We start from the raw sequence: 72,089 nt of genomic DNA on the forward strand, positions 1-72,089 counted from the left end.
AGACTTTCACAGCCCCTCAGCTATGCCACTGAGCTATAGGTATTCTCCTGAGTTTCCTGGTTAGATCTCTGTCCCCTGGTGTCCCTCCCTGTCGCTGCTCCAGATTCTGAGGGCAGTAGCAATGGAGACTTAGAATTGTACTTGGTGAGTCTCTGGGGAGTCCTCTCCTCCTTAAGCTGTCCCCTTGTTGGTGGAGCAGACTGGAGGTGGTGTCTCAACTGATAAACTGCTGGACTGTTAGCAGTCACTTAATCTCTCCTTATGCTCCTCTCTCCTCTCTGTCACCAGCCACACGTGTTTGTACTCACTGGTGATTTATTGGCTTCCTGTGGTCATTCTAGTCCTGTCTTGTTTTGGTCCGGGGTGGTCTCCTTTGTTATTCCTAGTTGATCCGGGAGAGGAGAGGAGAGGAGAGGCGAGGAGAGGAGAGGAGAGGAGAAGAGAGGAGAGAAAGAGATTGCTGCTGCTCGTAGCTCCTCCTCCGGAAGTCTCCTCCATTTGTGTTTTTTTTTTTTTTCCTCCAGGGTTATTGCTGGGCTCGGTGCCTGCACCATGAATCCACTGCTCCTGGAGGCCATTTTTCCCCCTTTTTGTTGCCCTAGTTGTTGCAGCCTCGTTGCGGTTATTATTGCCATTGTTGACGTTGCTTTGTTGTTGGATAGGACAGAGAGAAATGGAGAGAGGAGAGGAAGACAGAGAGAGAGGGGAGAGAAAGATAGACACCTGCAGACCTGCTTCACTGCCTGTGAAGCGACTCCCCTGCAGGTGTGTTTCATTTTTAAGATTGTATCTAGTCTCACTTCAGGAATTGCAAATGAATGTAAATATCTTCAAAAGACCAGCAGGGATTTTGATACAATTTCCTTGTTTAGAGATGAAGCAGTTGAAAACCATGGGTCACATGGTCTGCATTATTTTGCACATCATCAAGGAGTTTTTTCTAAAACAGATCTTACAGTTTATATATGGGCTTGACCTTATAGCTGTATGTTCTTAAGATATTTTATTTTATTTTATTTTATTTTATTTTATTTTATTTTATTTTATTTTATTTTATTTTATTTTTTACCAGAGTGCTGCTCAGCTCTGGTTTATGGTGGTGCCAGGTGTTGAATCAAGGACCTCAGAGCCTCAGTCACAAGAGTCTTTTTTGCATAACCATTATGCTATCTCTCCTGCCCTATAAGTTATTTTGAATTACTGTAATTCTGAAAATTAATTCACTGAATAATTTTCATATCATCCTAGGAGAAACATAATCAGCAGACTGAGTTCACTTTGGAAAACTTGGCAGTCACTGTATTTGATCTGTTTGTAGCTGGGACAGAGACCACGAGCACTACCCTGAGATATGCCCTCCTCCTGCTGCTGAAGCACCCAGAGGTCGCGGGTAGGACAGCATAGTGGCTGGGTGAATTATAGGAAACATCTTGCAAAACACTTCAAATGCACCCCCCATCCACTGCAGAGAATCTATGTATTACCTAAAAAACTGACCAAATAATTTTTCCCAAATTTAGTGAAGAGAGATTAATGTGACATCTTTATAATATATGGAAGCATGACTGAAGAGACAAGAAATTGTGGGCTGTAACAAACTCAGCAAAGCAGTGTCTGGATTTAATCTTTTAATATTTATTTATTTATTCCCTTTTGTTGCCCTTGTTGTTTTATTGTTATAGTTATTATTATTGTTGTTGTTGATGTCTTCATTGTTGGATAGGACAGAGAGAAATGGAAAGAGGAGGGGAAGACAGAGAGGGGGAGAGAAAGATAGACACCTGCTGACCTGCTTCACTGCTTGCAAAGCGACTCCCATGCAGGTGGGGGGCCTGGCTCAAACCAGGATCTTTATGCCAGTCCTTGTGCTTGCACCACCTGTGCTTAACCTGCTTCACTACTGCCCGACTCTCTTAATTTTTTTTTTTTTTTACCACTGGGTTATTGCTGTTACTTAGTGGCTACATGAGAAATGTACAGCTCCAGGCAAGGTGGTGGCACACCTTGCTGAACTCACATGTTACAATGTGTAAGGACCTGGGTTTGAGTCCCTGGTCCCCACCTGCAGAGGGAAAGCTTTGCAGATGGTGAAGCAGTGTTGCAGGTGTCTCTCTGTCTCTCTCCTATCTCTACCAACCCCTTCCCACTCAACTTCTGGCTGTCTATACCCAGTAAATAAATAAAAATAATTAAGAAATTCAGGAAAAAACAAACATATGGCTCCCAGTATCTTTCTCACATTTCCTTCTTCCCTCCCCCCTCCCTTCCTTCCTTTTTTCTTCTTTCAACCTTTTTTCAATTAAAAAATCTTTTTATCTATTACTGGATAGAGACAGTGATAATTTGAGGGCGAAATTTGAGAGGGAAAGAGATAGGGAGATACCTGCAGCCCTGCTTCACCAGTCATGAAGCTTTCCCCCTGCATGTGGGGACCAGAGCCCTGAACCTGGTTCCTTGTGCACTGTAGTGTGTGCACTCAACCAAGTGTGCTACTGCCAGCCCATCTTTTTACTTTGTTTCCTTTGTATCAACAAAAATTGAGAGAGAGCGAGAGAAGAGTTAACAGGGAGAGAGGCACCTACAACAGTGTTTCACTGCTTGTGAAGCCTCCCTCCACCCTTACAGGTGGGGAGTGGGGTCTTCAACCAGGGTCCTTGCACATAGTAACATGTCTGAGTGAGAATTTTCCCTATTAAAGCCCAAGTGGAAAATTGTTGAGATCTAATGAGTCTCTCAGAGATCATTTCTACATTGCTACTACCAGGCCTTGAAAGCCTATTTCAAATCAGAGCAGCAGATAACTAGGTGTGAGGAGAGATAACAGAAGTGATTAATTATGTTACATTTCCAATATTAGCAAAGTTATTATAAGGAATTCAAAGGATCTGTCTTGGCAGTTGGAAAAAATCCTAAATTAATAGGTAAGTATATTGTTAATTGCTATTTAATATGGTGTAGTGAAGAAGTAATCTTAGTTGTCTTAGGTTTATTACTTCTGTAGTCAGAATGATATTTAAATGAATATTTTGATAATTAAAATTATAAAATAACATAAAAATTAACATTTCTCTCTGTCTCTATCCAATAATAAATAAAATATTTTCCAAAGAAAAAATGCAAACATCATCTACATATCAATTCAAGGTGATACTCGGTATTGTGAATGCATCTCTACATCAGAAGACGTATCAGTTGTGTGCTGTTTGAAATAGTAACTCTTCATCTTACATATTGAAAAACTTTCCACTTTAATCATTCTAGCTATTTCTTCTAAAATTTATATTCCATTTCTGAATAATGACTTTTTTTGTTTCCTACTTACCTAGTCAGAATGATATTTAAATGAATATCATTTAATGATATTTAAATGAATATTTTGATAATTAAATGATATATAAATGAATATTTTGATATTTAAATGAATATTTAATAGTCAGAATGATATTTAAATGAATATTTTGATAGTTAAAATTATAAATTAACATATATGGCAAGAGGAGTAGTGCATATACTTCAGAGAGTATGCTTTTTTATAGGTGGATATTAGATGTAAATTCTCAGCCCCTATATCAAGACATTGACATTGTCTAAAAACAAGTAGGAAACAAAAAAGTCATTATTCAGAAATGGAATATAAATTTTAGAAGAAATAGCTAAAATGATTAAAGTGGAAAGTTTTTTCATATGTAAGATGAAGAGTTACTATTTCGAATAGCACACAATTGATACTTTTACTGATGTAGAGATGCCTTCGCAATACTGAATATCACCTTGAATTGATATGTAGATGGTGTTTGCATTTTTTTCTTTGAAAAATATTTTATTTATTTATTGTTGGATAGGGACAGAAATTGAGAGGGAGAGAGAGAGAGTGAGAGTGAGAGTGAGAGAGAGAGAGAGAGAGAGAGGGAGAGAGATGCAGCATTATTTCACTGTTCATGAAGCTTTTGCCCTGCTGGTGGGACCGGGGCTCGAACATGGGTTCTTGCGCACTGTAATGTGTGCATTTAACCAGGTGCACCACTGCCTGGCCCCACACTTTTTTCTTTTGTGTCTCTTCTCTTCCCTCTTCTCCCCGCCTTTCCCTCTCCTCTTTTCTTCCCTTTCCTTTTCTTTTTCCTTTTTTTTTTTTTTGACAGAGAGAAATTGAGAGGGAAGGGGAAGACAAGGAAAGAGAAAGACAGACACCTGAGACCTGCTTCACCACTCACACAGGGTCCCCTCTGCAAGTAAAGAAGCTGGGGCTTGAACCCGGGTCCTTGCACATGGTACTGTGTGTGCTTAATTAACTAGGTGTGCATCACCCAGCCCCTCTCTTTGCCATCATTGCATATTGTGTCTTTATCAGCTAAGGCCCAGGAAGAGATTGAGCGTGTGATTGGCAGACACCGGAGCCCCAGCATGCAGGACAGGAGCCACATGCCCTACATGGACGCCTTGGTGCATGAGGTCCAGAGATACACTGACATTATCCCCAATAATTTGCCTCATGCCGTGACCCGTGACATTAAATTCAGGAACTATGTCATCCCTAAGGTAACCTTTGTTTCTCTTATACAGACCTCAGAGACTCTATTCATATCTATCTATTTCATGGTATAGATTCAATTCTCTGTGACTGAGAGAGTATATAAGAGAGAGAGAAAAAAAGGCATAATCTGCCTGGAGTCTTGGTTGGATTTTTTGTTGTTTCCAGTTTAGTTTATAAACTGCAAGTCTTCTAAATTTGCTCTGTTTCTTTAATACATTCATTATCCTTTAGCTATTTATCCTTTAACTGTTTTCTCCTTCTTCTTTCTTTTCCTTTTCCCAAGACATTTATTTTATTGCATCAGAGAAGATCAGAAAGACAGAGGGAGAGGCAATAGAGTGTTGCTCTCAGATACCTAAGGCAGCAGATCAACCTGGCCTCCTGCATGCAAATTCTCTGCTCTACTTCTGAGCTCCTAACCTGGTCTGTTTTCTATCAGTCAATTTGATTTAAAAAAAATTTTTTTTGTAATTTTATTTATTTATCTTCCCTTTTGTTGCCCTTGTTGTCTTTTTATTGTTGTTGTAGTTGATGTCATCGTTGTTGGATAGGACAGAGAGAAATGGAGAGAGGAGGGGAAGACAGAGAGGAGAAGAGAAAGACAGACAACTGCAGATCTGCTTCACTGCCTGTGCTTTCACCACCTGTGAAGCGACTCCCCTGCAGGTGGGGAGCCGGAGGCTCGAACCGGGATCCTCATGCTGGTCCTTGCTTAGCGCCACCTGCGCTTAACCCGCAGCGCTGCCGCCCGGCTTCCAGTCAATTTGATTTTATGAAGAGTTTAGATAATAATTATATACAGTATATCCAGGACTTGTTGGGGCAATTTTTAAATTAAAAATATTTATTCCCTTTTTGTTGTCCTTTTTTATTATTCTTGTAGTTATTATTGTTGTTGGATAGGACAGAGAGAAATGGAGAGAGGAGGGGAAGACAGAGAGGGGGAGAGAAAGATAGACACCTGCAAACCTGCTTCACCGCTCATGAAGTGATTCCCCTGCAGGTGGGGAGCCGGGGGCTTGAACCCGGATCCCTATGTGGGTCCTTCTGCTTTGTGCAATGTGCGCTTAGCCTGCTCCGCTACTGCCTGACTCCCGGAGTGATTTTTTTTTTAAACTAAGGATTTTTTAGCAGTTATGGTTTGGTCAGAGGGGTATTTAGTTATTTGTATGTCTCTTTGAATCTCAGTGAAAAGCAGGGATATAAGGAAACTGTACTCACTGTTGTCTGTGTTATCTTCATTCTGGTATCTAGTAGATGTTTTTTATTGACATGATTCTTACTTAACATTTAGTAATAAAGATCTATGGTATCTCTATTGAAGACTTTACTCATAACATGATATCTATTTATTCATGCAATATTATTAATCGATCCAACTTTCTTCAATTAATGATCTTAAATGAATATTACCAAAATGAAGGGTTTTCTTATTTTTTTAATCAATTGTGTGTTTATTTTCTCTTTTATATAATTTTTATTTATAAGAAAGAAACACTGGGGAGTTGGGCGGTAGCGCTGTGGGTTAATCGCAGGTGCAGAAAGCCCGAGTACAGACGTAAGGATCCAGATTGGAGCCTCAACTCCCCACCTGCAGGGGAGTTACTTTACAAGCGGTGAAACAGGTCTGCAGTTGTCAGTCTTTCTCTCCCCTTCTCTGTCTTCCCCTCCTCTCTCCATTTTTCTCTGTCTTATCCAACAACAACAACATCAATAATAACAATAATAACTACAATAATAAAATGACAAGGGCAACAAAAAGGGAATAAATAAATAAATACAAAAAAATTTTTTTAAAGGAAATACTGACAAAAACTATAGGATAAGAACAGTACAACTCCACACAATTCCTGCCACCAGAACTCCGCATCCCATGCCATTCCCTGATAATTTTCCTGTTCTTTATCCCTCTGGGAGCATGGACCCAGGGTTATTATGAGGTACAGAAGGTGGCAGGTCTGGGTTCTGTAACTGCTTCCTCGATATACATGGGTATTGACTGGTCGGTCCATACTCCCAGGCTGCCTCTCTCTTTCCCTGGTGGGGTGGGTCTCTGGGGAAGCAGAGCTCCAGGACATTGGTGGGGTCGGCAATCCAGGGAAGTCTGGTCGGCATCATGCTGGCATCTGGAACTTGGTGGCTGAAAAGAGAGTTAACATACAAAGCTAAACAAATTGTTGAACAATCATGGACCTAAATGCTGGAATAGTGCAGATGAAGTGTACTCACAGCAGACTCTTGTGTACTTCTGCTTTCAGGTATATATTTTTCCCTGGTTTATGGACATGTGTGAACATATGGTCTATCTCACGGGACCTGGTCTGTATCTAGGTTTGGGGACTTTATTGGGGAGTGGAACACCTGGAATGGAATTAGAGAATACTATGAAAGGAAAGGTCTCACCAGAGTGATGAAGCTGAAAGGTTTTGTTCCACACCTGAAGTCTCTGGACAAAGTCTGAAGTGAAACATGCTAGTGTGGCACTCGATGTGTTGATTAGGTTGTGATAGGCAATATTATATATGAACCCTCAGACAGCAGGAACCGCACATTTCTACTAAAGAGCCTATATTTCCCCTCACCTTAGAGTGAGGCCCACTTTCCTGAATGCTTCTCTCAATTCATATCAAAGACACATTTCTATGTTGAACTAAAACACATATACAGTATGAGTGAACGTTGAAGCAATTAAAGCAGCAGGTGGGGACAAACAGCAGTGTCTAAAAACACTGATAAGCAAAGAGACTCAGGGCATCCTAGGACACGTGTATTCAGCACTGCAAGTGCTGTTAGCATGTACTTTAGTGCTGTCACGACCACTGGCCTTGAAGTTACCCTCAATTATTTCTTCTTCAGTCTGCCTCAACATACCCCTTTTCTTCCTTCAACCTGGGATTTTTTTTTTATCCAGAAATTAAAAAAAAATTGGACTAAACATTTAGCAATATTTCTTCCATTTGTATGACTTCATAATCAGTTGGCCTCCACTCATTCCAGGGCATGACTGTAATTACCTCACTGACATCTGTGTTACATGATGACAAAGAATTCCCCAAGCCAAACATGTTCGATCCTCACCACTTCCTGGATGAGAGTGGCAACTTTAAGAAGAGTGACCACTTCATGGCTTTCTCAACAGGTAACATTCCCTTTAGTCCCTCAGACAACAAGTTTCCTCTTTAGGAGTATTGGACACTCACATAGCAACCACTCCTGGGCAGACAGAATCGCTCTTTGTCTATTATAATGAGCTCCACCCCAGTGCCTACAGATTTTCCTTCCTTATGACACCTCTGCATTGTTGGGTGAGACTACTGGATGGTTGTAGAGATGACACAATCAATACATCAAAACTCAGAAAAGATTTTTTAATGGTGGTGTAGAAATAAAAGAGCATGTTAGTTATAATTAGTTATGTGAGACAAAACTTGTACTTAAAAATATTTTTGCATTATCTTTTTCATTTATTGGATAGAGACAGCCAGAAATAGAGAGGAAGGGGAGTGGTAGAGAGGGACAGCATAAGACAGACACCTGTAGCCCTGCTTCACCACTTGCAAAGCTTTCCCCCTGTAGGTGGGGACCAGGGGCTTGAACCTGGGTCCATGAGGACTGTAACATGTACACTCAACCAGGTGTGCCACTATCCGGCCCTTAAAACTTGGATTTTCTTGATGTGTGGGAGATTAATAAAGAGTAAGTAGACATAGGGTATAGAATAAATATGTAAAGCATGGATAGACAAATAACCACATATTACACTCATAAAAGAAAGTACAGCAACACACTTTTGTTTTTGAAAAATCTTTTCATTTTTGCATGGGGGTAGATAGCATAATGGCTATGCAAAAGACTCTGATGCCTGAGGCTCCAAAGTCTCAGTTTCAGTCCCCTGCTCCACCATAAGCCAGAGCTGAGTAGTGAGTGCTCTAGTTCAAGAACAATTTTTTGCTACAAAGAACTATAGGCCACCAAGCTAGAGAATCTGGAAGAAATGGAAGAATTCCTAGAAACATATTCCTTCCAAAACTGAACCAAGAAGAACTACAAAACCTAAATGCACCAATCACGGACAAAGAAATCAGAACAGTTATTAAGAATCTTCCCAAAAATAAAAGTCTTGGACCAGATGGCTTTACAAAAGAATTCCACTTCAGCAAACAGTTAGTACCTATACTTCTAAAGCTCTTCCATAAGATCACCGCATAAATTTTAAAGACATTTTCAATGAAACGAATCCAATTACAAGGAAGACTAAGGCAAGTATAAACCTATGGGACTACATCAAATTAAAAAGCTTCTTCACAGCAAAAGAAACCACTACCCAAATCAAGAGACGCCTCACAAAATGGGAGAAGATCTTTACATGCCATACATCAGATAAGAGTTTAATAACCATCATATATAAAGAGCTTGCCAGACACAACAACAAGACAACAAATAACCCCATCCAAAAATGGGGGGAGGACTTGGACAGAATATTCACCACAGAAGAGATCCAAAAGGCCGAGAAACACATGAAAAAATGCTCCAAGTCTCTGATTGTCAGAGAAATGCAAATCAAGACAACAATGAGATATCACTTCACTCCTGTGGGAATGTCACACATCAGAAAAGGTAACAGCAGCAAATGCTGGAGAGGGTGTGGGGTCAAAGGAACCCTCCTGCACTGCTGGTGGGAATGTCAATTGGTCCAACCTCTGTGGAGAACAGTCTGGAGAACTCTCAGAAGGCTAGAAATGGACCTACCCTATGACCCTGCAATTCCCCTCCTGGGGATATATCCTAAGGAACCCAACACATCCATCCAAAAAGATCTGTGTACACATATGTTCTTGGCAGCACAATTTGTAATAGCCAAAACCTGGAAGCAACCCAGGTGTCCAACAACAGATGAGTGGCTGAGCAAGTTGTGGTATATATACACAATGGAATACTACTCAGCTGTAAAAAATGGTGGCTTCACCGTTTTCAGCCGATCTTGGATGGACCTTGAAAAAATCATGTTGAGTGAAATAAGTCAGAAACAGAAGGATGAATACGGGATGATCTCACTCTCAGGCCGAAGTTGAAAAACAAGATTAGAAAAGAAAACACAAGTCGAACCTGAAATGGAATTGGAGTATTACACCAAAGTAAAAGACTCTGGCGTGGGTGGGTGGTTGGTTGGGGAGAATACAGGTCCATGAAAAATGATGAATGAAATAGTGGGGGTTGTATTGTTAAATGGGAATCTGGGGAATGTTATGCATGTAAAAAAAAAAAAGAAGAAGAAGTAGAAATGCAAAGCAGAAATTGACTGAGTTTGGAGTATGGCACCAAAGTAAGAAAGCAGAAGTACACTAGAGTTTGCAGTGAGTACCTCCCTAATACTTCCTCTCCACTTTTCCAAGCTTTGGGTCCATGATTGCTCAACAATTTGTTTGGCTTTGTATGTTAACTCTCTTTTCAGTCACCAGGTTCCAGGTATCATCAGTATGCCGGCCAGATTTCCCTGGATTGAAGACCCCACCAATATGTCCTGGAGCTCAGCTTCCCCAGAGACCCACCCTACTAGGGAAAGAGAGAGGCAGACTGGGAGTATGGACCGACCAGTCAACGCCCATGTTCAGCGGGGAAGCAATTACAGAAGCCAGACCTTCTACCTTCTGCAACCCACAATGACCCTGGGTCCATACTCCCAGAGGGATGGAGAATGGGAAAGCTATCGGGGGAGGGGTGGGATATGGAGATTGGGCGGTGGGAATAGTGTGGAGTTGTACCCCTCCTACCCTATGGTTTTGTTAATTAATCCTTTCTTAAATAAAAAAAAATTTAAAAAAAATAAAAATTAAAATTAAATAATTTAAAAAAAATAAAGTAACCATGGTCAGGCTGATGAATTGAACCAACAGAAGATAGCTTACCTTCCTCGAATAAATAAATAAATAAATAAATAAATAAATAAATAAAGCTCTTCCATAAGATCAAAGAAACAGCAACACTCCCTTCTACCTTCTATGAAGCCAACATCACCCTGATACCAAAAGCAGATAGGGACACAACAACAAAGGAAAACTACAGACCAATATCTCTGATGAACATGATGCCAAAATATTAAACAAGATCCTGGCCAACAGGATACAGCAATATACCAAAATGATTGTTCATCACGACCAAGTGGGATTCATCCCAGGACTGCAAGGCTGGTTCAGCATATATAAGTCAATCAATGTCATTCACCACATCAATAAAAGCAAAATGAAAAACCACATGATCATCTCAACAGATGCAGAGAAAGCCTTTGACAAGATCCAACACCCATTCATGCTCAAAACACTACCAAAAATGGGAATAGATGGGAAATTCCTCAAGACACTGGAGTCCATATATAGCAAACCTACAGCCAACATCATACTCAATGGACAGAAGCTGAAAGCATTCCCCCTCAGATCGGGGACTAACAGGGCTGTCCACTATCACCATTTTTCTTCAACATAGTATTGAAAGTTCTTGCCATAGCAATCAGGCAAGAGAAAGAAATCAAAGGAATACAGATTGGAAGGGAAGAAGTCAAGCTCTCACTATTTGCAGATGATATGATATTATACATAGAAAAACCTAAAGAATCCAGCAGAAAACTACTGGAAGTTATTTGGCAATATTGCAAGGTGTCAGGCTATAAAATCAATGTACAAAAATCAGTGTCATTTCTTTATGCAAACACTAAATCCGAAGAAGAGGATATCCAGAAATCACTCTCACTCACCGTTGCAGCAAAATTAATAAAATACCTAAGAATAAAGCTGACCAAAGAAGTGAAAGACTTGTCAACTGAAAACTATGAGTCACTACTCAGGAAAATAGAAAATGATACCAAGAAATGGAACAACATTCAATGCTCATGGATGGAAGAATTAATATCTTCAAAATGAATATTCTCAGGGGCCAGGTGGTGGCACACCTTGTTGAGTGCACATGTTATAGTGCGCAAGGACCCACGTTCAAGCCCCTAGTCCCCACCTGTAGGGGGGAAGTTTTTACAAGTGGTGAAGCAGTGCTGCAGGTGTCTCTCTGTATCTCTCCCTCTTTATCACACACTTCCCTCTCAATTTCTGACAGTCTCTATCCAACAAATAAAGATTAAAACATTTTAAAAAAGAAAAAAATGAATATTCTCCCCAGAGCCATATACAGATTTAATGTGATACCCAAAAAAGTTCCACCAAGCTTCTTTAAGAGAAACAAAATTTTTTTCTCTAAAGAGCAATATTTAATGAACTGTTTTGCATAGTACATAGAGATAATAATTGCTGAATGGAGACTTGTGAAGACTTTAGGTGGATAGCATATGTGTCTTATTCTTTGAGCAACCAAACGTCCTTCCTTCCTTTTACCCATCACACCTATCATTAAATGATTTATGGTCTTGAAGTCACCATCATCATATAGTTACTGCATGGTCTCTGTCAGCCAGAAACACAATGGTCAAGTAATCCCTGCTGTCTGTGTTTGTTGTTTTCAGGAAAACGGTCATGTGCAGGAGAAAGCCTGGCACGTATGGAGCTGTTTTTATTCTTGACCAACATTTTACAGAATTTTACCTTGAAATCCCTGGTGGAACCCAAGAATATTGATACCACCCCAATTGCCAATGGATTTGCTTCTGTACCACCTCCTTACCAGATCTGTATGATACCTGTGTGAAGAAAGACAGGCTACCCACTTTTGGTTGTGATTTTTCATCTGCTTCCTCACCTTGGCTTCTTTCATTTCCTTCCATGTTCTTCCACCTTATGGCATTACCTTCCCTATCCTCTCCCCCTGCAACAACCCCGTTCTCTCAAGATTTAGAAATGCCTTACCTCCAGGAACAAAGAGGTCCAGTGACTCATTGTGACTGCTGTTCTTTACAGTGACATCATTTACTGCTATCATATGTGTTAATGTGATCTACTGGCATGTAGTTTTCTGTAGTTAAAATGCCACTGAGCAAAGTGATTAGTCTTACCAAATAGAATCAGCTCTTGTCAGTATGTTTAAATTAAAAAATTCATCTTTATGGCTGGGCGGTGGCAAACCTGGTTGAGTGCACCTGTTGCAATGCACAAGGACCGGGGTTCGGGCCCCCAGTCCCCATCTGCAGGGGGAAAGCTTTACAAGTGGTGAAGCAGTGTTGCAGGTGTCTCTCTGTCTCTCTCCTATCTCTACCATGCCTTTCCCTCTCAATCTCTGGCTGTCTCTATCCAATAAATAAATAAAGATAAAAAAATCATCTTTAAGAGCAGTTCTCAGACTTCCCTTCCTTTGTAAAAGATGCAGGCATCACATGGAGAAAATCATCCAAGTAAGTCTTGCTGGATCTCATGATGATGAGTGCCATTATGGACAAACAGAATGAGAACAGAAAACTCTCTTGACCTGTGTGTCACCTACTATTATTTTAGGTTTGTGTTCAAAAGTAAGAAAAACTATTCAGGAGCAGCCTCATCTTCTAGGGGAAAAATTGACTGATATCAATAGCCAAAACTATTTAAATCTACCAGTTTCTAGTGCAGGTAATTGTAATCTATAGCAGTAGAATCCCAATCAATAGCTGCAGCTGAGGATAGCCTTTGACTGGGACAAGTTGTGAGGGTGGTGTGCAGAAGAATGGACTATGATCGTGAGTGGTGTAGCAGGGCTGCAGGTGTCTCCCTCTCTCTCTCCCTCTCTCTGTCCCCCATCCCCTCTCAATTTCTCTCTGTCTCTATCCAATAATAAATAAATAAAATAATTTTAAAAATAAAATAAAATTGTGAAGTACTGAACAGACAGCTGAATAAAGGTGATGCAGTTGGCCAGACAGCAAATGAAAAGAAATTCTATTTTTATCAGAAAAATGGAAATCAAAGTCACAGTGAAGTACTCTTAAGACACAGGAAGACAGAGGAACCATGCTCTTAGGACACAGGAAGACCTACTCACCATTAAAAGAGCGCTAGAATTTTACTGTTGGAATGTATCTGTTCTCCATACTTTTCAACACTTATCTTGGGCATCATGCTTGTTAAAATAATCTCCTGGTCTATAGTTCTATGTAGTCAGTGTGACATAGAGCAAAATGATCAGTATATGACAAACACAACTAATTCTCCCCTTGCATGTTTTAAATAAAAAATTTGGCGACTCAGTTGTCAGACTTCCCATCTTTTGTGCGGGATGCAGGTAAGAAATGAAGAAGATGAGAGTCGGGCAGTAGCGCATCAGGTTAAGTGCATGTGACACAAAGCACAAGGACCAGCTTAAGAATCCCCGTTCCAACAAGGGCAACAAAAGGGAAGATAAATAAAGAAAAAAAATTACCAAAAAAAAAAAAAAAAAGAATCCCCGTTCAAGCCCCAGCTCCCCGCCTGTAAGGGAGTCACTTCACAGGTGGTGAAGCAAGTCTGCAGGTGTCTATCTTTCTCTCCCTCTCTCTGTCTTCCCTTCCTCTCTCCATTTCTCTCTGTCCTATCTAAAATGACGACATCAATAACTACAACAATAATAACTACAACAATAAAAAAACAAGGGCAACAAAAGGGAAAATAAATAAATAAATAATAATTAAATGAAGAAGGTAACAAAAATAGGTCTTGTTGGTTATCATGAAGTTGAGCACAGGGAAGGACAAAGAGAATGTGATCAAAAAGCTCTCTTGCCTGTGTGTCACCTAGATTAACTCTTTGAGGTTTGGGGTTAGAAATGAGAGAAACTGTGGAAGAGAAACTGTTGACATCAGTGATTAACAGATGCAAATGTGCATTTCTTCAAGTTCTAGAGGTTAAACATAATCTGCAGTGCCATCAATAGAATCCTAAACTGTGGTTGCAGCTGAGGATGGTGTTTGGAAAAAGATGTGAAAGACGTTTCCATGATAATGGATTACTCTAAATCTTTTTTAAAAATATCTTTATCGGGGAATTAATGTTTTACATTCAATAGGAAATACAATAGTTTGTACATGCATAACATTTCCCAGTTTTCACATAACAATACAATCCCCAATTGGTCCTCTGCCATCATGTTCTAGGACCTGAACGGCCCGCCCCCCACAACCACCACAGAGTCTTTTACTTTTGTGCAATACACCAGACTAAAGGGCCATTTGTCTCTTATCAGAATACCTCAAAGACTTGAAATGAACAAAATGTCTAAGGCCATTTTAAAAAGGAAAGGTATTTCAAAGTGCCTGAAAACAAGTGTTTCCTCATATCCTGAATTAGAATGACCATGTACTCATTTACTCATGGCTTTTCAAAAACATTGGTGGGTTTTATTTGTATTATAATTATGCAATTAATATTAACCAACATCAATTATGATAATGTATACAAATAAAGCATGTACAAAAAGGATAGTAAGTGCACATACGGAAACTTCCAGTCTTTTCAATTACCTCTTTCCATTGTTATTAACTACCTTTCCATTGTTATTAATTTTCCATTTGTTATTAACTATTTACTTCTAATTTATATTTTAATATCATGTAGGTGGATGAGGTGTGTTGACAGATATTTAAAAAAAATATTTTGGGGACCGGGTAGTGGCCCCTACAGTGGAGTGTGCATGTTAGTGTGCATGGACCCAGGTTCCCACCTGGATGGGGAAAGCTTTACAAGTGGTGAAGCAGGACTGCAGGTCTCTCTCTTAAAAAATTTTTTTTTTAGTATTATCATTATGTATTTATTGGATAGAGAGAGTGAAAGAGGGGCTGAGTGGTGGTGCATCTGGTTGAGTGCACATGTTACAATGTTCATGGACCCAGGTTCCAGCCCCTGGCCCCCACCTGCAGAGGACAGCTTTGTGAGTGGTGCAACAGTATTGCAGGTGTTGCCCTGTCTCTCTCCCTCCCTATTGCTCTTTTCCTCTCGATTTCTGGCTGTCTCTGTCCAATAAATAGAGATAACAAAAAAATTCAAAAAAGAGAGAGAGAGTGAGAGACAGAGAGACTCCTGCAGCACTGCTTCACCACTTGTGAAACCTTCCCCATGCAGGTAGGGATTGGTGGCTCAACCTCTCACTTTCCTTTCAATTTCTCTTTGTCTCTAGCCTAAATAAATAGAAATAAAATGAAAAGTGAATATTGTATTCATAAGAAAGAGAGATTGGTAGAGCCAGAGTGTCACTCTGGTATATGTGATAGCAAGGATTGAACTTGGGAGTTCATGCTTGTGAGTCCATAGCTTCTATCCACTTGTGTTACCTCCTGGGCAACTCCATCCACACTTTGATATATATATGATACTTGTTGTCTTCAAAGTGTTAGCTATATATACTACTTTGCAAATGCAATTTAAATTTGGTACTTACTGATCATTTTGTGACTGAACTTTCTCCCAGCTAAGTGGGAAATAAGGAAGCCAGACTCTGAACTTCAGAGAAGAGTGTGAGTTGGTTAAGCACTGACCTGGCAACTTTTTTTTTTTTTTTTTTCCTCCAGGGTTATTGCTGGGCTCGGTGCCTGCACCATGAATCCACCGCTCCTGGAGGCCATTTTCCCCCCTTTTGGTTGCCTTAGTTGTTGCAGCCTCCTTGCAGCTATTATTGCCATTGTTGACATTGCTTTGTTGTTGGATAGGACAGAGAGAAATGGAGAGAGGAGGGGAAGACAGAGAGAGAGGGGAGAGAAAGATAGACACCTGCAGACCTGCTTCACCGCCCGTGAAGCGACTCCCCTGCAGGTGGGGAGCCGGGGGCTCGAACCGGGATCCAAACACCGGTCCCTGCGCTTTGCGCCACGTGCGCTTAACCCACTGCGCCACCGCCCGACTCCCCCTGGCAACTTCTTGCAGTTGCTCTGTCTCTTTGCCACGATCTTCAGAGAGTTCTGTGTCTCTGATGAAGGTCTCTCAGAAAACAAACGTACCAGTAAACACTTTTGTAAAGAACTTTTGCACATTGTTGGTGGGAAAGTAAAATGTTCCAGCCCCATATTCAAACAGTTTGAACACTTCTCAGACTACTGAAAGAAAATAGAGCTAAGATAGGCTGCATAAATCTCATTTTAATTTGAAAAGATTTGGACATCTATGTTCATTGCAGTGCTATTCATAAGCAGAGACAGGAAAATAACTCCAGTGATACAATGATGAAGAAATACAAGAAAATTAAATCCCTACTTAAAAAAAAAAAGAAAAAGAAAGAAAAGAAGAAAGAGAAGGCAGGTCTATAGGGAATATGGGTGAATATATATAGTTATAAAGTAATAAGTCAGCCCATATCTGTGATCTAGGGAGAATGCAGTTTCCAATGGAGGGTATGGGGACACAGAACTCTGGTGGTGGGAAAGGTGTAGAAGTATATACCCCTGTAATCTCATAATTTTTAAAATCAATATTAAGTCACTAATATACATACATATTTAAATTTTTTATATTCATTTTCTCTTTTGTTACCCTTTTTTAAATTGTTGTTGTACTTATTATTGCTGTTATTGATGTTGTCATTGTTAGATAGGACAGAGAAATGGGGAAGACAAAGAGGATGAGAGAAAGATAGACAGCTGCAAACCTGCTTCACCGCTTGTGAAGCGACTCCCTTGTTGGTGGGGAGCAGGGGGCTCTAACCCGCCTCCTTAGTCCGGTTCTTGTGTTTTTGCGCCACGTGCGTTTTACGCGCTGCACTACCGTCTGCCTCCCCGCTAATATATTTTTTAAAAAGAAGGAAAAAAATAAAATAACCTCAGTGTCCAAGGGTAGGTTAGTGAATAATTCAGATGTAGCATCTAGTAAAATAATATAAGATTCTGCTTACATAGAAATGAAACCTCGCCTTTATGGCAATATGGATGAAACTAGAGGTGATCATGGCTATGGAGAAAAGCCAGAAAGAGGAGCAACACTGAATGTTCTCACTCATTGTGGAATATGAAGAAACAAGCATAAAAATAAAAATAATCCAACCCTGAGATTTTGATGCGGAATTGAAATAAGAGAAGAGCAGAGGAGAGGGTCACATGGGCAGTAGGACAAGGGTGGCTGCACCTTGCTGGCACGCATTTGTTGTAGTAATAGACAATTGGGTGAAAAGTGAATTTTTGCCATTACAGCATTCCAATCTTAGAAACCATCTCTTCCTCAATTAAAATTAATAAAATAAAATATTGGGAGTCAGGCGGTAGTGCAGCAGGTTAAGCGCACTTGGCGCGAAGCGCAAGGACCCAGCCTAAGGATCCTGGTTGGAGCCCTCGGCTCCCCATCTGCTCGGGGGTCGCCTCGCAGGTGGTGAAGCAGGTCTGCAGGTGTCTGTCTTTCTCTCCCCCTCTATCTTCCCCTCCTCTCTCCATTTCTCTCTGTCCTATCTAACAACAATGGCAATATCAATAACAACAACAACAAAAAAAAAAAACCAAGGGCAACAAAAGGGAATAAATAAATAAATATTTTTTTAAAAAATTATGCCAGAGATGGCTTATGGGTTAAAGTAATTAAGAACAGAAATTTGTGGGACTAGGGTGCCACATGTGTCCATGAGTGAGGATTTGGGTTTAAGTTCCTGGTCTCCACCCGCAATGGGGATACTTCATGAGTGGTCTCTCTGCTGTCTTTCTCTCTGTCTCTTTCTGCTATCTGTCTCTCTTTCTCTTCTCTCTCTCTCTGTCTTCTGTCTTTCTCTATCACTCACCCTTTCTCTCTCTCTCTGTCTTTCTCTATCACTCACCCTCTATTGAAAAAATAGAAAAAGGAGAAAAATGGCTAATGGTAGTTGTAGGATTGTGCAGAAAAGAGTCTCAGCTATAACCCTGGACACACACACACACACACACACACACACACACGAAAAAAATAGAAAATAGAAAATGGGGGTCAGGTGGTGGAAGGTGGTTTAAACATTTGGTATGAATTGAGAGAAGCATGCAGGAAAAATGAGCTCCACAGTAGAGGTTCCAGAACTGGGGGAAATTTGGGCTTTATAGAGGAAGCAGAAAGTTCCTGCTGTCTTAGGGTTTAAGAAGACAATAGTTATTGCTATAATCAAATTATTTGGCAATTGGGTTGATTATGAAAATCCCATTGTTAGGATTTGCTATATCTTAACTCATCATAATTTGATCTTATTAATATATATATATCTGCATCTTATAAAGTAATGCCACTGGTTGCTTCTGTTCTACTGGTCTAAGCTTTTAGGAGAGTCAATCAATTTTTCCCCTCTCATACTAATTAAATAGTGATTTATATGACTACAAGTTAACAGGAGTGTACATAAACACCATTCCCACCAAAAGACTGTGTCTCGCCCCCATCCCCAATGCAGCTGAGCATCCACCCTCACCCTCCATCCATCGATTTTTACTTTGGTGCCCTAATCAAAACTCAGATCCTGCTTTGAGTTTCCCTTTATGTTCTTCTTTCTCAACTTTTGCTTATGAGTGGGATCATCCCATACTCATCTTTGTCTTTCTGACTTAGCTCACTTAACATAGTTCCTTCTAGCTCCATCCAAGATGGGTCAGAGAATGTGGGATCATTGTTCTTTTTTTTTTTTTAATTTATTTTTTGTTGTTTTTAAAATATTTACTTATTTATTCCCTTTTGTTGCCCTTGTTTTATTGTTGTAGTTATTATTGTTGTTATTGATGTCATTTTTGTTGGATAGGACATAGAAAAATGGAGAGAGGAGGGGAAGACAGAGAGGGGGAGAGAAAGACAGACACCTGCAGACCTGCTTCACCACCTGTGAAGCGACTCCCCTGCAGGTGGGGGCTCCAACCAAGATCCTTATGGCAGTCAGGTTCATTGTTCATAATATGTGCGTAGATACAGTTTTTTTTAAAAGGAAATTTATGTTTTTTAATTCTCTATGTCCTACATACATCTGAGCAAAAACCATTCAATATTTGTCCTTTGTCTACTTTCTTCCTCCACTAAGTATAATCACTTTCAGTTTTATCCATTTTGTCTGGAAAAACATAATATCGACTTTTAAATTGGAGAGGGGTATTATTCCATTCAGTATATATTCCATAATTTTTTAATTCTATTCTTTTTTAAAATTTTATTTATAAAAAGGAAACATTGATAAAACCATAGGATAAGAGGGGTACAACTCCACACAATTCCCACCACCAGAACCCTGTATCCCATCCCTTCTCCTGATAGCTTTACATATATTCCATAATTAAACAATCACTACTTTTTTGGAAATCAGGGAGCACAATTCCTCCCTTTCTTTCTTTCTTTCTTTCTTTCTTTCTTTCAGTATTACTTTATCTATTCTTGGTCTTTTGTGATTCCACACAAAGTTTAGGGTAGTTTGTTTTGTTTCCCTGGAGGATGTAATTGAGATCTTGATAGGGAATGTATTGAATCTATAAATTGCTTTTTGATAGAGTAACTATATTAACAGTACTTAATTTTCTTTTTTTATTTCATTATTGGGGAATTAATGTTTTATATTCAACAGTAAATACAATAGTTTGTACATGCATAACATTCCCCAGTTTCCCATATAACAGTTCAACCCCCACTAGGTCCTCTGTCATCCTTCATGGACCTGTATTCTCCCCACCACCCACCCCCACCCCCACCCCAGAGTCTTTTACTTTGGTGCGATACGCCAATTCCATTTCAGGTTCTACTTTTTTTTTTTTTTTCCTTCAGATCATGTTTTTTAACTTCTGCCTGAGAGTGTGATCATCCCATATTCATCCTTCTGTTTCTGACGTATTTCACATAACATGAATTTTTCAAGGTTCATTCAAGATCAGCTGAAAACGGTGAAGCCACCATTTTTTACAGCTGAGTAGTATTCCATTGTGTATATAAACCACAAGTTGCTCAGTCACTCATCTGTTGTTGGACACCTGGGGGCTTCCAGGTTTTGGCTATTATAAATTGTGCGACTAAGAACATATGTGTACACAGATCTTTTTGGATGGATATGTTGGGTTCCTTAGGATATATCCCCTGGAGAGGAATTGCAGGATCATAGGGTAGGTCCATTTCTAGCCTTCTGAGAGTTCTCCAGACTGCTCTCCACAGAGGTTGGACCAATTGACATTCCCACCAGCAGTGCAGGAGGGTTCCTTTGACCCCACACCCTCTCCAGCATTTGTTGCTGTTACCTTTTCTGATGTATGACATTCTCACAGGAGTGAAGTGATATCTCATTGTTGTCCTTATTTGCATTTCTCTGACAATTAGAGAGTTGGAGCATTTTTTCATGTGTTTCTCGGCCTTTTGGATCTCTTCTGTGGTGAATATTCTGTCTATGTCCTCCCCCCATTTTTGGATGGGGTTATTTGTTGTCTTGTTGTTGAGTCTGGCAAGCTCTTTATATATGTTGGTTATTAAACTCTTGTGTGTTGTATGCTTTATATTGGGTAGTTCTCCCCCGCCAAGAGAATTGGATCAGTCCAGTTAGTTTCATGGGCCTGCAGAGTTCGGGAGTCGGAGAGTGGCAGAGTTAGAGAGTGGTTGCGCCGCTGCAAAGAGACAGCAGAGTTCTGTTTGGTGATTAGTTTGGTTTAGTTTATGAATCGTTGTTCCTGAATAAAGAAATACAGCTTCCCTGCCCAGCCGTATGTCTCTGGTCATCTCTGTTACCCGCCCATGAAGCTAGCCTGGCCAGCTGGAGCCTACGAATTTTAACAACACTTGTGTGATGTATGGCATGTAAAGATCTTCTCCCATTCTGTGAGGGGTCTCTTGGTTTGGGTAGTAGTTTCTTTTGCTGTGAAGAAGCTTTTTTAATTTGATGTAGTCCCATAGGTTTATACTTGCCTTAGTCTTCTTTGTAATTGGATTCATTTCATTGAAGATGTCTTAAAAATGTATGTGGAAAAGAGTTCTGCCAATATTTTCCTCTAAGTATCTGATAGTTTGTGGTCTAACATCCAAGTCCTTGATCCACTTGGAATTTACTTTTGTATTTGGTGAAATACCGTGGTTCAGTTTCATTCTTCTGCATGTTTCAAGCCATTGTTTCCAACACCATTTGTTGAAGAGACTCTGCTTTCCCCATTTAGTAGTCTGGGCCCCTTTGTCAAAGATTAGATGTCCATAGGTGTGGGGGCTCACTTCTGGGCTCTCAATTCTATTCCACTGGTAAGTGTTTCTATTCATGTTCCAGTACTAAGCAGTGTTGAAGCAGTGTTGAGGGAAATGGAGAGAGGAGGGGAAGGCAGAGAGGAGGAGAGAAAGATAGACACCTGCAGACCTGCTTCACCGCCTGTGAAGCGACTCCCCTGCAGGTGGGGAGCCGGGGTTCGAACCGGGATCCTTCTGCCGGTCCTTGTGCTTTGCGCCACCTGCGCTTAACCCGCTGCACTACAGCCCGACTCCCCTCAGGGGATTTTCTTATATTCTTTTGTTTCTCTCTGTTTCTTCTTTTTCTTTCTTTTTTCTAAAATAAAGTCTGTTATTTATTTATTTTCTAAATGTTTTATATTTATTTACTTACTCCCTTTTGTTGTCCTTGTGGTTTTATTGTTGCAGTTATTTTTGATGTCGTTGTTGGATATGACAGAGAGAAATGGAAAGAGGAGAGGAAGAAAGAGAGGGGGAGAGAAAGATAGACACCTGCAGACCTGCTTCACCGCCTGTGAAGCGACTCCCCTGCAGGTGGGGAGCTAGGGGCTCAAACTGGGATCCTTACATCAGTCCTTGAGCTTTGAGCTTTATACCACCTGTGCTTAAACCACTGCATGCCACCCGGCCCCCAAGAAATATGTTTTTACAGAACAAATGTTTGCAAAGATTTGTCATCAGTTATCAAGCAAATATTATTTCACTGCTATTTAGATTTTCATGACCAATGTCATCTCTTGATTAGGCCTGTGCTATTTATTTGTTTAGTGAAGTCCTTGCTGAGCATACTCCATTGAATGTGTATGATACTGTCTCTAGCCTCCTTTCTTATTGTGTGTACTTCATTCCACTTTTTAAAAATTTTGTTAATGGGGGATTAATGTTTTATATTCGACAGTAAATACAATAGTTTGTACAAGCATAACATTTTTCAGTTTTCCACATAAAAATACAACCACCACAATGTCCTCTGTCATTATTTTTGGACCTGTACTCTCCCCCCAACCCACCCCAGAGTCTTTTACTTTGGTGCAATACACCACCTCTGGTTCAGGTACTACTTGTATTTTCTCTTCTGATCCTGTTTTTCAACTTCTGCCTGAGAGTGAGATCATCCCATATCCATCCTTCTGTTTCTGACTTATTTCCCTCAAAATGATATCTTCATGCTCCATCCAAGATGGGCTAGAAATGGTGAGGTCACCGTTTTTAATAGCTGAGTAGTATTCCATTGTGTATATATACCACAACTTGCTCAGCCACTCATCCGTTGTTGGATACCTGGGTTGCTTCCAGGTTTTGGCTATTACAAATTGTGCTGCTAAGAACATATGTGTACACAGATCTTTTTGGATGGATGTGTTTGGCTCCTTAGTATATATCCCCAGGAGAGGAATTGCAGGGTCATAGGGTAGGTCCATTTCTAGCTTTCTGAGAGTTCTCCAGACTGCTCTCCACAGAGGTTGGACCAATTTACATTCCCAACAGCAGTGCAGGAGGGTTCCTTTGACCCCACAACCTCTCCAGAATTTGTTGCTGCTATCTTTTCTGCTGTATGGCATTCTCACAGGAGTGAAGTGGTGTCTCATTGTTGTCTTGATTTGCATTTCTCTGACAATCAGAGACTTGGAGCATTTTTCATGTCTCTCTTAGCCTTTGGATTTCTTCTGTGGTGAATATTCTGTTCGTGTCCTCTCCCCATTTTTGGATGGGGTCATTTGTTTTCTTGTTGTTGAGTTTGGTAAGCTCTTAATATATTTTGGTTATTAGCCTGTTTTCTGATGTATAGCATGTAAAGATCTTCTCCCATTCTGTGAGGGGTCTCTTTGTTTGGGTGGTGGTTTCTTTTGCTGTGCAGAAGCTTTATAATTTGATGTAGTCACATAGGTTTATACTTGCCTTAGTCTTTTTTTTTTTAATTGGATATGTTTTATTGGAGATGTCTTGAAAATGTATGTGGAAAAGAGTTCTGCCAATATTTTCCTCTAAGTATCTGATCGTTTCTGGTCTAACATCCAAGTTCTTGATTCACTTGGAATTTACTCTTGTGTTTGGTGAAATATAGTGGTTCAGTTTCATTCTTCTGCATGCTTCAACCCATTTTTTTCCAATGTCATTTGTTGAATAAACTCATCTTCCCCCATTTAATAGTCTGGGTACCTTTGTCAAAGATTCGATTCATTCCACTTTTTAAAACAAAGGGAGATTCTAAAAAGTCAGCAGACACATTTGTGTATGGAGGTGACTAGGATGTGGGGGGGGGAGTCATGGTTTTACCAATCCTGTCTTCAAAATTGTCAAAATTGTCTCTGTCCATGCTTCATTTGAGCAATTTCAGCTCTGTATGAGGGGTGGAAATCACTGTTTTGTTTTACTGATTTGCGATTAAAAATAGATTTTTATTGAGATAATGTTTTGTATAAGATAGATTTGTTTATTTCCTAATTTATTGCCACCAGGGTACTCAGGGTACTCACTGGGACTTGGTAGTCACTTTCCCTCCTTTTTCTTTTAGATAAAGGTAAAGGGACATTGAGAGGGAAGAGAGAAATAGATTGGGAGAGAAAAAGAGAGACACCTGCACCACCACTTTACCACTTGTGAAGCTTCCCTCTTGCAGGTGGGTATGAGGGCTTAGATGCAGGCCCTCGTGCATGGTAACATGTGCACTTTACTGGATGTGCCACTACCCAGCCCATGTTGTTTTCTTTCTCTCCTTCTCTCCCTCTTCCTTTCTTTCTTTCTTTCTTTCTTGCTTTCATTCTTTCTTCCTTCCTCTTTCTTTCTTGCTTTCTTTCATTCTTTCTTCCTTCCTATTTCTTTCTTTCTTGCTTTCTTTCTTTCTTTCTTCCTTCCTCTTTCTTTCTTGCTTTCTTTCATTCTTTCTTCCTTCCTCTTTCTTTCTTTCTTTCTTGCTTTCATTCTTTCTTCCTTCCTCTTTCTTTCTTTCTTTCTTTCATTCTTTCTTCCTTCCTCTTTCTTTCTTGCTTTCTTTCATTCTTTCTTCCTTCCTATTTCTTTCTTTCTTGCTTTCTTTCATTCTTTCTTCCTTCCTCTTTCTTTCTTGCTTTCTTTCATTCTTTCTTCCTTCCTATTTCTTTCTTTCTTGCTTTCTTTATTTCTTTCTTCCTTCCTCTTTCTTTCTTGCTTTCTTTCATTCTTTCTTCCTTCCTCTTTCTTTCTTGCTTTCTTGCTTTCTTTCATTCTTTCTTCCTTCCTCTTTCTTTCTTGCTTTCTTTCATTCTTTCTTCCTTCCTCTTTCTTTCTTGCTTTCTTTCATTCTTTCTTCCTTCCTCTTTCTTTCTTTCTTTCTTTCTTTCTTGCTTTCTTTCATTCTTTCTTCCTTCCTCTTTCTTTCTTGCTTTCTTTCATTCTTTCTTCCTTCCTCTATCTTTCTTGCTTTCTTTCATTCTTTCTTCCTTCCTCTTTCTTTCTTTCTTTCTTGCTTTCTTTCATTCTTTCTTCCTTCCTCTTTCTTTCTTTCTTTCTTGCTTTCTTTCATTCTTTCTTCCTTCCTCTTTCTTTCTTTCTTTCTTGCTTTCTTTCATTCTTTCTTCCTTCCTCTTTCTTTCTTGCTTTCTTTCATTCTTTCTTCCTTCCTCTTTCTTTCTTTCATTCTTTCTTCCTTCCTCTTTCTTTCTTTCTTTCTTTCTTTCTTTCATTCTTTCTTCCTTCCTCTTTCTTTCTTGCTTTCTTTCATTCTTTCTTCCTTCCTCTTTCTTTCTTTCATTCTTTCTTCCTTCCTCTTTCTTTCTTTCTTTCTTTCTTTCTTTCATTCTTTCTTCCTTCCTCTTTCTTTCTTGCTTTCTTTCATTCTTTCTTCCTTCCTATTTCTTTCTTTCTTGCTTTCTTTCTTTCTTTCTTCCTTCCTCTTTCTTTCTTGCTTTCTTTCATTCTTTCTTCCTTCCTCTTTCTTTCTTTCTTTCTTCCTTTCTTTCATTCTTTCTTCCTTCCTCTTTCTTTCTTGCTTTCTTTCATTCTTTCTTCCTTCCTCTTTCTTGCTTGCTTTCTTTCATTCTTTCTTCCTTCCTCTTTCTTTCTTGCTTTCTTTCATTCTTTCTTCCTTCCTCGATTTCGTTCTTTCTTTCTTTCTATCTCCTTATCTTTCTTTCTTTCTGCCTCCAAGGTTATCACTGACTGGGGCTCAGTGCCTACACCATGAATCCACTGATCCTGGAGGCTTTTTTCCCCCCTTTTGTTGCCCTTGTTTTATCGTTGTTGTGGTTATTATTTGTTATTGTTGTTATTTATGTCATTGTTTTTGGACAGGACAGAGAGATATGGAGAGAGGAGGAGAAGATAGAGTGGGGGAGAGAAAGACAGACACCTGCAGGCCTGCTTCACCGCTTGTGAAGCCACCCCCTGCAAGTGGGAAGCCAGGGGCTCAAACAGGTGTCCTTGCAGGGGTCCTTGTGCTTCGCACCTTGCGCTTCATTTAATCCTCTATGCTAACACCCAATGCCCCTGTGTTGTTTTCTTTAGAGCACAACATCAGAGATCCCCAAAATACATACTAACCCTACTTGCTTTTCTTTGGCACTTTTCTTTAAAAATCTAGATATTTTTATTTGTACAGTCAATTGAGGATATGTATTTAATGTAAAGATTGTTATTTTGTGGATAGTCACTGGGGTACATATTCAGAAATCCATGTTTGAAAATTTGTTTGGGTTTCACCACCCTGCTCTTGATGCTGTTTCTCTTTTTCCAATAAACATTACACCCTATATTGGAGTTACTCAATTTGTAGGTTACAAAAGCAAACTTTTCTGACCCTTGTTTTAATCAGTTAGTGACATAATGATTAACCATATTGTTATGTTTGCAAAGCCACAGATGGAAGTTAAACTATCCTCAATGAGTGCATTGCCTTGAGCATTCGATGCCATTATGAATCCTAGATTCATAAGCTGTTACCTGTGTGGTAAAGACACCCAGGAGCACGCCTGTCCTCCTGGGATCATACTTCCTCCAATTTGAAAATAAAAATACCAATCTGTATTTTACATTTTGTGAGCTGAGAGAGAGGAGTTCATGATAAGAAAATACAGGTAAGGGGGTCGGGCGGTGGCTCAGTGGGTTAAGCGCATGTGGTGCAAAGCGCAGGGACCCGCGTAAGGATCCCGGTTTGAGCCCCCGGCTTCCCACCTGCAGGGGAGTCGCTTCACAGGCGGTGAAGCAGGTCTGCAAGTGTCTTTTTCTCCCCCTCTCTGTCTGCCCCTCCTCTCTCCATTTCTCTCTGTCCTATCCAACAACGAACAACATCAACAATGGCCGGCATAAGGATCCCAGTTCGAACCCCGGCTCCCCACCTGCAGGGGAGTCGCTTCACAGGCGGTGAAGCAGGTCTGCAGGTTGTCTATCTTTCTCTCCTCCTCTCTGTCTTCCCCTCCTCTCTCCATTTCTCTCTGTCCTATCCAACAACAATGACATCAATAACAACAATAATAACTACAACAATAAAACAACAAGGGCAACAAAAGGGAATAAATAAATAAAATAAAATATAAAAAAAAATGGCAATAATGACCACAAGGAGGCTACAACAACAAGGGCAACAAAAGGGGGGAAAAATGGCCTCCAGGAGCAGTGGATTCATGGTGCAGGCATTGAGCCCAGCAATAACCCTGGAGGGAAAAAAAAAAAAAAAAGAAAATACAGGTAAATCTACTTATCTACTTATCCATATATGTTTATTCATCAAAGTGTTTGAGTCATGTTATAGTTACTTTATACAAAGAGCTGCAATAATAGTACATTATTTTACGAGGTATTTTACAAGATGTTATTAATTAATTAGACAATATAAAATTGATATGTTAATCTTATGAGTACATATATTTTACTACATATGTAAAATACCTTTACATATGTGTACATTTTATATATACATATGCATTTACAAATAGACACAGGAAGATGCAGACCACTGCCTAGCACATCAGGTGCTCTACATATCTGACCAAGGGCTTTAACACATGCAAATCCACCTCAGGCCACCTACCTGGTTGCTTAAAAAAGATATGTTAACACCAAATGTTTTAATAAATTTAATAATATTAAATTTAAAACATTTATTTACTTAACTAGACAGATCAGTGCTAAAATGTTGAAAATATTAGATTAGAGGGCAATATCTGTTAGATATGGCATTGCAAGGTAATCATTTTTAATGTAAAAAAACAAAGAACACCCTGCTTTTCTTTTTTTTATTTAACATTTTTTATATATTTTTATGTTTATTTATTTTCCCTTTTGTTTCCCTTGTTGGTTTTTTATTGTTGTTGTAATTATTATTGTTATTGTTGTCATCATTGTTAGGACAGAGAGAAATGGAGAGAGGAGGGGAAAACAGAGAGGAGGAGAGAAAGAGAGACACCTGCAGACCTGCTTCTTCTTGTGAAGTGACTCCCCTGCAGATGGGGAGCTCGGGGCTGGAACCGGGATTCTTAAGCTGGTCCTTGTGATTTGCTCCACATGTGCTTGAACACACTGCTTTTTCAAGGCACACACTCTTAGCAGTTATTTAATTGACTGACTGATTCAAAGGTCATTTGACATCAAGTTATTTATGTCAGTAATTCTGATTCCTGGCTACACATTGAAGCCACATTTCTTTGAATAACCAATACCTTTACCTCAGTGCAATACAACTGAACCAGAATGACCGGAGAGGTCAACAGTCAGAAGGAAAACAGGATCAAAGAGTAATTTTTTATCTTTTTATCTTTCTCTGTGGTCCAAAGTCTACTCAGAAGAGAATATAAATTTGAAATAACTAATTAATTTCTTCATAACTCAGAGAAGCACCAGCTGAATCACTGGGTGTGCATTTAGAAAAATTTTAGATTTCAGGCTCACAGTTGTCCAAAAAGAGAAAACTTCAATGGATCTAGTTGTAATCCTGCTGCTCTCTCTCCTCTGCTTACTTCTCCTTTCTCTCTGGAAACAGAGTTCTGGGAAAGGGAAGCTCCCACCTGGCCCTCCTCCTCTCCCAGTTATTGGGAACCTTCTACAGTTAGATGTTAAGAACCTCACCAAATCCTTCAATTCCGTAAGTATGATTTCTGCTCCTCCAGTGGCTTAGAAAGAATAAGGAAACTAATTATTTATTTAACTTTTTATTGATGTAATGCTTGTTTACACAACTATATATTTTTTTTATTGGGAGGATTAATGGCTTACACTTGTTGATACATGCATAAAATTTCTCAATTTTCTGCAGAATATTCTCACCTCCAGCCTCGGCCCTCTTCTGCATCATCCACAGGACCTGAAAACTGCTCAGGCCCTCCCCAGAATCCTTTACTTTGGTGTCATACAGCAAACCTAGCCCAAGTTCTACTGTGTGTTTTCTCTTCTGTTCTTATTTCTCAACTTCCGTCCATGAGTGAGATCATCCCATATTTATCCTTCTCTTTCTGGCTTATCTCACTTAACATGATTTCTTCAAGCTCCATCCATCATGAGGTGAAGAAGCTGACTTCATTACATTTTTTAAAATCTTTGTGAATAAGTTTTATTTTAATTTTTATTTATAAAAATGAAACATTGACAAGACCATAGGATAAGAGGGGTACAACTCCACACAATTCCCACCACCAGAACTCTGTATCCCCTCTCCTTGTCTCCCCTCACCTTATAACTTTCCTATTGTTTAACCCTCTGGGAGTATGTATCCAAGGTCATTGTGGGATGCAGAAAGTCTGGAACTGTTATCTTTCTCAATTAGTTATTTAATATTGATTTACTAAATCACAAGATTACAAGGGTATACTTCCACACCTTTCCCACCACCAGGGCTCTGTGTCCCTATTCACTCCATTGGAAACCTTAGGTGTTTTCCCAAGATCACAGATATGGGTTGACTATTATTTCAAAACTATGTATATTTATACATATTTGCTCATGTTTCTATGGTTGTTCCTTCCCTTCCTTTCTAAGTCATACCTATTACTTCTGAGTTTCCTTCCTCCCCCTCCCCACACTTTCTCTCTCTAGGTCCAGATGGAATAGGAATTCAGAGCTCTCTGGTCATCTTCCCCTGACATTTACCTTTCAGGGAATATGGACCAAACTTCTTTATGGGTTGCAGGAGGTGGAGGATCTGGCTCTGTCATTGCTTTTCTGTTTGATGTTTGCATTGGTAGGTCAATTCATAACTCAGCTTATTTCTATCTTTCCCTCATGGGGTATGGCTCTGGAGAGCTGAGGTTCTTGGACACATTGGCGAGACCATCTACCCAGAGATTTCAGGATGAAATCATAATAGCATCTGCAACTTGGTGGCTGAAAGGCAGTAAGTTATAAAGCAGGACAAAATATTTAATAAACAGGAACCAAAAAGTAGGAATAGAGCAGATGAGAATAGGTGGAAAGAAGCCAGGAAGTCAATTTAGGCATATTCATGGAGGCCCATGACTTTGGTAACTTTTGCTGGAGTTTGATAGTTACCATGGAGGTAGGTGGTCTAAGAATATTGTCTAGGAAGGTGGTGTCATTGTTGAGAATAGGACTAAAAGGCTGGATCGGGGCAGAGAGTAGCTCCTAAACATGAATAAAGTATATAAATACAATTAATCAACTGTTTACCATGTTTATCTGACCCAGGTCCCATATCTATTCATATTTACACAGGAATCTGTATAGTCTCTGAGTCCCTGCCAGTCTGCATTTGCAGCTCATAGTCATTTCTTTTTTTTTTTAATTTTTTTTTTATTTAAGAAAGGATTAATTAACAAAACCATAGGGTAGGAGGAGTACAACTCCACACAATTCCCACCGCCCAATCTCCATATCCCACCCCCTCCCCCGATAGCTTTCCCATTCTCTATCCCTCTGGGAGCATGGACCCAGGGTCATTGTGGGTTGCAGAAGGTAGAAGGTCTGGCTTCTGTAATTGCTTCCCCGCTGAACATGGGCGTTGACTGGTCGGTCCATACTCCCAGTCTGCCTCTCTCTTTCCCTAGTAGGGTGGGTCTCTGGGGAAGCTGAGCTCCAGGACATATTGGTGGCGTCTTCAATCCAGGGAAGTCTGGCCGGCATCCTGATGACACCTGGAACCTGGTGACTGAAAAGAGAGTTAACATACAAAGCCAAACAAATTGTGGAGCAATCATGGACCCAAAGCTTGGAAAAGTGGAGAGGAAGTATTAGGGAGGTACTCACTGCAAACTCTAGTGTACTTCTGCTTTCTTACTTTGGTGCCATACTCCAAACTCAGTCAATTTCTGCTTTGCATTTCTACTCCTTCTTTTTTTTTTTTTTTACATGCATAACATTCCCCAGATTCCCATTTAACAATACAACCCCCACTATTTCATTCATCATCTTTCATGGACCTGTATTCTCCCCAACCAACCACCCACCCACCCCAGAGTCTTTTACTTTGGTGTAATACTCCAATTCCATTTCAGGTTCGACTTGTGTTTTCTTTTCTAATCTTGTTTTTCAACTTCGACCTGAGAGTGAGATCATCCCGTATTCATCCTTCTGTTTCTGACTTATTTCACTCAACATGATTCTTTCAAGGTCCATCCAAGATCGGCTGAAAACGGTGAAGTCACCATTTTTTACAGCTGAGTAGTATTCCATTGTGTATATAGACCACAACTTGCTCAGCCACTCATCTGTTGTTGGATACCTGGGTTGCTTCCAGGTTTTGGCTATTACAAATAGTGCTGCCAAGAACATATGTGTACACAGATCGTTTTGGATGGATGTGTTGGGTTCCTTAGGATATATCCCCAGGAGGGGAATTGCAGGGTCATAGGGTAGGTCCATTTCTAGCCTTCTGAGAGTTCTCCAGACTGTTCTCCACAGATGTTGGACCAATTGACATTCCCACCAGCAGTGCAGGACGGTTCCTTTGACCCCACACCCTCTCCAGCATTTGCTGCTGTTACCTTTTCTGATGTGTGACATTCTTACAGGATGAAGTGATATCTCATTGTTGTCTTGATTTGCATTTCTCTGACAATCAGAGAGTTGGAGCATTTTTTCATGTGTTTCTCGGCCTTTTGGATCTCTTCTGTGGTGAATATTCTGTCCAAGTCCTCCCCCCATTTTTGGATGGGGTTATTTGTTGTCTTGTTGTTGAGTCTGGCAAGCTCTTTATATATGTTGGTTATTAAACTCTTATCTGATGTATGGCATGTAAAGATCTTCTCCCATTCTGTGAGGGGTCTCTTGATTTGGGTAGTGGTTTCTTTTGCTGTGAAGAAGCTTTTTAATCTGATGTAGTCCCATAGGTTTATACTTGCCTTCGTCTTCTTTGTAATTGGATTCGTTTCATTGAAAATGTCTTTAAAATTTATGCGGAAAAAAGTTCTTCCAATATTTTCCTCTAAGTATCTGATAGTTTCTGGTCTAACATCCAAGTCCTTGATCCACTTGGGATTTACTTTTGTATTTGGTGAAATACAGTGATTCAGTTTCATTCTTCTGCATGTTTCAACCCATTGTTTCCAACACCATTTGTTGAAGAGACTCTGCTTCCCCCATATAATAGTCTGGGCCCCTTTGTCAAAGATTAGATGTCCATACATGTCGGGCCTCATTTCTGGGCTCTTGATTCTATTCCACTGGTCAGTGTGTCTGTTCATGTTCCAGTACCAAGCAGTTTTGATGACAATGGCCCTATAATACAGTTTGAGATCTGGCAGTGTGATGCCTCCGGTTCTGTTCTTTTTTCTCAAGATTGTTTTTGCAATTCTAGGTCTTTTCTGGTTCCAGATAAACATTTGTAGCATTTTTTCTATTCTCCTAAAAAATGTGCTTGGGATCTTGATGGGGATAGCATTAAATTTGTAGATGGCTCTGGGTAATATATTCATTTTGATGATGTTAATTCTTCCAACCCATGAACATGGAATATCTTTCCACTTCTTTGTGTCTTTTTCAATTTCTTTGAGTAGTGACTCATAATTTTCAGTATACAAGTCTTTCACTTCTTTGGTTAGGTTTATTCCTAGATATTTTATTGTTTTTGTTGCTATAGAAAAAGGAACTGATTTCTGGATTTCAATTTCTTCTAACTTAGTGTTTGCATAGAGGAATGCCACTGACTTTTGAATGTTAACTTTATAGCCTGACACATTACTGTATTGCCTGATGATTTCCAAAAGCTTCTTGCTGGATTCCTTAGGTTTTTCCATGTATACTATCATGTCATCTGCAAATAAGGAGAGTTTGACTTCTTCTCTTCCAATCTGTATGCCTTTAATTCCTTGCTCCTGCCTGATTGCTATGGCAAGAACTTCCAACACTATGTTGAATAGTAATGGTGATAGTGGGCAGCCCTGTCTAGTACCTGATCTGAGGGGAAATGCTTCCAGTTTTTCACCATTGAGTATGATGTTGGCTGTAGGTTTGCTATATATAGACTCCACTATCTTCAGGAATTTTCCATCTATTCCTATTTTTTGTAGTGTTTTGATCATAAAGGGATGTTGTATTTTGTCAAAGGCTTTCTCTGCATCTATTGATATGACCATGTGGTTTTTGGTCTTGCTTTTGTTGATGTGGTGGATCACATTGATTGATTTACGTTTATTAAACCATCCTTGCATGCCTGGGATAAACCCCACTTGGTCATGATGAACATTTTTTTTGATATACTGCTGTATCCGGTTGGCTAGAATTTTGTTCAATATTTTTGAATCTATGTTCATCAGAGATATTGGTCTGTAGTTTTCTTTTTTGGTTGTGTCCCTGTCTGCTTTTGGTATCAGGGTGATGTTGGCTTCATAGAAGCTGGCAGGGAGTATTCCAGTGTCTCCAATCTTCTGGAAGACTTTTAAAAGTAGAGGTATTAGTTCTTCTTTGAAAGTTTTGTAGAATTCATCTGGTCCAGGACTTTTATTTTTGGGAAGATTTTTGATAACTGTTTCAATTTCATTAGCTGTGATGGGCCTGTTCATGTTATCCACTTCCTCTTTACTTAGTTTTGGAAGTTGGTAGGTATCTAGGAAATCATTCATTTCTTCCAGGTTCTCTAACTTGGTGGCATATAGTTGTTCATAGAAGCCTCGCATGATATGTTGAATTTCTGCAGTGTCTGTTGTGATTTCTCCTCTTTCATTTACTATCCGATTTATTTGGGTCTTCTCCCTTTTTTGTTTTGTGAGTCTGGCTAAAGGCTTGTCGATTTTGTTTACTCTTTCGAAGAACCAACATTTACTTTCATTGATCTTTTGTATGGTTTTCCTATTCTCAGTGTTATTTATTTCTGCCCTAACTTTAGTAATTTCTGTCCTTCTGGTTGCTTTAGGATTCCTTTGTTGTTCTTCTTCTAGGTCTTTAAGATGTGCAATCAGGCTGTTTATTTGTGCCTTTTCTTGTTTCCTAATGTGTGCTTGTATAGCTATGAACTTCCCTCTTAGGACTGCTTTAGCTGTGTCCCAAATATTTTGATAGTTTGTGTCTTCATTTTCATTGAACTCTCGAAACATTTTGATTTCTTCCTTGATTTCCTCTTTGACCCAGAAGTTGTTAAGAAGTGTCCTGTTGAGCTTCCACATTTTGGCACTGTTACTAATCTTTTGTTGATTGTTAAGTGTTAGTTTTATTCCACTGTGGTCTGAGAAGATGCTTGGGATGACTTCAGTGCTCTTGAATAGGCTGATGCTGTCTTTGTGGCCTAACATATGGTCTATCCTTGAGAATGATCCATGTGGATTTGAGTAAAATGTGTATTCCAGTTTCTTGGGATGAATGACTCTGAAAATGTCCAATAGTTCTAGTTTATCTATCTCTTCATTTAGCTCCCTTATGTCTTTACTGATTTTCTGCCTGGCTGATCTGTCAAGTTGAGATAGTGGGGTGTTGAAGTCCCCTACTATGATTGTGTTACTGTTAATATATTGCTGTTGCTCTTTCAGTAGAAGTTTGATGTATTTAGATGGCTTCTCATTGGGTGCATAGATATTAATAATTGTGAAGTCCTCTTGATTGACTGATCCTCTGAGCATTAAGTAGTGTCCATTCCTATCTTTTTTAATCTTATCTATTTTAAAGTCTATCATGTCAGATATGAGAATAGCTGTTCCTGCCCTTTTGTGTGGGCCATTGGCTTGAATGATAGTTTTCCATCCTTTCACTTTAAGTCTGTGTTTGTCTTGTTGCGTTAGGTGAGTTTCCTGTAGACAACATATTGTTGGGTTGTGTTTTCTGATCCATCTTCCTACTCTGTGTCTTTTAATAGGTGAATTCAGGCCATTCACATTTATTGATATCAAAGATTGAAGATATTTTAACGCCATTCTTGTAGAGTTTTAGAGTGTTTTGATATATGTCCTATTTGTGGTGGTCTGGTTGTTTATAGGAGACCTTTCAGAACTTCTTTCAGGGCAGGCTTGGTGATGGTTGCTTCCTTCAACTGTTGCTTGTCTGAGAAGGTTTTGATGCTTCCATCTAGGCTGAATGACAATCTAGCAGGATATAGTACTCTTGGCTGAAAGCCTTTCTCATTGAGCACTCGATAGATATCTTGCCATTCTCTTCTGGCCTGTAGTGTTTGTATGGAGAAGTCTGCTGCTAATCTTATGGGTTTTCCTCTGTAGGTGACTCTTTGTTTTTCTCTTGCAGCCTTGAGGATCCTTTCTTTATCCTTATTCCTTTCCAATCTAAGTATAGACATGTCTTGGTGTCTTTAGGTCTGGGTTAATTCTGTTTGGGACCCTCTGGGCTTCTTGAATCTTTATGTCTTTGGTGTTGTGTAGACTAGAGAAATTTTCAGCTATTATGGCCTGGAGAATGCTTTCTTCCTCCCCTTCTCTTTCTTCCTCTGGTAAGCCAATAATGCGTATATTGTTTCTTTTGAAGTCATCCCATAGGACTCTGTTGTTGTTTTCAGCATCTCTTAATCTCTTTTTGAGATCTCTTACTTCTTTTTTAGTTGTCTCTAATTCATCCTCAATCCTGTTAATTCTGTCTTCAGCCTCATTGATTCTATTCTCTCTGCCCTCTACTGCTTTCTGGAGTTCATCTATTTTGTTGCCCTGCTCTGATACTGTTTTAGCTTGTTCAGCTAGTTGCCGTCTTAGCTCAGAGATTTCAGCTTTCAGCTCTCTAATAACCATGAGATAATTAGAATTTTCTTCCATATTCTCATTTGTTGTTCCTGCATTTCTGATTACAATTTTTTCAAATTCTTTACTCACTCCTGTTATTATTTCCTTAGCTAATGTTTGGATGTTGAACTCGTTGTTTTGTGCTTCACCCTCTGGAGGACTTTTAGCTGGACTCTTGTCCTGGTTTGAGTCTCCAATATTTTTTCTTGTTGTTTTAACCATTTTATATAAGTTAACAGTTTTTTCAATCCCTGAGTTGGAGTTCAGTGGTGTAAAAGCCTTTTTTTTTTTTTCCCCTGTAGGCTATGGGAGCCTGAGGGCTTTTAAACTATCAATAGGCTTCTTAGCTTAATCACTGACTCCTGACCAAGAGATAAAGCAGGGTGTGGCAGAGATAATCCAGCGGTTATGCAAAGAGACTTTCACAGCCCCTCAGCTATGCCACCGAGGTATAGGTCTTCTCCTGAGTTTCCTGGTTAGATCTCTGTCCCCTGGTGTCCCTCCCTGTTGCTGCTCCAGATTCTGAGGGTAGTAGCAATGGAGACTCAGAGTTGCACTTGGTGAGTCTCTGGGGAGTCCTTTCCTCCCTTCAGCTGTCCCCTTGTTGGTGGAGCAGACTGGAGGTGGTGTCTCCACTGACAAACTGTTGAACTGTTAGCAGTCACTTAATCTCTCCTTAGGCCCCTCTCTCCTCTCTGTCACCAGCCATGTGTGTTTGTACTCACGGGTGATTTACTGGGTTTCTGTGGTCATTCTAGTCCTGTCTTGTTTCGGTCCGGGTGGTCTCCTTTGGTATTCCTAGTTGATCCAGGAGAAGAGAGGAGAGGAGAGAAAGCGATCTGCTGCTCGTAGCTCCGCCTCCGGAAGTCGAATTCTCATAGTCATTTCTGGGAACATTCTAGGTTGGAATTCATTCACATTCATAGAATGTGATTTTTTTCTTTCTTTATCTATTCATTTAAAATTTTTATTACAGACTGACTATAGTAACTATCAATAATATAAGCTGATATTAGAGATTTCCATAGGATTTGAACTTCCTTGAGACAAATTGTGCCTGATGTTAGTGAAATTGTTTGGTGCTCAGGACAAGCATAGTGGAGAGAAAGGAAAAGGAAATCAGTTCTTCTTCTTCTAGCGTTTGCCCTTTTTCCGTAGCCAGTCAACAGCATCAGGTTGAGCCTGATGTCTGCTTGTTGCTGGCTTTGAAAGTGAATGGGATCCATGTGGATTCAGTCGGCTAGGAAGGATCGTCAGATTCCCCAATAAATGGGTACTCACGGGATGCACCACGAGAAGGTCGATCCAATGTTGGTACCAGTGTTCCCTGGATTCTGCATCAGCTGTTATCATGATTGCTGCAGGGTAGAAGAAACTTCTTCATAAAGTACATATGCCCTGAATCTGTCTCTGTGATGCTGATTGTGTATCTTTGTTAGAAATATCTGATGATCAGATTGGGTTTTAAATTTACTAGAATTGATTTTAGAAGTACAGAATCTTATATCCTTTCCAGGGTCTGTGAGTGAGAATTTCCACAGTAAACCCTACTGAGTAGAGTCCTCTGAGTATTTATGTAAATATAATTGTTGGATGGGGGTAGATAGCATAATGGTTGTGCAAAGAGGCTTTCATGCTTGAGGCTCCAAAATCCAGGCAACTCCTCCTCCCCCACACCACCATAGGCCAGAGCTAAGCAGTACTCTGGTAAAAAAATAAATAAATGGAGTTGGGCTGTAGCACAGCGGGTTAAGCTCAGTTGGCATGTAGTGCAAGGACTGGAGTAAGGCTCCAGGTTTGAGCCCTGACTCCCCACCTGCAGGAGAGTCGCTTCACACATGGCGAAGTAGGTGTTCAGGTGTCTTTCTCTCTCCCTCTGTCTTCCTCTCCTCTCTCCATTTCTCTTTGTTCTATCCAACAACAACCACACCAATAAAACAACAAGGGCAACAAAAGGGAACAAATGAATAAAATAAAAATAAAATATATTTTTAAAATGAAGGAATAAATACAAAAAATAATAAAGAAAGGAAGTCGGGCTGTAGCGCAGCGGGTTAAGCACAGGTGAGCAAAGTGCAAGGACCAGTGGTTGGATCCTGGTTTGAGCCCTTGGCTCCCCACCTGCAGGGGAGCAGCTTCACAGGCAGTGAAGCAGGTCTGCAGGTGTCTATCTTTCTCTCTCCCCTGCTCTATCTTCCCCTCCTCTCTGCATTTCTCTCTGTCCTTTTCAACAACAACGACATCAATAACAACAACAACAATAACTACAACAATAACACAAGGCCAACAAAAGGGAATAAGTAAATAAATATTTTTAAAGATATTAAAATAATAAAGAAAACTTAAAATTTATATATAGTTGTTGAATATTGATATGCTGCTCAAAGATCAGAGTTTTATATAAATGAGGATCAAATGTGGAGGTTTTGTAGACTAGACATGAAATACTGGATTATGAACTGGAAGTCTCCTGTCTCAACCTCCTTTTCTGCAAGTGGGGTAAATAAACCCACTGCTTGGGTCACTGACCCAGCCAGGTTATGCCTAAATGACAGCTGTGTTATCACCTTCATATTTATGCATTATTAAGAAATATTTAAGTAGTGTGTGACAGAATAAACATATAAATAACAGAACTATGCATGATATACTATCAAACAGTGACTTTTCTTGATATTTTATGCATTTCCTTTCACAGCTGTCAAAAGTGTATGGCCCTGTGTTCACTGTGTATTTTGGCATGAAGCCCACTGTCGTTCTCCATGGATATGAAGCTGTGAAGGAAGCCCTGACTGATCTGGGGGAAGAGTTTGCTGGCAGAGGCAGCTTCCCGGTATTTGATAAACTTAGTAAAGGACATGGTAGGTGCAAGTGTATATATGTGCAGCCCTGGGAATGATGGTGGGAAGATGGAGAAGAGGCCTTTGATGCTCTACAGCACAGCTGGGCTTTTCTGAATGGATGCCTAGTGTCAGATTCTTTTTCTTTCTTCCTTTTTTAAAAGATTTTTTTTTGATGGGACAGAGAGAACTTGCGAGGGGAGAGAGGAGAGGGAGAAGGAGAGGGAGAGAGAAGGATAGACACTTGTAGACCTGCTTCACCACTTGTGAGGTGAACCCCTGCAGGTGGGGGGCTGGGATCCTTGCACTGGTCCTTGTCCTTTGAACTTTGTGTGCTTAACCCTATGCCGGGGTCAGAGCACCACCCCCCACTTCTCTCTCTCACTCTCTGTCTCTATTATTCTTTTACCTTCCCTAGAATTAACATCTCAATTTTTATTTCCCCTTCTGGTAGGAGTTGTTTTCAGCAATGGGAAGATATGGAAAGAGACCCGTCGATTCTCCCTCATGACCCTGCGGAACTTTGGGATGGGGAAGAGGAGCATTGAGGACCGAGTTCAAGAGGAAGCCCGCTGCATCGTGGAGGAGTTCAGGAAAACCAATGGTGTGTGAATCGATGTTCTGTAGCTCTTACCTTAACAGACTTTTCTATATTTCAATGAATTTTGGAAACATTGCAGGTGGATCCAAGTTATTGTCTAGAGAGATGATGTCATGGCTGGAAAAACGACAGAAAGATGGATCAGGGAAGAGAGTAGCCCCCCAATATGGGAAAGGGGTATAAATATTGTTGACTGTAAACCCCATCAATTTCATGTGATCTGGGTCCCATAATTAGCTTTAGGAGCCTGTGTGAACTCTACATCCCTCTAGATCTGAGCTCACATTCTATGGTCATGACTAGGAACATTTCATGCTGCCCCAGTATCGACCCAACTTCCTCAGGTGTAGCATAGAGTATGTTGTCTATCCTTCCTTTGGAGGATGGAACATTCTCTACCATTGTTGATCCAAGTTGAGGGCAAGGTCCTATGGGGGCCCACAAAGGGTTCTATTTTGTTGTTCCTGATAGAAATGACTGGCAACAATGGAGAGAGGGATTTATTTGAGGTCTAGGCCCATCATGTCTGTTTGGGAATCTCAGGATTCCCCGATTAGGGCCCCAGCTGGTGGAATGGCCTGATAGTGACTAAAGAGTCATCATTAGAGTATGCCAGTCTTTTGCCCTTACTCAGCTTTTGCAGTCCTTGCTTTGCTAAGGTTAGCTTTGGAGTGAGTGAGAGAACTGTATTAGGAAGTAGGTTGGAGGGTATCTAAGTCTAAGTAGACACTATTTCATTATGAACTTGATACTGACTCACTGCAGACTATTGTGTACTTTTGCTTTCAGGTATATATTTTGCCCTAGTTTATGGATACATGCAAACATATGCCCTATCGAATGGGACCAGGCCTATATCTAGGCCTTGGGACCCTGTTAGGAAGAGAACCTCCTGTAATGGAATAGAGAATACCATGAAAGGAAAGGTCTCACCCGAGTGATGAGGGTGAAGGGTTGGCAATCCATGCCTGACGTCTCTGTTCACAGTCTGAGGTGGAGCATGCTGAGATGGTACTTGTTGCACTGATTAGGCTGGAATCGGTGGGTGCAATATCATTTGGCCTGACTTGAGAGAAGCATGCAGGGAAGTGAGCCCCATCCCAGAGGTTCCAGGATTGGGAGAAACATAGGCTCTATAGAGGAAGCAGGAGATTCCTGTTGTCTTAGGGTCCAAGAAGACAATAGATAGTTATTTCGATAATCACAATGTTTGGCAATTGGGTTAACTTTGAAATATCCCCTTGTTAGGATTTGCTGCATCATACACACCCTCACGATATTTTATGCCCTTTGACATCATTTGCATATAGCTGTGCCACAGGTTGCTTTTGTTCTCCCTGGACTAAGCTTTTAAGAGAGTCAACATATCTTAAGACTCAGCCTATGCATTAAAAAGACTCAGTCTTTGCTTTAAAAAGTTTGAGACATTCACTCAATTTTCCCCCTCTCATATTACTTAAATAGTGATTTATATAATTACAAATTAATAGGAGTGTACATAAACACTATTCCCACTGTGTCCCATCCAATTACAACCCCCCACACACACCCCTGCCCCGGCCCATGGAGCTGAACATCCACGTTCACCCTCCACACAGGGTTTTTACGTAGGTGCCCTACTAATTAATACTCATATCTTTAACTATTAAATTATCTAGAAAGTGAGATATTTAAATTTGTTCCCTGTAATTGACTAGTACCTTGGAAAATAGGTGTTATAAATAACAAGCAGGGAATGTAAACTGTATATTTAGAAATAATAATTATATTACTAGCTAGTTTGACATAGCCTGATTCAATTAAAGGAAAATGATTTTAATTTTATGCATGCCATCTAGTTTTCTGTTAAAAGAATTTGTATGTAATATAGGGATGTAAAAGTTTCTCAATTTATCTTCTGGTTGTATAAAAGCTGTTCATATGTGTGTACAACATAGATACATATTTATAATTTAAATTGTGTTTTTAATTGTTTCTGATTCTTTAGCTTCACCCTGTGACCCCACTTTTATCCTGGGAAGTGCTCCCTGCAATGTGATATGCTCAATTATTTTCAAGAAACGTTTTGATTATTCAGATGAAATGTTTCTGAACATCATGGAAAGACTTAATGAAAATGTCAGGATTATCAGCTCTCCATGGATTCAGGTAAAGTAAAGATTCTTTCACACTTAGAAATCATTTATGCTCTCGTCTAGTCTCCCATAAATGCAATCTTCAGATGTGCCAAGCTTCAAGTGAAAGTGCCACAGTCTTGCTTTAGGGGTGGTAATCATAATTTGTCAATATTATATACTTTCTAAACATGCTTGACACATCATACGTCGTCTTCATTCTGTGCATTTTTATTTTAAAAAAGTATTGTTTTCTCTTCTAGCTCTGTAATGCTTTCCCTGTCCTACTTGATTATTTCCCAGGGAGGCATAACCAAGTGTTAAAAAATTATGATTTTATAAAAAGTTACATTTTGGAGAAAACAAAGGAACATCAAGAATCCCTAGATGTTAATAATCCCCGGGACCTGATTGACTGTTTCCTGATTAAAATGAAGCAGGTAACATGTTAACAGTAGTACAGTTATTTAATTGATAATGCATTTTGTGATTCATTAGTTAACTGTGTATTTCCCAGAGATTATTTAATGATCAGACAAGTAATGCTGTCAAGACCTCTAAGTACTTCTGTATACATACTTGTGTACTAAGTATTATGGAAAATGAAAACTAATTGTTATAGAAAGTGGAATATACTAATCCTGCTCTCTAGGTATTCGTAATTTACATGTTTATAGACAGAAAGATAACTCAGGTGAAATGGATGCAATTGTGAACAAGGTAGAAAATTTAAAATACACGCCACAATGTGACACTGGATATTACCATGGCACACAGTGTGTAAGAAGATGGGGAATTTTCAAATTCGTGCTAAGGTTCTTGCATTTCCAGTGATTGGATATTCTTCCAGTGAAGGGGAGGGTCTGAAGTCTAGATGTATAAATGGTATATGTAGGCTCAGAGATGTGGTGGCAGAGAGTAGGTGGGTACCACAGCCTTAATTAAGTTTAAAAATAGAAAGAAATGGTATAGATATGTAGTTGGACTTTGATGGCTATTTGGATCCCCTACCATTTGTTGAAAAGACATTTTTTTCCAACCTAATCATCATGACACTTTGCCAAAAATCAATCAATTGAAAATATAAACATTTCCTGGTGTGATCGCAATACTATTCCAATAGTATTCATGTTGGTTTTCATACCAGGAGCACATCATCTAATTAATGAATAATTATGCTATGAATTTGCATGTGTAGAAAAAATTATATTTATATTTATATGAATTATAAAATATAATATATAATATAAAAGGTAAAGTAAAAATTAATATTTATAATAACTATACATGTGTACATTTTAAACTAGAGATCTTGAGAGTTTGTTAGTCTTTCTTTACCTCTCCAATCAGTCTACATCCTGGGTTAATTTTCACCTATTTAAACATCTCCCACTAATTTTTTTATCAGATTAAGATTTTAATTATCTTTATTTATTTGTTTATTGAATAGAAACAGAAATTGAGAGGAAGGGGAAGATAGAGACAGAGAGATACCTGCATCACTGCTTCACTACTTATGAAGCTTTCCCCCTTCAGGTGGGGACCAGGGGCTTGAACTTGGGTCCTTGCACATTGTAACATATGCACTCAACCAGGTGTTTGACCACCCAACCCTACCCCCACTCATTTTGGTGTCAGTTTTATATATGTGCCATCCCGCTGTGATTATCCATGGGTTAGTATTTTGGGGGACTTTGGGGATGGGCTTGTGTGTGCTGACAGTTTCTTCCATTTTCACTATGAAATTCTTTTCTTTAGTCCTTACCTTCTCTTATTTTGGTAGGTCATTTAGAAAAAATTATCAGTTGTTGGATTTTTGTCCAGAAGTTTGAAGTGTGGCATAGTTTCATGGCAGTTTTGAAGAAATATCTTTTATTGTTTAAATCATATAGTAGAAATAGGTGTCCTGTATGCCACCCATGTTCAAACCTATCCCCCACCCCACTGAAGGAAGACTCAGTGCTGTGTTTTCTTTTTATCTAAATCCAAGTCAAAGCACAACAAAAACACAAACAAAAACCAAACAAACAGAAAATACCTTCCTTAGTAGGGTCAATTTTTCCAATGGCTGATGAGGTCTGTGGCAGGTCTTGTGGTATTTCTCTTCATTTTTAGGTACTAGTCTGACTATTGTCTAAGACTGTAAATATAAACGTTAGTCACTGCTCTGTGTAGTGCCATGTGACTGTCAAGATGCTGAGCTGGACTTAGCATTGCATAGTCTTTTCTGCCCTGATCTGGGTTGCTTTAGGATCAAAACCTGGAGTGGGAGATCAAGGATCTCTCTCTAGTTCCTTGACTTCTTGCTAATCTTCAGCATTTGGTTATTAGTTGCTGTAACAGATCTCATGAGGCAGGAGGCATGACAGGGAGGAAAACTTAGAGACAGAGAGAGTGATCTGCTTTTGAGAAACCACATGGTCTCTGGTATAAGAATTGATTGTATTTTAACAGGACTTAGTTGGAGTCTTTGACCATTCCCTGCTGATTCCTTCAGTCATGAGAGACTTTTGTGACAGCCTGTCACCTTCATGTATGAAAGAAAGAAAGAGAGAGAGAAAGGAAGGAAGAAAGAGAGAAAGGAAGGAAGAAGGAAGGAAAGAAAGAAAGAAAGGAAGAAAGAAGGGTTTTAGTTCTTTTTTCTTTCTTTTTTTTTTTTTCTGCCAGAGCACTGTTCAGCTCTGGTTTCTAGTGGTGCAGGGGATTGAACCTGGGACATTGGAGCCTCAAGTAAGAGAGTCTGAAAGAATGATTTTATATTGTAAATTATGTACCTTCTGATTTTGTGTTTAATTTTTAAGATAGTTTCTAGTCTCACTTCAAAAATTGCAAATGAATGTAAATATCTTCAAAAGACCAGCAGGGATTTTGATACAATCTCCTTGTTTAGAGATGAAGCAGTTGAAAACCATGGGTCACATTGTCTGCACTATCTTGCACATCATCAAGGAGTTTTTTCTAAAACAGATCTTGCAGTTTATATATGGGCTTGACCTTATAGCTGTATGTTGTTAAGATATTTCATTTTATTTTATTTTTACCAGAGTGCTGCTCAGCTCTGGTGTATGGTGGTGCCAGGTGTTGAACCAAGGACCTCAGAGTCTCAGTCACAAGAGTCTTTTTGGCATAACCATTATGCTATCTCTCCTGTCCTATAAGTTATTTTGAATTACTGTAATTCTGAACATTAATTCACTGAGAAATTTCATCGTATCATCCTAGGAGAAACACAATCAGCAGACTGAGTTCACTCTGGAAAACTTGGCAACCACTGCAGTTGATCTGTTTGCAGCTGGGACAGAGACCACGAGCACTACCCTGAGATATGCCCTCCTCCTGCTGCTGAAGCACCCAGAGGTCGCAGGTAGGACAGCACGGTGGGCTGGATGAATTATAGGAAACATCCTGCAAAACACTTCAAATGCAACCCCCATCCACTGTAGAGAATCTACATTTTATCTGAAAAACTGACCAAATAATTTTTCCCAAATTTAGTGAAGAGAGATTAATGTGACATCTTTATAATATATGGAAGTATCACTGGGAGGAGAGAAGAAATTGTGGGCTGTAACAAACTCAGCAAAGCACTGTTGGATTTAATTTTTTAATATTTATTTATTTATTCCCTTTTGTTGCCCTTGTTGTTTTATTGTTATAGTTATTAATGTTGTTGTTGTTGATGTCTTCATTGTTGGATAGGACAGAGAGAAATGGAAAGAGGAGAGGAAGACAGAGAGGGGGAGAGAAAGATAGACACCTGCTGACCTGCTTCACTGATTGCAAAGCGAATCCCCTGCAGGTGGGTAGCTAGGCTCGAACCCTGGATCTTTATGCTGGTCCTGTACTTTGCTCTGCCTGTGCTTATCCCGCTTCACTACTGCCCGACTCCCTTAATTTTTTTTTTAATCACTGGGGTTTTTACTGGGACTTAGTGGCTCTATGACAAATGTACAGCTCCAGGCAAGGTGGTGGCACACCTGGCTGAGCTCACATGTTACAATGTGTAAGGACCTGGGTTTGAGCACCTGGTCCCCACCTGCAGAGGGAAAACTTTGCAAGTGGTGAAGCAGTGTTGCAGGTGTCTCTCTGTCTCTCTCCTATCTCTGCCACCCCCTTTCCTCTCAACTTCTGGCTGTCTTTACCCAGTAAATAAATAAAAATAATTAAGAAATTCAGGAAAAAACAAATACATGGTTCCAAGTGATCTTTCTCTCCCTCCCTTCACCCCTCCCTCATTCCCTTCCTTCCTATTTTCTACTTTCCACCTTTTTTTAATTAAAAATCTTTTTATCTATTATTGGATAGAGACAGAGATAATTTAAGGGGGGAATTGAGAGGGAAGAGATAGGGGGTTACCTGCAGCCCTGCTTCACCAGTCATGAAGCTTTCCCCCTGCAGGTGGGGACCAGGGCCCTGAACCTGGTTCCTTGTGCACTGTAGTGTGTGCCCTCAACCAAATGTGCCACTGCCAGCCCATCTTTTTACTTTGTTTCCTTCTGTATCAACAAAAATTGAGAGAGAGACAGAGAGAGCAGAGTTAACATGAGAGAGGCACCTGCAACAGTGTTTCACTGCTTGTGAAGCCTCCCTCCACCCTTACAGGTGGGGAGTGGGGTCTTTAAACAGGGTCCTTGCACATCGTAACATGTCTGAGTGAGAATTTTCCCTATTAAAGCCCAAGTGGAAAATTGTTGAGATCTAATGAGTCTCTCAGAGATCATTTCTACATTGCTACTACCAGGCCTTGAAAGCCTATTTCAAATCAGAGCAGCAGATAACTAGGTGTGAGGAGAGATAACAGAAGTGATTAATTATGTTACATTTCCAATATATCAAAATTATTATTAGGAATTCAAAAGATCTGTCTTGGCTGTTGGAAATAATCCTAAATTAATAGGCAAGTAAATTTTTAATTGCCAATTAACATGGTGTAGTTGAAGAAATAATCTTAGTTGTCTTAGCAGGGTTATTGTTTCTGTAGTTAGAATGATATTTAAATGAATATTTTGATAGTTAAAATTATAAATTAACATATATGGCAAGTGGAGTAGTGCATATACTTCAGAGAGTATGCTTTTTTATAGGTAGGTATTAGATGTAAATTCTCAGCCCCTATATCAAGACATTGATATTGTCTAAAATACAGTTAATTAGGAAACAAAAAAATTCATTATTCAGAAATGGAATATAACTTTTAGAAGAAATAGCTGGAATTATTAAAGTGGATTTTTTTTCATATGTAAGATGAAGAGTTCCTATTTCAAATAGCACACACGTGATACTTCTACTGATGTAGAGATGCCTTCGTAATACCGCATATCACCTTGAATTGATACCTAGATGGTGTTTGCATTTTTCTTTGAAAAACATTTTATTTATTTATTATTGGATAGAGACAAAGAGAAATAGAGAGGGGGGTAATTTATATAAAGAGACCTGCAGCATTGTCTCACTGCTCGTGAAGCTTTTGTCCTGCAGGTGGGACCAGGGGCTCGAACATGGGTTCTTGCGCACTGAAATGTGTGCATTTAACCAGGTGCACCACTGCCTGGCCCCACACTTTTTTTCTTTTGTGCCTCTTCTCTTCCCTCCTCTCCCCTGCCTTTCCCTCTCCCCTTTCCTTTCCTTTTCTTCTCTTCTTTTCTTTTTGACAGAAAGAAATTGAGAGGGAAGGGGATGACAGGAAAAAGAGAAAGACAGACACCTGAGACCTGCTTCACCACTCACACAGGGTCCCCTCTGCAAGTAAAGAAGCTGGGGCTTGAACCCGGGTCCTTGCACATGGTACTGTGTGCGCTTAATTAACTAGGTGTGCCATCACCCAGCCCCTCTCTTTGCCATCATTGCATATTGTGTCTTTATCAGCTAAGGCCCAGGAAGAGATTGAGCGTGTGATTGGCAGACACCGGAGCCCCAGCATGCAGGACAGGAGCCACATGCCCTACATGGACGCCTTGGTGCATGAGGTCCAGAGATACATTGACCTCCTGCCCATAAACCTGCCCCATGCCGTGACCCGTGACATTAAATTCAGGAACTATGTCATCCCTAAGGTAACCTTTGTTTCTCTTATACAGACCTCAGAGACTCTATTCATATCTATCTATTTCATGGTATAGATTCAATTCTCTGTGACTGAGAGAGTATATAAGAGAGAGGGAAAAAAAAGGCATAATCTGGCTGGAGGCTTGGTTGGATTTTTTGTTGTTTCCAGTTTAGTTTATAAACAGCAAGTCTTCTAAATTTGCTCTGTTTCTTTAATACATTCATTATCCTTTAGCTATTTATCCTTTCACTGTTTTCTCCTTCTTCTTTCTTTTCCTTTTCCCAAGACATTTATTTTATTGCATCAGAGAAGATCAGAAAGATAGAGGGAGAGGAAATAGAGTGTTGCTCTCAGATACCTAAGGCAGCAGATCAACCTGGCCTCCTGCATGCAAATTCTCTGCTCTACTTCTGAGCTCCTAACCTGGTCTGTTTTCTATCAGTCAATTTGATTTTTTTTAATTTTTTTTTGTAATTTTATTTATTTATCTTCCCTTTTGTTGCCCTTGTTGTCTTTTTATTGTTGTTGTAGTTGATGTCATCGTTGTTGGATAGGACAGAGAGAAATGGAGAGAGGAGGGGAAGACAGAGAGGGGGAGAGAAAGATAGACACCTGCAAACCTGCTTCACCGCTCATGAAGTGATTCCCCCGCAGGTGGGGAGCCGGGGGCTTGAACCCGGATCCCTATGTGGGTCCTTCTGCTTTGTGCAATGTGCGCTTAGCCTGCTGCGCTACTGCCTGACTCCCGGAGTGATTTTTTTTTTTTTTTTAACTAAGGATTTTTTAGCAGTTATGGTTTGGTCAGAGGGGTATTTAGTTATTTGTATGTCTCTGAATCTCATAGTGAAAAGCAGGGATATAAGGAAACTGTACTCACTGTTGTCTGTGTTATCTTCATTCTGGTATCTAGTAGATGTTTTTTATTGACATGATTCTTACTTAACATTTAGTAATAAAGATCTATGGTATCTCTATTGAAGACTTTACTCATAACATGATATCTATTTATTCATGCAATATTATTAATCGATCCAACTTTCTTCAATTAATGATCTTAAATGAATATTACCAAAATGAAGGGTTTTCTTATTTTTTTAATCAATTGTGTGTTTATTTTCTCTTTTATATAATTTTTATTTATAAGAAAGAAACACTGGGGAGTTGGGCGGTAGCGCTGTGGGTTAATCGCAGGTGCAGAAAGCCCGAGTACAGACGGAAGGATCCAGATTGGAGCCTCAACTCCCCACCTGCAGGGGAGTCACTTTACAAGTGGTGAAACAGGTCTGCAGTTGTCAGTCTTTCTCTCCCCTTCTCTGTCTTCCCCTCCTCTCTCCATTTTTCTCTGTCTTATCCAACAACAACAACATCAATAATAACAATAATAACTACAATAATAAAATGACAAGGGCAACAAAAAGGGAATAAATAAATAAATACAAAAAAATTTTTTTAAAGGAAACACTGACAAAAACCATAGGATAAGAACAGTACAACTCCACACAATTCCCGCCACCAGAACTCTGCATCCCATGCCATTCCCTGATAATTTTCCTGTTCTTTATCCCTCTGGGAGCATGGACCCAGGGTCATTATGAGGTACAGAAGGTGGCAGGTCTGGGTTCTGTAACTGCTTCCTCGATATACATGGGTATTGACTGGTCGATCCATACTCCCAGGCTGCCTCTCTCTTTCCCTGGTGGGGTGCAGGTCTGGTGAAGCAGGGCTCCAGGACACATTGGTGGGGTCGTCTGCCCAGGGAAGTCCAGTTGGCATCACGGTAGCATCTGGAACCTGGTGGCTGAGAGAAGAGTTAACATCTAAAGCCAACAAATTGTTGACTAATCATGAACCTAAAGGCTGGAATAGTGCAGATGAAGATTTGGGGGTCTCTGTTTTGTAGATAGTTAGTAGGCCTATTTTAGATATATTCTAAAGGGCCCATGATGCTATTAGTGTTTTTCTTTTTCTTTTCTTTTTTTTTCTGAGCCTGACATGTGATATGCAAGTGGACCCAATTATTGTCTGGGGAGATGATGTCACGGCTGGAAAAAGGACCAGGAAGCTGGATCAGGGAAGAGAGTAGCTCCCAAGTATGGGGAAGGTGAATAAATGTTGTTGACTGTAAACTGCATCGATTTGATGTGATCTGGGGCCCATATTCAGCTTAGGAGCCTATGTGACCTTTGCATCCCTATAGATCTGAGCTCACACTTTGTGGTCATGAGTAGGAACATTCCAAGCTGCCCACTTTCAGAACCTATCTTCCTCAGGTGGAAGATAGAATATGTTGTCCAGCCTCCCTTCAGAAGATGGAACATTCTCTACCATTGTTGATTCATGTTGAGGGCAAAGTCCTATGGGGGCCCACAAATGGCCCCCCTATTTGTGTTTTTATAAAGAGGGTTAATAATCATGAAAATATCTCATATTATAATGCAGATAGAAAATCTGCATGGTGGGCTGGGCAGGTATCATAATGGTTATGCAAAGAGACTGCCTTCCCTTTGCCTTCATAGTCCCAGGTTCATTCCATGCACCACACACAGAGCTGAGTATTGCACTGGTGAAAAAAGGAAAAAAGAAAAAGAAAATCTGCATGGCAATAATAAATACTAATACTGTTTACTGAACTCATATGATCATGAAAGAGAAAATTTTAATTTTTATTAGATGCCTTTTTTACAAACATTCTAACATAATTGCATATAGTCTAAGCTCAAAGACAATTTTCTTTCTTTTTTTTATTTAAGAAAGGAAACATTAACAAAACCATAGGATAGGAGGAGTACAACTCCACACAATTCCCATCACCCAATCTCCATATCCCATCCCCTCCCCTGATAGCTTTCCCATTCTCTAGCCCTTTGGGAGTGTGGACCCAAGGTCGTTGTGGGTTGTTGTTTTTGCCGGGCTGGCTTCTCGGGCGGGTAACAGACGACCAGGGACTCATGGTTGAGCTGTACGCAGTATCTCTTTATTCATGCAGGATGCAGCGCAATCTATACCAAGCTAGACTAAACTAACAACTAACTAAAACGAACAATGTTGTCTTTATATACACTTCCCAAGTAGGGTGTGAACAGGATGTGACGCAGAGAGGGTGGAGAGAAAAGTGACTGGTGAAAATCAGGGTGTGACAAGGAGAGGGGGCGGAGCAGGTGAGAATTCTACCACTAAACCACCAATGCCCTGGAGGGAAGGTGGTGCTTTATGTAAATGTAAAAGTGATTCATGTAAATAGACGGCAGTGGTTATGTAAATAGAATACAGTGGTTATGTAAATAGAATGCACTGTTAAGCAGGGGGGATTTAAACCAAATGAAACCGAAGGGGTTTTTTAAAGCAGAATTAGAAGATACCAACAGTGGGTTGCAGAAGGTTGAGGTCTGGCTTCTGTAATTGCTTCCATACTCCCAGTCTGCCTCTCTCTTTCCCTAGTAGGGTGGGTCTCTGGGGAAGCAGAGCTCCAGGACATTGGTGGGGTCGGCAATCCAGGGAAGTCTGGTCGGCATCATGCTGGCATCCGGAACTTGGTGGCTGAAAAGAGAGTTAACATACAAAGCTAAACAAATTGTTGAACAATCATGGACCTAAATGCTGGAATAGTGCAGATGAATTGTACTCACGGCAGACTCTTGTGTACTTCTGCTTTCAGGTATATATTTTTCCCTGGTTTATGGACATGTGTGAACATATGGTCTATCTCACGGGACCTGGTCTGTATCTAGGTTTAGGGACTTTATTGGGGAGTGGAACACCTGGAATGGAATTAGAGAATACTATGAAAGGAAAGGTCTCACCAGAGTGATGAAGCTGAAAGGTTTTGTTCCACACCTGAAGTCTCTGGACAAAGTCTGAAGTGAAACATGCTAGTGTGGCACTCGATGTGTTGATTAGGTTGTGATAGGCAATATTATATATGAACCCTCAGACAGCAGGAACCGCACATTTCTACTAAAGAGCCTATATTTCCCCTCACCTTAGAGTGAGGCCCACTTTCCTGCATGCTTCTCTCAATTCATATCAAAGACACATTTCTATTTTGAACTAAAACACATATACAGTATGAGTGAACGTTGAAGCAATTGAAGCAGCAGGTGGGGACAAACAGCAGTGTCCAAAAACACTGATAAGCAAAGAGACTCAGGGCATCCTAGGACACATGTATTCAGCACTGCAAGTGCTGTTAGCATGTACTTTAGCGCTGTTTCGACCACTGGCCTTGAAGTTACCCTCAATTATTTCTTCTTCAGTCTGCCTCAACATACCCCTTTTCTTCCTTCAACCTGGGATTTTTTTTTTTATCCAGAAATTTTTAAAAAATTGCACTAAACATTTAGCAATATTTCTTCCATTTGTATGACTTCATAATCAGTTGGCCTCCACTCATTCCAGGGCATGACTGTAATTACCTCACTGACATCTGTGTTGCATGATGACAAAGAATTCCCCAAGCCAAACATGTTCGATCCTCACCACTTCCTGGATGAGAGTGGCAACTTTAAGAAGAGTGACCACTTCATGGCTTTCTCAACAGGTAACATTCCCTTTAGTCCCTCAGACAACAAGTTTCCTCTTTAGGAGTATTGGACACTCACATAGCAACCACTCCTGGGCAGACAGAATCGCTCTTTGTCTATTATAATGAGCTCCACCCCAGTGCCTACAGATTTTCCTTCCTTATGACACCTCTGCATTGTTGGGTGAGACTACTGGATGGTTGTAGAGATGACACAATCAATACATCAAAACTCAGAAAAGATTTTTTAATGGTGGTGTAGAAATAAAAGAGCATGTTAGTTATAATTAGTTATGTGAGACAAAACTTGTACTTAAAAATATTTTTGCATTATCTTTTTCATTTATTGGATAGAGACAGCCAGAAATAGAGAGGAAGGGGAGTGGTAGAGAGGGACAGCATAAGACAGACACCTGTAGCCCTGCTTCACCACTTGCAAAGCTTTCCCCCTGTAGGTGGGGACCAGGGGCTTGAACCTGGGTCCATGAGGACTGTAACATGTACACTCAACCAGGTGTGCCACTATCCGGCCCTTAAAACTTGGATTTTCTTGATGTGTGGGAGATTAATAAAGAGTAAGTAGACATAGGGTATAGAATAAATATGTAAAGCATGGATAGACAAATAACCACATATTACACTCATAAAAGAAAGTACAGCAACACACTTTTGTTTTTGAAAAATCTTTTCATTTTTGCATGGGGGTAGATAGCATAATGGCTATGCAAAAGACTCTGATGCCTGAGGCTCCAAAGTCTCAGTTTCAGTCCCCTGCTCCACCATAAGCCAGAGCTGAGTAGTGAGTGCTCTAGTTCAAGAACAATTTTTTGCTACAAAGAACTATAGGCCACCAAGCTAGAGAATCTGGAAGAAATGGAAGAATTCCTAGAAACATATTCCTTCCAAAACTGAACCAAGAAGAACTACAAAACCTAAATGCACCAATCACGGACAAAGAAATCAGAACAGTTATTAAGAATCTTCCCAAAAATAAAAGTCTTGGACCAGATGGCTTTACAAAAGAATTCCACTTCAGCAAACAGTTAGTACCTATACTTCTAAAGCTCTTCCATAAGATCACCGCATAAATTTTAAAGACATTTTCAATGAAACGAATCCAATTACAAGGAAGACTAAGGCAAGTATAAACCTATGGGACTACATCAAATTAAAAAGCTTCTTCACAGCAAAAGAAACCACTACCCAAATCAAGAGACGCCTCACAAAATGGGAGAAGATCTTTACATGCCATACATCAGATAAGAGTTTAATAACCATCATATATAAAGAGCTTGCCAGACACAACAACAAGACAACAAATAACCCCATCCAAAAATGGGGGGAGGACTTGGACAGAATATTCACCACAGAAGAGATCCAAAAGGCCGAGAAACACATGAAAAAATGCTCCAAGTCTCTGATTGTCAGAGAAATGCAAATCAAGACAACAATGAGATATCACTTCACTCCTGTGGGAATGTCACACATCAGAAAAGGTAACAGCAGCAAATGCTGGAGAGGGTGTGGGGTCAAAGGAACCCTCCTGCACTGCTGGTGGGAATGTCAATTGGTCCAACCTCTGTGGAGAACAGTCTGGAGAACTCTCAGAAGGCTAGAAATGGACCTACCCTATGACCCTGCAATTCCCCTCCTGGGGATATATCCTAAGGAACCCAACACATCCATCCAAAAAGATCTGTGTACACATATGTTCTTGGCAGCACAATTTGTAATAGCCAAAACCTGGAAGCAACCCAGGTGTCCAACAACAGATGAGTGGCTGATCAAGTTGTGGTATATATACACAATGGAATACTACTCAGCTGTAAAAAATGGTGGCTTCACCGTTTTCAGCCGATCTTGGATGGACCTTGAAAAAATCATGTTGAGTGAAATAAGTCAGAAACAGAAGGATGAATACGGGATGATCTCACTCTCAGGCCGAAGTTGAAAAACAAGATTAGAAAAGAAAACACAAGTCGAACCTGAAATGGAATTGGAGTATTACACCAAAGTAAAAGACTCTGGCGTGGGTGGGTGTGTGGGGAGAATACAGGTCCATGAAAAATGATGAATGAAATAGTGGGGGTTGTATTGTTAAATGGGAATCTGGGGAATGTTATGCATGTAAAAAAAAAAAAGAAGAAGAAGTAGAAATGCAAAGCAGAAATTGACTGAGTTTGGAGTATGGCACCAAAGTAAGAAAGCAGAAGTACACTAGAGTTTGCAGTGAGTACCTCCCTAATACTTCCTCTCCACTTTTCCAAGCTTTGGGTCCATGATTGCTCAACAATTTGTTTGGCTTTGTATGTTAACTCTCTTTTCAGTCACCAGGTTCCAGGTATCATCAGTATGCCGGCCAGATTTCCCTGGATTGAAGACCCCACCAATATGTCCTGGAGCTCAGCTTCCCCAGAGACCCACCCTACTAGGGAAAGAGAGAGGCAGACTGGGAGTATGGACCGACCAGTCAACACCCATGTTCAGCGGGGAAGCAATTACAGAATCCAGACCTTCTACCTTCTGCAACCCACAATGACCCTGGGTCCATACTCCCAGAGGGATGGAGAATGGGAAAGCTATCGGGGGAGGGGTGGGATATGGAGATTGGGCGGTGGGAATAGTGTGGAGTTGTACCCCTCCTACCCTATGGTTTTGTTAATTAATCCTTTCTTAAATAAAAAAAATTTAAAAAAAAATAAAAATTAAAATTAAAAAATTAAAAAAAAATAAAGTAACCATGGTCAGGCTGATGAATTGAACCAACAGAAGATAGCTTACCTTCCTCGAATAAAAAAATAAATAAATAAATAAATAAATAAATAAAGCTCTTCCATAAGATCAAAGAAACAGCAACACTCCCTTCTACCTTCTATGAAGCCAACATCACCCTGATACCAAAAGCAGATAGGGACACAACAACAAAGGAAAACTACAGACCAATATCTCTGATGAACATGATGCCAAAATATTAAACAAGATCCTGGCCAACAGGATACAGCAATATACCAAAATGATTGTTCATCACGACCAAGTGGGATTCATCCCAGGACTGCAAGGCTGGTTCAGCATATATAAGTCAATCAATGTCATTCACCACATCAATAAAAGCAAAATGAAAAACCACATGATCATCTCAACAGATGCAGAGAAAGCCTTTGACAAGATCCAACACCCATTCATGCTCAAAACACTACCAAAAATGGGAATAGATGGGAAATTCCTCAAGACACTGGAGTCCATATATAGCAAACCTACAGCCAACATCATACTCAATGGACAGAAGCTGAAAGCATTCCCCCTCAGATCGGGGACTAACAGGGCTGTCCACTATCACCATTTTTCTTCAACATAGTATTGAAAGTTCTTGCCATAGCAATCAGGCAAGAGAAAGAAATCAAAGGAATACAGATTGGAAGGGAAGAAGTCAAGCTCTCACTATTTGCAGATGATATGATATTATACATAGAAAAACCTAAAGAATCCAGCAGAAAACTACTGGAAGTTATTTGGCAATATTGCAAGGTGTCAGGCTATAAAATCAATGTACAAAAATCAGTGTCATTTCTTTATGCAAACACTAAATCCGAAGAAGAGGATATCCAGAAATCACTCTCACTCACCGTTGCAGCAAAATTAATAAAATACCTAAGAATAAAGCTGACCAAAGAAGTGAAAGACTTGTCAACTGAAAACTATGAGTCACTACTCAGGAAAATAGAAAATGATACCAAGAAATGGAACAACATTCAATGCTCATGGATGGAAGAATTAATATCTTCAAAATGAATATTCTCAGGGGCCAGGTGGTGGCACACCTTGTTGAGTGCACATGTTATAGTGCGCAAGGACCCACGTTCAAGCCCCTAGTCCCCACCTGTAGGGGGGAAGTTTTTACAAGTGGTGAAGCAGTGCTGCAGGTGTCTCTCTGTATCTCTCCCTCTTTATCACACACTTCCCTCTCAATTTCTGACAGTCTCTATCCAACAAATAAAGATTAAAACATTTTAAAAAAGAAAAAAATGAATATTCTCCCCAGAGCCATATACAGATTTAATGTGATACCCAAAAAAGTTCCACCAAGCTTCTTTAAGAGAAACAAAATTTTTTTCTCTAAAGAGCAATATTTAATGAACTGTTTTGCATAGTACATAGAGATAATAATTGCTGAATGGAGACTTGTGAAGACTTTAGGTGGATAGCATATGTGTCTTATTCTTTGAGCAACCAAACGTCCTTCCTTCCTTTTACCCATCACACCTATCATTAAATGATTTATGGTCTTGAAGTCACCATCATCATATAGTTACTGCATGGTCTCTGTCAGCCAGAAACACAATGGTCAAGTAATCCCTGCTGTCTGTGTTTGTTGTTTTCAGGAAAACGGTCATGTGCAGGAGAAAGCCTGGCACGTATGGAGCTGTTTTTATTCTTGACCAACATTTTACAGAATTTTACCTTGAAATCCCTGGTGGAACCCAAGAATATTGATACCACCCCAATTGCCAATGGATTTGCTTCTGTACCACCTCCTTACCAGATCTGTATGATACCTGTGTGAAGAAAGACAGGCTACCCACTTTTGGTTGTGATTTTTCATCTGCTTCCTCACCTTGGCTTCTTTCATTTCCTTCCATGTTCTTCCACCTTATGGCATTACCTTCTCTATCCTCTCCCCCTGCAACAGCCCCGTTCTCTCAAGATTTAGAAATGCCTTACCTCCAGGAACAAAGAGGTCCAGTGACTCATTGTGACTGCTGTTCTTTACAGTGACATCATTTACTGCTATCATATGTGTTAATGTGATCTACCGGCATGTAGTTTTCTGTAGTTAAAATGCCACTGAGCAAAGTGATTAGTCTTACCAAATAGAATCAGCTCTTGTCAGTATGTTTAAATTAAAAAATTCATCTTTATGGCTGGGCGGTGGCAAACCTGGTTGAGTGCACCTGTTGCAATGCACAAGGACCGGGGTTCGGGCCCCCAGTCCCCATCTGCAGGGGGAAAGCTTTACAAGTGGTGAAGCAGTGTTGCAGGTGTCTCTCTGTCTCTCTCCTATCTCTACCATGCCTTTCCCTCTCAATCTCTGGCTGTCTCTATCCAATAAATAAATAAAGATAAAAAAATCATCTTTAAGAGCAGTTCTCAGACTTCCCTTCCTTTGTAAAAGATGCAGGCATCACATGGAGAAAATCATCCAAGTAAGTCTTGCTGGATCTCATGATGATGAGTGCCATTATGGACAAACAGAATGAGAACAGAAAACTCTCTTGACCTGTGTGTCACCTACTATTATTTTAGGTTTGTGTTCAAAAGTAAGAAAAACTATTCAGGAGCAGCCTCATCTTCTAGGGGAAAAATTGACTGATATCAATAGCCAAAACTATTTAAATCTACCAGTTTCTAGTGCAGGTAATTGTAATCTATAGCAGTAGAATCCCAATCAATAGCTGCAGCTGAGGATAGCCTTTGACTGGGACAAGTTGTGAGGGTGGTGTGCAGAAGAATGGACTATGATCGTGAGTGGTGTAGCAGGGCTGCAGGTGTCTCCCTCTCTCTCTCCCTCTCTCTGTCCCCCATCCCCTCTCAATTTCTCTCTGTCTCTATCCAATAATAAATAAATAAAATAATTTTAAAAATAAAATAAAATTGTGAAGTACTGAACAGACAGCTGAATAAAGGTGATGCAGTTGGCCAGACAGCAAATGAAAAGAAATTCTATTTTTATCAGAAAAATGGAAATCAAAGTCACAGTGAAGTACTCTTAAGACACAGGAAGACAGAGGAACCATGCTCTTAGGACACAGGAAGACCTACTCACCATTAAAAGAGCGCTAGATTTTACTGTTGAAATGTATCTGTTCTCCATACTTTTCAACACTTATCTTGGGCATCATGCTTGTTAAAATAATCTCCTGGTCTATAGTTCTATGTAGTCAGTGTGACATAGAGCAAAATGATCAGTATATGACAAACACAACTAATTCTCCCCTTGCATGTTTTAAATAAAAAATTTGGCGACTCAGTTGTCAGACTTCCCATCTTTTGTGCGGGATGCAGGTAAGAAATGAAGAAGATGAGAGTCGGGCAGTAGCGCATCAGGTTAAGTGCATGTGACACAAAGCACAAGGACCAGCTTAAGAATCCCCGTTCCAACAAGGGCAACAAAAGGGAAGATAAATAAAGAAAAAAAATTACCAAAAAAAAAAAAAAAAAAGAATCCCCGTTCAAGCCCCAGCTCCCCGCCTGTAAGGGAGTCACTTCACAGGTGGTGAAGCAAGTCTGCAGGTGTCTATCTTTCTCTCCCTCTCTCTGTCTTCCCTTCCTCTCTCCATTTCTCTCTGTCCTATCTAAAATGACGACATCAATAACTACAACAATAATAACTACAACAATAAAAAAACAAGGGCAACAAAAGGGAAAATAAATAAATAAATAATAATTAAATGAAGAAGGTAACAAAAATAGGTCTTGTTGGTTATCATGAAGTTGAGCACAGGGAAGGACAAAGAGAATGTGATCAAAAAGCTCTCTTGCCTGTGTGTCACCTAGATTAACTCTTTGAGGTTTGGGGTTAGAAATGAGAGAAACTGTGGAAGAGAAACTGTTGACATCAGTGATTAACAGATGCAAATGTGCATTTCTTCAAGTTCTAGAGGTTAAACATAATCTGCAGTGCCATCAATAGAATCCTAAACTGTGGTTGCAGCTGAGGATGGTGTTTGGAAAAAGATGTGAAAGACGTTTCCATGATAATGGATTACTCTAAATCTTTTTTAAAAATATCTTTATCGGGGAATTAATGTTTTACATTCAATAGGAAATACAATAGTTTGTACATGCATAACATTTCCCAGTTTTCACATAACAATACAATCCCCAATTGGTCCTCTGCCATCATGTTCTAGGACCTGAACGGCCCGCCCCCCACAACCACCACAGAGTCTTTTACTTTTGTGCAATACACCAGACTAAAGGGCCATTTGTCTCTTATCAGAATACCTCAAAGACTTGAAATGAACAAAATGTCTAAGGCCATTTTAAAAAGGAAAGGTATTTCAAAGTGCCTGAAAACAAGTGTTTCCTCATATCCTGAATTAGAATGACCATGTACTCATTTACTCATGGCTTTTCAAAAACATTGGTGGGTTTTATTTGTATTATAATTATGCAATTAATATTAACCAACATCAATTATGATAATGTATACAAATAAAGCATGTACAAAAAGGATAGTAAGTGCACATACGGAAACTTCCAGTCTTTTCAATTACCTCTTTCCATTGTTATTAACTACCTTTCCATTGTTATTAATTTTCCATTTGTTATTAACTATTTACTTCTAATTTATATTTTAATATCATGTAGGTGGATGAGGTGTGTTGACAGATATTTAAAAAAAATATTTTGGGGACCGGGTAGTGGCCCCTACAGTGGAGTGTGCATGTTAGTGTGCATGGACCCAGGTTCCCACCTGGATGGGGAAAGCTTTACAAGTGGTGAAGCAGGACTGCAGGTCTCTCTCTTAAAAAAATTTTTTTTTAGTATTATCATTATGTATTTATTGGATAGAGAGAGTGAAAGAGGGGCTGAGTGGTGGTGCATCTGGTTGAGTGCACATGTTACAATGTTCATGGACCCAGGTTCCAGCCCCTGGCCCCCACCTGCAGAGGACAGCTTTGTGAGTGGTGCAACAGTATTGCAGGTGTTGCCCTGTCTCTCTCCCTCCCTATTGCTCTTTTCCTCTCGATTTCTGGCTGTCTCTGTCCAATAAATAGAGATAACAAAAAAATTCAAAAAAGAGAGAGAGAGTGAGAGACAGAGAGACTCCTGCAGCACTGCTTCACCACTTGTGAAACCTTCCCCATGCAGGTAGGGATTGGTGGCTCAACCTCTCACTTTCCTTTCAATTTCTCTTTGTCTCTAGCCTAAATAAATAGAAATAAAATGAAAAGTGAATATTGTATTCATAAGAAAGAGAGATTGGTAGAGCCAGAGTGTCACTCTGGTATATGTGATAGCAAGGATTGAACTTGGGAGTTCATGCTTGTGAGTCCATAGCTTCTATCCACTTGTGTTACCTCCTGGGCAACTCCATCCACACTTTGATATATATATGATACTTGTTGTCTTCAAAGTGTTAGCTATATATACTACTTTGCAAATGCAATTTAAATTTGGTACTTACTGATCATTTTGTGACTGAACTTTCTCCCAGCTAAGTGGGAAATAAGGAAGCCAGACTCTGAACTTCAGAGAAGAGTGTGAGTTGGTTAAGCACTGACCTGGCAACTTTTTTTTTTTTTTTTTTCCTCCAGGGTTATTGCTGGGCTCGGTGCCTGCACCATGAATCCACCGCTCCTGGAGGCCATTTTCCCCCCTTTTGGTTGCCTTAGTTGTTGCAGCCTCCTTGCAGCTATTATTGCCATTGTTGACATTGCTTTGTTGTTGGATAGGACAGAGAGAAATGGAGAGAGGAGGGGAAGACAGAGAGAGAGGGGAGAGAAAGATAGACACCTGCAGACCTGCTTCACCGCCCGTGAAGCGACTCCCCTGCAGGTGGGGAGCCGGGGGCTCGAACCGGGATCCAAACACCGGTCCCTGCGCTTTGCGCCACGTGCGCTTAACCCACTGCGCCACCGCCCGACTCCCCCTGGCAACTTCTTGCAGTTGCTCTGTCTCTTTGCCACGATCTTCAGAGAGTTCTGTGTCTCTGATGAAGGTCTCTCAGAAAACAAACGTACCAGTAAACACTTTTGTAAAGAACTTTTGCACATTGTTGGTGGGAAAGTAAAATGTTCCAGCCCCATATTCAAACAGTTTGAACACTTCTCAGACTACTGAAAGAAAATAGAGCTAAGATAGGCTGCATAAATCTCATTTTAATTTGAAAAGATTTGGACATCTATGTTCATTGCAGTGCTATTCATAAGCAGAGACAGGAAAATAACTCCAGTGATACAATGATGAAGAAATACAAGAAAATTAAATCCCTACTTAAAAAAAAAAAGAAAAAGAAAGAAAAGAAGAAAGAGAAGGCAGGTCTATAGGGAATATGGGTGAATATATATAGTTATAAAGTAATAAGTCAGCCCATATCTGTGATCTAGGGAGAATGCAGTTTCCAATGGAGGGTATGGGGACACAGAACTCTGGTGGTGGGAAAGGTGTAGAAGTATATACCCCTGTAATCTCATAATTTTTAAAATCAATATTAAGTCACTAATATACATACATATTTAAATTTTTTATATTCATTTTCTCTTTTGTTACCCTTTTTTAAATTGTTGTTGTACTTATTATTGCTGTTATTGATGTTGTCATTGTTAGATAGGACAGAGAAATGGGGAAGACAAAGAGGATGAGAGAAAGATAGACAGCTGCAAACCTGCTTCACCGCTTGTGAAGCGACTCCCTTGTTGGTGGGGAGCAGGGGGCTCTAACCCGCCTCCTTAGTCCGGTTCTTGTGTTTTTGCGCCACGTGCGTTTTACGCGCTGCACTACCGTCTGCCTCCCCGCTAATATATTTTTTAAAAAGAAGGAAAAAAATAAAATAACCTCAGTGTCCAAGGGTAGGTTAGTGAATAATTCAGATGTAGCATCTAGTAAAATAATATAAGATTCTGCTTACATAGAAATGAAACCTCGCCTTTATGGCAATATGGATGAAACTAGAGGTGATCATGGCTATGGAGAAAAGCCAGAAAGAGGAGCAACACTGAATGTTCTCACTCATTGTGGAATATGAAGAAACAAGCATAAAAATAAAAATAATCCAACCCTGAGATTTTGATGCGGAATTGAAATAAGAGAAGAGCAGAGGAGAGGGTCACATGGGCAGTAGGACAAGGGTGGCTGCACCTTGCTGGCACGCATTTGTTGTAGTAATAGACAATTGGGTGAAAAGTGAATTTTTGCCATTACAGCATTCCAATCTTAGAAACCATCTCTTCCTCAATTAAAATTAATAAAATAAAATATTGGGAGTCAGGCGGTAGTGCAGCAGGTTAAGCGCACTTGGCGCGAAGCGCAAGGACCCAGCCTAAGGATCCTGGTTGGAGCCCTCGGCTCCCCATCTGCTCGGGGGTCGCCTCGCAGGTGGTGAAGCAGGTCTGCAGGTGTCTGTCTTTCTCTCCCCCTCTATCTTCCCCTCCTCTCTCCATTTCTCTCTGTCCTATCTAACAACAATGGCAATATCAATAACAACAACAAAAAAAAAAAAAAAACCAAGGGCAACAAAAGGGAATAAATAAATAAATATTTTTTTAAAAAATTATGCCAGAGATGGCTTATGGGTTAAAGTAATTAAGAACAGAAATTTGTGGGACTAGGGTGCCACATGTGTCCATGAGTGAGGATTTGGGTTTAAGTTCCTGGTCTCCACCCGCAATGGGGATACTTCATGAGTGGTCTCTCTGCTGTCTTTCTCTCTGTCTCTTTCTGCTATCTGTCTCTCTTTCTCTTCTCTCTCTCTCTGTCTTCTGTCTTTCTCTATCACTCACCCTTTCTCTCTCTCTCTGTCTTTCTCTATCACTCACCCTCTATTGAAAAAATAGAAAAAGGAGAAAAATGGCTAATGGTAGTTGTAGGATTGTGCAGAAAAGAGTCTCAGCTATAACCCTGGACACACACACACACACACACACACACACACACGAAAAAAATAGAAAATAGAAAATGGGGGTCAGGTGGTGGAAGGTGGTTTAAACATTTGGTATGAATTGAGAGAAGCATGCAGGAAAAATGAGCTCCACAGTAGAGGTTCCAGAACTGGGGGAAATTTGGGCTTTATAGAGGAAGCAGAAAGTTCCTGCTGTCTTAGGGTTTAAGAAGACAATAGTTATTGCTATAATCAAATTATTTGGCAATTGGGTTGATTATGAAAATCCCATTGTTAGGATTTGCTATATCTTAACTCATCATAATTTGATCTTATTAATATATATATATCTGCATCTTATAAAGTAATGCCACTGGTTGCTTCTGTTCTACTGGTCTAAGCTTTTAGGAGAGTCAATCAATTTTTCCCCTCTCATACTAATTAAATAGTGATTTATATGACTACAAGTTAACAGGAGTGTACATAAACACCATTCCCACCAAAAGACTGTGTCTCGCCCCCATCCCCAATGCAGCTGAGCATCCACCCTCACCCTCCATCCATCGATTTTTACTTTGGTGCCCTAATCAAAACTCAGATCCTGCTTTGAGTTTCCCTTTATGTTCTTCTTTCTCAACTTTTGCTTATGAGTGGGATCATCCCATACTCATCTTTGTCTTTCTGACTTAGCTCACTTAACATAGTTCCTTCTAGCTCCATCCAAGATGGGTCAGAGAATGTGGGATCATTGTTCTTTTTTTTTTTTTTAATTTATTTTTTGTTGTTTTTAAAATATTTACTTATTTATTCCCTTTTGTTGCCCTTGTTGTTTTATTGTTGTAGTTATTATTGTTGTTATTGATGTCATTTTTGTTGGATAGGACATAGAAAAATGGAGAGAGGAGGGGAAGACAGAGAGGGGGAGAGAAAGACAGACACCTGCAGACCTGCTTCACCACCTGTGAAGCGACTCCCCTGCAGGTGGGGGCTCCAACCAAGATCCTTATGGCAGTCAGGTTCATTGTTCATAATATGTGCGTAGATACAGTTTTTTTAAAAAGGAAATTTATGTTTTTTAATTCTCTATGTCCTACATACATCTGAGCAAAAACCATTCAATATTTGTCCTTTGTCTACTTTCTTCCTCCACTAAGTATAATCACTTTCAGTTTTATCCATTTTGTCTGGAAAAACATAATATCGACTTTTAAATTGGAGAGGGGTATTATTCCATTCAGTATATATTCCATAATTTTTTAATTCTATTCTTTTTTAAAATTTTATTTATAAAAAGGAAACATTGATAAAACCATAGGATAAGAGGGGTACAACTCCACACAATTCCCACCACCAGAACCCTGTATCCCATCCCTTCTCCTGATAGCTTTACATATATTCCATAATTAAACAATCACTACTTTTTTGGAAATCAGGGAGCACAATTCCTCCCTTTCTTTCTTTCTTTCTTTCTTTCTTTCTTTCAGTATTACTTTATCTATTCTTGGTCTTTTGTGATTCCACACAAAGTTTAGGGTAGTTTGTTTTGTTTCCCTGGAGGATGTAATTGAGATCTTGATAGGGAATGTATTGAATCTATAAATTGCTTTTTGATAGAGTAACTATATTAACAGTACTTAATTTTCTTTTTTTATTTCATTATTGGGGAATTAATGTTTTATATTCAACAGTAAATACAATAGTTTGTACATGCATAACATTCCCCAGTTTCCCATATAAACAGTTCAACCCCCACTAGGTCCTCTGTCATCCTTCATGGACCTGTATTCTCCCCACCACCCACCCCCACCCCCACCCCAGAGTCTTTTACTTTGGTGCGATACGCCAATTCCATTTCAGGTTCTACTTTTTTTTTTTTTTTCCTTCAGATCATGTTTTTTAACTTCTGCCTGAGAGTGTGATCATCCCATATTCATCCTTCTGTTTCTGACGTATTTCACATAACATGAATTTTTCAAGGTTCATTCAAGATCAGCTGAAAACGGTGAAGCCACCATTTTTTACAGCTGAGTAGTATTCCATTGTGTATATAAACCACAAGTTGCTCAGTCACTCATCTGTTGTTGGACACCTGGGGGCTTCCAGGTTTTGGCTATTATAAATTGTGCGACTAAGAACATATGTGTACACAGATCTTTTTGGATGGATATGTTGGGTTCCTTAGGATATATCCCCTGGAGAGGAATTGCAGGATCATAGGGTAGGTCCATTTCTAGCCTTCTGAGAGTTCTCCAGACTGCTCTCCACAGAGGTTGGACCAATTGACATTCCCACCAGCAGTGCAGGAGGGTTCCTTTGACCCCACACCCTCTCCAGCATTTGTTGCTGTTACCTTTTCTGATGTATGACATTCTCACAGGAGTGAAGTGATATCTCATTGTTGTCCTTATTTGCATTTCTCTGACAATTAGAGACTTGGAGCATTTTTTCATGTGTTTCTCGGCCTTTTGGATCTCTTCTGTGGTGAATATTCTGTCTATGTCCTCCCCCCATTTTTGGATGGGGTTATTTGTTGTCTTGTTGTTGAGTCTGGCAAGCTCTTTATATATGTTGGTTATTAAACTCTTGTGTGTTGTATGCTTTATATTGGGTAGTTCTCCCCCGCCAAGAGAATTGGATCAGTCCAGTTAGTTTCATGGGCCTGCAGAGTTCGGGAGTCGGAGAGTGGCAGAGTTAGAGAGTGGTTGCGCCGCTGCAAAGAGACAGCAGAGTTCTGTTTGGTGATTAGTTTGGTTTAGTTTATGAATCGTTGTTCCTGAATAAAGAAATACAGCTTCCCTGCCCAGCCGTATGTCTCTGGTCATCTCTGTTACCCGCCCATGAAGCTAGCCTGGCCAGCTGGAGCCTACGAATTTTAACAACACTTGTGTGATGTATGGCATGTAAAGATCTTCTCCCATTCTGTGAGGGGTCTCTTGGTTTGGGTAGTAGTTTCTTTTGCTGTGAAGAAGCTTTTTTAATTTGATGTAGTCCCATAGGTTTATACTTGCCTTAGTCTTCTTTGTAATTGGATTCATTTCATTGAAGATGTCTTAAAAATGTATGTGGAAAAGAGTTCTGCCAATATTTTCCTCTAAGTATCTGATAGTTTGTGGTCTAACATCCAAGTCCTTGATCCACTTGGAATTTACTTTTGTATTTGGTGAAATACCGTGGTTCAGTTTCATTCTTCTGCATGTTTCAAGCCATTGTTTCCAACACCATTTGTTGAAGAGACTCTGCTTTCCCCATTTAGTAGTCTGGGCCCCTTTGTCAAAGATTAGATGTCCATAGGTGTGGGGGCTCACTTCTGGGCTCTCAATTCTATTCCACTGGTAAGTGTTTCTATTCATGTTCCAGTACTAAGCAGTGTTGAAGCAGTGTTGAGGGAAATGGAGAGAGGAGGGGAAGACAGAGAGGAGGAGAGAAAGATAGACACCTGCAGACCTGCTTCACCGCCTGTGAAGCGACTCCCCTGCAGGTGGGGAGCCGGGGTTCGAACCGGGATCCTTCTGCCGGTCCTTGTGCTTTGCGCCACCTGCGCTTAACCCGCTGCACTACAGCCCGACTCCCCTCAGGGGATTTTCTTATATTCTTTTGTTTCTCTCTGTTTCTTCTTTTTCTTTCTTTTTTCTAAAATAAAGTCTGTTATTTATTTATTTTCTAAATGTTTTATATTTATTTACTTACTCCCTTTTGTTGTCCTTGTGGTTTTATTGTTGCAGTTATTTTTGATGTCGTTGTTGGATATGACAGAGAGAAATGGAAAGAGGAGAGGAAGAAAGAGAGGGGGAGAGAAAGATAGACACCTGCAGACCTGCTTCACCGCCTGTGAAGCGACTCCCCTGCAGGTGGGGAGCTAGGGGCTCAAACTGGGATCCTTACATCAGTCCTTGAGCTTTGAGCTTTATACCACCTGTGCTTAAACCACTGCATGCCACCCGGCCCCCAAGAAATATGTTTTTACAGAACAAATGTTTGCAAAGATTTGTCATCAGTTATCAAGCAAATATTATTTCACTGCTATTTAGATTTTCATGACCAATGTCATCTCTTGATTAGGCCTGTGCTATTTATTTGTTTAGTGAAGTCCTTGCTGAGCATACTCCATTGAATGTGTGTGATACTGTCTCTAGCCTCCTTTCTTATTGTGTGTACTTCATTCCACTTTTTAAAAATTTTGTTAATGGGGGATTAATGTTTTATATTCGACAGTAAATACAATAGTTTGTACAAGCATAACATTTTTCAGTTTTCCACATAAAAATACAACCACCACAATGTCCTCTGTCATTATTTTTGGACCTGTACTCTCCCCCCAACCCACCCCAGAGTCTTTTACTTTGGTGCAATACACCACCTCTGGTTCAGGTACTACTTGTATTTTCTCTTCTGATCCTGTTTTTCAACTTCTGCCTGAGAGTGAGATCATCCCATATCCATCCTTCTGTTTCTGACTTATTTCCCTCAAAATGATATCTTCATGCTCCATCCAAGATGGGCTAAAAATGGTGAGGTCACCGTTTTTAATAGCTGAGTAGTATTCCATTGTGTATATATACCACAACTTGCTCAGCCACTCATCCGTTGTTGGATACCTGGGTTGCTTCCAGGTTTTGGCTATTACAAATTGTGCTGCTAAGAACATATGTGTACACAGATCTTTTTGGATGGATGTGTTTGGCTCCTTAGTATATATCCCCAGGAGAGGAATTGCAGGGTCATAGGGTAGGTCCATTTCTAGCTTTCTGAGAGTTCTCCAGACTGCTCTCCACAGAGGTTGGACCAATTTACATTCCCAACAGCAGTGCAGGAGGGTTCCTTTGACCCCACAACCTCTCCAGAATTTGTTGCTGCTATCTTTTCTGCTGTATGGCATTCTCACAGGAGTGAAGTGGTGTCTCATTGTTGTCTTGATTTGCATTTCTCTGACAATCAGAGACTTGGAGCATTTTTCATGTCTCTCTTAGCCTTTGGATTTCTTCTGTGGTGAATATTCTGTTCGTGTCCTCTCCCCATTTTTGGATGGGGTCATTTGTTTTCTTGTTGTTGAGTTTGGTAAGCTCTTAATATATTTTGGTTATTAGCCTGTTTTCTGATGTATAGCATGTAAAGATCTTCTCCCATTCTGTGAGGGGTCTCTTTGTTTGGGTGGTGGTTTCTTTTGCTGTGCAGAAGCTTTATAATTTGATGTAGTCACATAGGTTTATACTTGCCTTAGTCTTTTTTTTTTTAATTGGATATGTTTTATTGGAGATGTCTTGAAAATGTATGTGGAAAAGAGTTCTGCCAATATTTTCCTCTAAGTATCTGATCGTTTCTGGTCTAACATCCAAGTTCTTGATTCACTTGGAATTTACTCTTGTGTTTGGTGAAATATAGTGGTTCAGTTTCATTCTTCTGCATGCTTCAACCCATTTTTTTCCAATGTCATTTGTTGAATAAACTCATCTTCCCCCATTTAATAGTCTGGGTACCTTTGTCAAAGATTCGATTCATTCCACTTTTTAAAACAAAGGGAGATTCTAAAAAGTCAGCAGACACATTTGTGTATGGAGGTGACTAGGATGTGGGGGGGGGAGTCATGGTTTTACCAATCCTGTCTTCAAAATTGTCAAAATTGTCTCTGTCCATGCTTCATTTGAGCAATTTCAGCTCTGTATGAGGGGTGGAAATCACTGTTTTGTTTTACTGATTTGCGATTAAAAATAGATTTTTATTGAGATAATGTTTTGTATAAGATAGATTTGTTTATTTCCTAATTTATTGCCACCAGGGTACTCACTGGGACTTGGTAGTCACTTTCCCTCCTTTTTCTTTTTGATAAAGGTAAAGGGACATTGAGAGGGAAGAGAGAAATAGATTGGGAGAGAAAAAGAGAGACACCTGCACCACCACTTTACCATTTGTGAAGCTTCCCTCTTGCAGGTGGGTATGAGGGCTTAGATGCAGGCCCTCGTGCATGGTAACATGTGCACTTTACTGGATGTGCCACTACCCAGCCCATGCTGTTTTCTTTCTCTCCTTCTCTCCCTCTTCCTTTCTTTCTTTCTTTCTTTCTTGCTTTCATTCTTTCTTCTTCCTCTTTCTTTCTTGCTTTCTTTCATTCTTTCTTCCTTCCTATTTCTTTCTTTCTTGCTTTCTTTCTTTCTTTCTTCCTTCCTCTTTCTTTCTTGCTTTCTTTCATTCTTTCTTCCTTCCTCTTTCTTTCTTTCTTGCTTTCATTCTTTCTTCCTTCCTCTTTCTTTCTTTCTTGCTTTCATTCTTTCTTCCTTCCTCTTTCTTTCTTGCTTTCTTTCATTCTTTCTTCCTTCCTATTTCTTTCTTTCTTGCTTTCTTTCTTTCTTTCTTCCTTCCTCTTTCTTTCTTTCTTTCTTGCTTTCTTGCTTTCATTCTTTCTTCCTTCCTCTTTCTTTCTTGCTTTCTTTCATTCTTTCTTCCTTCCTCTTTCTTTCTTTCTTTCTTTCATTCTTTCTTCCTTCCTATTTCTTTCTTTCTTTCTTGCTTTCTTTCATTCTTTCTTCCTTCCTCTTTCTTTCTTTCTTTCTTTCTTCCTTCCTCTTTCTTTCTTTCTTGCTTTCATTCTTTCTTCCTTCCTCTTTCTTTCTTGCTTTCTTTCATTCTTTCTTCCTTCCTCTTTCTTTCTTGCTTTCTTTCATTCTTTCTTCCTTCCTCTTTCTTTCTTTCTTGCTTTCTTTCATTCTTTCTTCCTTCCTCTTTCTTTCTTGCTTTCTTTCATTCTTTCTTCCTTCCTCTTTCTTTCTTGCTTTCTTTCATTCTTTCTTCCTTCCTATTTCTTTCTTTCTTGCTTTCTTTCATTCTTTCTTCCTTCCTCTTTCTTTCTTTCTTGCTTTCTTTCATTCTTCCTTCCTTCCTATTTCTTTCTTTCTTTCTTTCTTTCTTTCTTTCTTCCTTCCTCTCTCTTTCTTGCTTTCTTTCATTCTTTCTTCCTTCCTCTTTCTTTCTTGCTTTCTTTCATTCTTTCTTCCTTCCTCTTTCTTTCTTGCTTTCTTTCTTTCTTTCTTGCTTTCTTTCATTCTTTCTTCCTTCCTCTTTCTTTCTTGCTTTCTTTCATTCTTTCTTCCTTCCTCTTTCTTTCTTGCTTTCTTTCATTCTTTCTTCCTTCCTCTTTCTTTCTTTCTTGCTTTCTTTCATTCTTTCTTCCTTCCTCTTTCTTGCTTGCTTTCTTTCATTCTTTCTTCCTTCCTCTTTCTTTCTTGCTTTCTTTCATTCTTTCTTCCTTCCTCTTTCTTTCTTGCTTTCTTTCATTCTTTCTTCCTTCCTCTTTCTTTCTTTCTTGCTTTCTTTCATTCTTTCTTCCTTCCTCTTTCTTTCTTGCTTTCTTTCATTCTTTCTTCCTTCCTCTTTCTTTCTTGCTTTCTTTCATTCTTTCTTCCTTCCTCTTTCTTTCTTTCTTTCTTTCTTGCTTTCTTTCATTCTTTCTTCCTTCCTCTTTCTTTCTTGCTTTCTTTCATTCTTTCTTCCTTCCTCTATCTTTCTTGCTTTCTTTCATTCTTTCTTCCTTCCTCTTTCTTTCTTTCTTTCTTTCTTGCTTTCTTTCATTCTTTCTTCCTTCCTCTTTCTTTCTTTCTTTCTTGCTTTCTTTCATTCTTTCTTCCTTCCTCTTTCTTTCTTGCTTTCTTTCATTCTTTCTTCCTTCCTCTATCTTTCTTGCTTTCTTTCATTCTTTCTTCCTTCCTCTTTCTTTCTTTCTTTCTTTCTTTCATTCTTTCTTCCTTCCTCTTTCTTTCTTGCTTTCTTTCATTCTTTCTTCCTTCCTCTTTCTTTCTTTCATTCTTTCTTCCTTCCTCTTTCTTTCTTGCTTTCTTTCATTCTTTCTTCCTTCCTCTTTCTTTCTTGCTTTCTTTCATTCTTTCTTCCTTCCTATTTCTTTCTTTCTTGCTTTCTTTCTTTCTTTCTTCCTTCCTCTTTCTTTCTTGCTTTCTTTCATTCTTTCTTCCTTCCTCTTTCTTTCTTTCTTTCTTCCTTTCTTTCATTCTTTCTTCCTTCCTCTTTCTTTCTTGCTTTCTTTCATTCTTTCTTCCTTCCTCTTTCTTTCTTGCTTTCTTTCATTCTTTCTTCCTTCCTCTTTCTTTCTTGCTTTCTTTCATTCTTTCTTCCTTCCTCTTTCTTGCTTGCTTTCTTTCATTCTTTCTTCTTTCCTCTTTCTTTCTTGCTTTCTTTCATTCTTTCTTCCTTCCTCGATTTCGTTCTTTCTTTCTTTCTATCTCCTTATCTTTCTTTCTTTCTGCCTCCAAGGTTATCACTGACTGGGGCTCAGTGCCTACACCATGAATCCACTGATCCTGGAGGCTTTTTTCCCCCCTTTTGTTGCCCTTGTTTTATCGTTGTTGTGGTTATTATTTGTTATTGTTGTTATTTATGTCATTGTTTTTGGACAGGACAGAGAGATATGGAGAGAGGAGGAGAAGATAGAGTGGGGGAGAGAAAGACAGACACCTGCAGGCCTGCTTCACCGCTTGTGAAGCCACCCCCTGCAAGTGGGAAGCCAGGGGCTCAAACAGGTGTCCTTGCAGGGGTCCTTGTGCTTCGCACCTTGCGCTTCATTTAATCCTCTATGCTAACACCCAATGCCCCTGTGTTGTTTTCTTTAGAGCACAACATCAGAGATCCCCAAAATACATACTAACCCTACTTGCTTTTCTTTGGCACTTTTCTTTAAAAATCTAGATATTTTTATTTGTACAGTCAATTGAGGATATGTATTTAATGTAAAGATTGTTATTTTGTGGATAGTCACTGGGGTACATATTCAGAAATCCATGTTTGAAAATTTGTTTGGGTTTCACCACCCTGCTCTTGATGCTGTTTCTCTTTTTCCAATAAACATTACACCCTATATTGGAGTTACTCAATTTGTAGGTTACAAAAGCAAACTTTTCTGACCCTTGTTTTAATCAGTTAGTGACATAATGATTAACCATATTGTTATGTTTGCAAAGCCACAGATGGGAGGAAGTTAAACTATCCTCAATGAGTGCATTGCCTTGAGCATTCGATGCCATTATGAATCCTAGATTCATAAGCTGTTACCTGTGTGGTAAAGACACCCAGGAGCACGCCTGTCCTCCTGGGATCATACTTCCTCCAATTTGAAAATAAAAATACCAATCTGTATTTTACATTTTGTGAGCTGAGAGAGAGGAGTTCATGATAAGAAAATACAGGTAAGGGGGTCGGGCGGTGGCTCAGTGGGTTAAGCGCATGTGGTGCAAAGCGCAGGGACCCGCGTAAGGATCCCGGTTTGAGCCCCCGGCTTCCCACCTGCAGGGGAGTCGCTTCACAGGCGGTGAAGCAGGTCTGCAAGTGTCTTTTTCTCCCCCTCTCTGTCTGCCCCTCCTCTCTCCATTTCTCTCTGTCCTATCCAACAACGAACAACATCAACAATGGCCGGCATAAGGATCCCAGTTCGAACCCCGGCTCCCCACCTGCAGGGGAGTCGCTTCACAGGCGGTGAAGCAGGTCTGCAGGTTGTCTATCTTTCTCTCCTCCTCTCTGTCTTCCCCTCCTCTCTCCATTTCTCTCTGTCCTATCCAACAACAATGACATCAATAACAACAATAATAACTACAACAATAAAACAACAAGGGCAACAAAAGGGAATAAATAAATAAAATAAAATATAAAAAAAAAATGGCAATAATGACCACAAGGAGGCTACAACAACAAGGGCAACAAAAGGGGGGAAAAATGGCCTCCAGGAGCAGTGGATTCA

General features: G+C 39.8%; 2 protein-coding genes across 4 annotated transcripts in view; both read left to right on the forward strand.

The window, feature by feature from the left end:
- The window catches only part of LOC103126403 (cytochrome P450 2C9-like), a 117,544-nt gene extending 104,762 nt beyond the window's left edge, over positions 1-12,782 (forward strand). Inside the window, exons 6-9 of the mRNA XM_007537309.3 lie at positions 1,249-1,390; positions 4,349-4,536; positions 7,529-7,670; positions 12,036-12,782. Of these exons, the coding sequence (XP_007537371.2) occupies positions 1,249-1,390; positions 4,349-4,536; positions 7,529-7,670; positions 12,036-12,217 (654 nt within the window). The 3' untranslated portion in view covers positions 12,218-12,782. The remainder of the gene's footprint in view (positions 1-1,248; positions 1,391-4,348; positions 4,537-7,528; positions 7,671-12,035) is intronic.
- Positions 12,783-28,358: 15,576 nt separating this feature from the next.
- LOC132538944 (cytochrome P450 2C9-like) lies at positions 28,359-56,882 on the forward strand. Of its 3 annotated transcripts, XM_060192326.1 has the most exons (10): positions 28,529-28,618; positions 28,790-29,710; positions 38,335-38,497; positions 38,931-39,080; positions 41,065-41,225; positions 41,455-41,631; positions 44,414-44,555; positions 47,057-47,244; positions 51,633-51,774; positions 56,136-56,882. In XM_060192326.1, the coding sequence occupies exons 2-10, from the start codon at positions 29,699-29,701 to the stop codon at positions 56,315-56,317; spliced, it is 1,317 nt and encodes a 438-aa protein (XP_060048309.1). In that variant the 5' UTR covers positions 28,529-28,618; positions 28,790-29,698; the 3' UTR covers positions 56,318-56,882. The 3 variants fall into 3 exon arrangements, with proteins under 3 accessions (XP_060048304.1, XP_060048314.1, XP_060048309.1); XM_060192321.1 differs by lacking the exon at positions 28,790-29,710 and having other exon boundaries at positions 28,359-28,618; XM_060192331.1 differs by lacking the exons at positions 28,790-29,710; positions 41,455-41,631 and having other exon boundaries at positions 28,359-28,618.
- The last annotated feature ends 15,207 nt before the right edge of the window (positions 56,883-72,089 follow it).

Source organism: Erinaceus europaeus, chromosome 1, assembly GCF_950295315.1.
Source record: "Erinaceus europaeus chromosome 1, mEriEur2.1, whole genome shotgun sequence".
NCBI lineage: Eukaryota > Metazoa > Chordata > Mammalia > Eulipotyphla > Erinaceidae > Erinaceus > Erinaceus europaeus.

Coding starts and splice junctions, on each gene's coding strand:
- LOC132538944 (XM_060192321.1), top strand. CDS start 28,451: ATGGATCTAGTTGTAATCCTGCTGCTCTCTCTCCTCTGCTTACTTCTC. Junction 39,081..41,064: donor GGAGTTCAGGAAAACCAATG/GTGTGTGAATCG, acceptor CTGATTCTTTAG/CTTCACCCTGTGACCCCACT. Junction 47,245..51,632: donor GGAACTATGTCATCCCTAAG/GTAACCTTTGTT, acceptor CACTCATTCCAG/GGCATGACTGTAATTACCTC.